Source organism: Lonchura striata, chromosome 1A, assembly GCF_050655825.1.
Source record: "Lonchura striata isolate lonStrDom1 chromosome 1A, ASM5065582v1, whole genome shotgun sequence".
Lineage (NCBI taxonomy): Eukaryota > Metazoa > Chordata > Aves > Passeriformes > Estrildidae > Lonchura > Lonchura striata.
Genome location: NC_140741.1, coordinates 34781425 through 34842372, shown reverse-complemented (window position 1 = coordinate 34842372; position 60948 = coordinate 34781425). Strand labels below are relative to the sequence as shown.

The window sequence follows — 60948 nt, the reverse complement described above, 5'->3', positions numbered from 1 at the left end:
AGGTGGAAGGACATTTGGATTCTGCTTTCTCAGCCAGAAGCAGGTGCTTGGCTGCACAGATGTGCCCATAGCGACATACCTGTAATCCTCAGAGGTCAACACTGCTAAAACAGAAGTGTGTCTCAGTCATGATAGGCTCCCTTCAGAGGTAAAGGGAAGAGTAATTTGAAGACAACAACTCATCCATGAAGATTTTATACTTCTCCTTTAGACACAAAATTCCCATGTGAGGCACTTGCTTTTTTTTCTCTTTGAATATAATTCTGGATGGCGGTCTTGAGAACTGAGACTAGAGATGCTTGGAAATAAGCCAAACCAATTTTGCTCTGCTGCATTTCAGTGACAAGTGACTCTAGGGATGAACAGAATATTTTGCCACAAAGACATCCTTGTAATCTAAGTGTTTGTGACTTAAAAAAAATAGAAATTCTTCAAATCAAATATATTTTAAACTTTAAAGAAGATTTTATTCTAGATTAAAATATTCCTCACTAAAATTAAATAAGGTGTTGATGGAAACATAGAGATGCATAAAGGAAACATAAAATCTATCCTATCATGGGATAGATTTTATTCTTATCTATACCCACCCAGATCTGTTGGTTCATGACTGCAGGGACAGCTGCAGATACAGTTTAGCCCTCAGATTTAGAGTTAAGTCAGAGTCTGTTTCAAAGATGTGGTCAAAATCTCCCTTCAATTACCTACACACAAGTCTCCCCCTTTACAGAATAAATGATTTTGACTGCTTTGTAGGTTTTACCAAGCCCTGAGCACTATCGGGCTGTAGGTTTTAGGCTTTGAAATAGGTTACAGGATAAGAAATCATAAATATTCATTCTTTAGCAACAGCCTCTGAACAGCTTCCTCACTGCTGCTGGCTGGGGCCTCCTCATAATCGCATGCTGTCAGGCTCCCTGCCCTTTGCCCTTCTCACTCAATCAGGACAGGAAATAAGGCAAAATAATGAAGCAGACACTTTTAAATATTGATTTCCATGCATGGGCTCCACCATACAGTATTGCTTTCAGGAAAAATAGCTCTGAAAGAGGCCTTTTCAACAGAAAAAATGTCACAGGTAAACTACAGAAAAGCTGGACCAAGGGACGTGTTGAAACACACCATGGCACACCGTTGGGAAACACAGAATATACAATTGCTCTATACTAATAAATTTTCCTCAGGAAGCATTAAAAGATTATTTGCTGATAGACTGCAGCAATTAATCTCTAGCCATGCTGTATTCAAACATGGATAGAATGGTCTGAAGGATGGGGGAACGGTATTTGAATGTACAGAGAAGACTTCCATTGATCTTCTAATCTCTTGGGAATATTTAGCATACATAAGCTCAGGGAAAGTTGCTTTTGAAAGGGAATTGGAATTTATTGGTTGTAATGAAATGCTTTTAAAAGTATTTTTCTAAAGCTATCTCTTCTCCTGTTTGGTTGGGGATTAACCGTCCATCGGTTGTGCTCAAAAGGAGGGTTGCAAACTGCATATCACGTTTACAACATATGGAAACATCCCTGTGAAATGCTGCATAGTAAAAGCAAGCCTCATCACAGCAGTCCTTTCTGCTGTTTGCAGCAGTTTTAGTTGCTGTGGACTGTTTAAGGCATTTTACCTTAGAAATTATCATTATTGAGTTGCTGTGGAGCTACAGAAAGAAAAAAGTAGGAACTAATGAAAAACTCAGAAATACCTAAAGTTTCTTTGAAACTAGAGAACTCAGGGGCATTTTCTCCTGCACTTTGAAATGTTACTTTTGCTGTGTCACAGGCAGAAAGGGAAACCCAGAGGGCTTTTCAGTACAGAACAAGATGGAACTGCCTTCAAAAGTGAGGAACGCATAAAGCTACTTCTTCCTCCTCTTGAAATGCTGTGAGCTACAGCAGATTGTCTTTTCCAGCTTTTGTAAATTCAGACTGACCTTCAAATCTTTTACTTTTATTTTGAATTTTGAAAATATCTCCTAACACTGTGTTCTCCAACACAGGGCATACATTATCCTGACAAGTCACATTTAGTTCAAGTGTAAAAGCACATTCTCTGCCTCTGTCTCTTTGTGTTCATTATTTATTTCCCAGGATTTTTGTAATTTAAAACTGTATCAAAAAATATCCAAAGGGTTCCCACCTTCAAGAATACTCTTGACTGCTGTGGTTTCAGACCTAATAGCAAAACAAATTTCTTCTGAACTCACGTTTTTATCATTTGAAGTTTCACACATCCCTTTGCAGTCTCCAAACTCAACTCACACACCAGCATACCCTATTGCTACATGCTTTGTGCCAATTAAATGTATGAAGTATCCATTTCAAAGAAGTTACCAGTTTCTAAAAACCCATACTGAGTCACGATGACTACAGTTCTGAATAAATCAACACTTAAATAAATAGTAAAGCTGTAACAGAGAATCCACATGGCTGTTAAAGAAAGCACCGAGTAACGCGTTTGCTGCAGAGATTAAAACACAGTTACAACAAATTGTGAAACCACGCAATTATAAGAATAGTCTTCATGGGAGCAGTCTCCTTGGATTCAGTGTGATGATTCACATGAGGAGGAGTTTGCAGAACAAGGCAGCTGCTGGAGTTGTTGCTAGATACAAAATTCCGAAGCATTCTGCATGCAAAATCCCATTGCAGAGGCACTATAAACTAACTATAGGAACTAGGAAATAGAAATACATATTCAATTAGGAGTGTGACAGTATGTTGCTCCTTTAGGTTGTCTTTTGCTTGGTATGCTAACACAATATATGAGCTTTCTGAAGTTGTTAGCAGGGATTGGTATACAATCCTCACTCCTCAGATACAGTTGTGTGAACCCCAAATGACAAATTTAGTTTGCTATATTAACAGGTATATGGCCTCACAGAATTGCCTAGTTGCTTAACTTGGCAATTGTACAAAGAAAATAGAAAATACTGGTAGATTGAGTAGTATCTCAGTCTGCAGCACTTTGCTGTTAAGTCTTTGCTCTGAAGAAAAGACATGTTCCCTGTATTTTTCATCCTTTTTTTTTTTAATTACAGTGTATGCATGCTAATGAGGCCCTGCTCTTTGTGATTTCCAGTCTGCCATCAAAAGAAAATGGCAGCCATAAGACTATTCTCTGAAAAAGTTTCAAAAGTGAACGCTTTCATTTTGTCTCAGTTTCCAATAGGCTTAGCATGACTTCTCTTCCTCACCTGTGGGCTGAACTCACAGAATTTTAACTTCTAACATATAAGACAGTTTGACTGGGTACTTTCCCAAGTTCCTGTAGCGTGCTGTATGCTACTACAGGCATTGGCACTTTCTCTAAAGCACACCCATATAATTTGCCCTGCACTGATTGTGTCAGGACTGCATATTCTCTAATTATCCTATATCTCTTTCTCTTTATAGCCTTGGGGAATTGCATGGTATCAGAGTAATACATTGCAGAATTTCTCATTTCACTACACCTAGGATTGCCTTTCTTCTCTAAAACTACTACTACTACTACTATTACTACTAATATAAAGCAGTGATATTATTTATAAATGATAGATTATTTATGACTAATTATTTCATTGAGTGAAGGATTAACATCCTAACAATCCTTCAGAATAATTTTTGACAAGGAAACAAAACAGTAACATGTCTCCAAAACTGTATTTCTGTTTCTAGAAAAATGAAATATGAAACTAGTAGCTCTCAGTGCTAAGGTGAATTAACAAAAAAGGTCACACACCAGAATCAGCAATCAATGAACTGCTCTAAATTTTGAGAAATGCTTGTTTTATATACTTTTAAGTTTGTGTCAGGTCACTGTAGTAAGTGCAGTAAAAATAAGTTAATGATACTCTGCCTTTGCACAAAGTTTATTTCAGAAGATTTGGGTTTTAATAATCTCAATCTAGACTGACTAAAGGTGAGCATTGAAGTTCAAAGTCAAAGTCTATAGGAATATTTGGGTCTAAAATATGTGTAATTCATACTTTTCAGATTTTAGATTTACATTGATCATTGTAGGACTTAGAAAATAAATTTTCTTTCACCCTTAAATAATTGTTGTTCTACTATTATGAATATGATGGGGAAAATAATAATAAAAAAACCCCAACAAACAGAAAGAGACCATGTAGATCCAGTTTCTGCATTACTATAATCCTTAAAGATGAAGCAGTGCTGTAAAGAAACTCCAGCATTGCTAAATTACACACATGGTGATAGAATAAATGGGTCCCTATTTAGCAAAAATTATCAGAAAAAGTCATAGTTAAATGGTTTTCACATGGAATGTTATCTTGGGAGTGCTTTTCCTCTGCCCTTTTGTACCAGTTTGGTGCATCTGGTCTCCTTTACTGAATTCATTCTTTTGTGTGAATTAGTAGTAAATCAATACTGATTTAACAAAAAGGACCTGAATTTTTCTTTAGTGAAACTTCTGGTGCACATCAAATGAGTGTAGTTAGTGTCAAAACCTCTGATTCAGGGAAGAGTTAGAGACAAAAAAGAAAGCATTTCCTGATACTTTTAAAATAAATCCCTTTGTTACTTTTTTATACTGGTGATCATGGTGATCCCCATATTGAAGGGAAATCAAGGTTGGTCAGCATTAAAAATGGACATAGATGGCAAACAGAGGTACAAGCCAGTTTTTTATTTGGATGAAGATACTGTGTTATATTTAATGTGAATTAATTATATGAGGTATCTCAGTTATTTTATTTCCTGATGCCTTTTTGTCTCCACGTTTTTATCTTGTAAACAAGTCCTCATTGATTACTATAAATATTTTCTAAAGCAGGTCCATTGCAAGCTCACAAACTGCAGATTAGAATATGATAATTAGCACTATATTTAAATAAACACTTATGTCAGGATGTACATTTTGTTTATCATATTTACCACCAGCTAATGAGGGAAATGCATCCTCTGTTCTTGGTAGAGGTCACTGATTTGCAGGCAGTATTGGATTATTACAAACTTTGAAACCACAGACACAAATGAACTCAATCTTTCTAAATGGTGACTACAGTGGTTATCATTCACTCCAGTTACCCTAAGATATAATTTGGGGTTTATATGTTGTTTCAGTTCCACTTCTCCATTTGAACACAACACATAAAGTAACAGTGAAGGTTTTCAAAGGTTTTCAAAATGTGCATAGGGAATGTTGTGCCAGGTTTAATTTGGATATTAGAAAGAAGTTCTTCACCCAAGGAGTAGATGGTCACTGGAACAGCTCTCCAGGGAAGTGGTCACAGCACCAGCCTGACAGAATTCAAGAAGTGTTTGGACAGTGCTCTCAGACACAGGGTGTGACTCTTGGAGCTGTCCAGTGCAGCGCCAGGAGATGGACTGGACGATCAATGTGGAGCCCTTCCAACTCAGCATATTCTAAGATTCTGTGATTCTGTGATCACTTTCTTTCCAAACACAGTTTTTGTTTTCCTGAGTTTCAGCACTGAAAATTTATTATGAGGACCAGACATTATTACTCAGTTCCAATCTACCAAACTTTCACCTCAAACTCTAGGAAACATTAGTTTTTCTCTCTAAATGGTTCAGATAATTTTGAAAAGTTAAAAAATCTAACCATATATTTATGCTGTGCTTGGGTAGGAAGTGCTAGACTTGTCCTGAAGGAAATTTCATGTTCTGTGGGCTCTAGCTAGTCTGGCTTCTGGTGGATTTTTCCTGTGAAAAGTGCATACTACTGTGATAGGATGTTCAGAAGGAGAGAAAGACTTCTTGCCCTATTTGTGTTGAATTTGTTCCTGAGACTTTCGACCACAAATAGTAACATATAAGATCACAAAGTCTTGGAATAAAACTCTGCTTAAAGATGACAATCCTCAAGGGTAGGAGAGGGGAAATGAACTACATTTGGCAAATGTCCATCCCTTAGTAAATGTGTTGCAGAGAAGCATTTATGGCCAGCATGTGGCAATGAGAGCAGAGCAAAGAAAGATATAGAGTGATAGGGGTATTTATCACTGGCTTTTGGGAAAAAAGGATTCTGTGAAATCTCTACAGTCCTTGACATTTTTATTATGGTTTCAAAGAGATTGTTAAACTAAACAGATTATAGGTTTTTGAAGATATTTTTCTTCCCTTGTATGCTATCAACTCTTGTTCTATTGCTTTGTTTTAGACAAGCTTATGCTCTGTCAGGCTGTTGAAGGAGCCCCCTCAGTCCTCCCTTCTCCAAGCCCAGATATTCTTAATGATGTTTAATATCTTTACATCAGGAGTTTGTTCATGTTCAAGAACATAATAGCAGCAGACTTCATTTTCTTTAATTTTCACTATGTCTCAGATACCTTTCAAGACATCGCAGTATTTCAGAATTATAGCTCTTGGTTTTTTATGTTATAAAAGAAACAAAGAATTAAAAGTGGACTCCGAATAATTTTATTACTTAAGTAAATGCAAACTGTAAAGCTTTCATTTATATTCCGCTTCCCTGACAGCTTTTCTATCTTCTAAAATACAAGAGACAATGACATCAATAGAGTACTCATAAATATCTAAACGCTTACTACTTGCAGTGGTTTGCAAAAACTTTCAGCTAGAAAATTCTCTTTGATGTCATTTGGTACTCTTTCCATATCACTGTTCAATTACAAGCTTCATTCTGAATTGAGGCCTACCTACCTACTACTCTGATTTTTTCTCATTAATAGAAAGCCCAAGTTCAGAGTAGAAAAAGCATTTATTATCTTTGGGCACCCAAGGCTGGAATGAGGATCAGGTAACCTTGGAGTAAGAACAGTTATGGTGATGATCAGATGATGATAATGAACAAGGAGCTATAACTGAGGACTATAATAAGACAAAGGAGTTAGCTAGCCTAAAGGAAGAGACCAAAAGCAGGAACATGGCTAATGAGGTGTGGGGATATGACATGGCACGGCACCCTCCATATTCCTGAAAAAAAAATGCTCTATGGAGAAAAGAAAATAAAATCTTCCCAAAAAAAAGCTGTAAAAAAATTGAGTCTGTATTCCATTCCATCTTCTCACTTAGTTCAAAATAGACCATATAGACACTTGCTGTATTTAGTTCTTGATATATTGTTCCATTCCTGTATTATTCACTAGATATAATTCTCACAATGAATGTCTCTTTGTGTCAGAACTTCTGAGATCCTATGTGACCTTTTCCTTCAGCTACTTCTCCTCCCAAGCCATAGCAAGCCAGTATGTCTGGAAGACAGCATTTTTGGAAGGATAGTCATTTAAGCAAGAGGAGAGCAGGACCTGGTGAGTGTGGTCTTGTGGTTCCTGCTCCTAAATGAGAATAAGAAAATGCTGTATTGACTATTATTTACTGTGCGAAACTTGTAGATTGCTAGGTCCCAGACAAACAAAAGGCAATACAGCTTTTTTCATGCCGGGTACGTGTGGAGCGACTTTCCAATTGATGTGGACAAAGCAATTAGACAAATCCACGGAGGGACAATGCACATTGGGAACAACTACAAAAGGAACATTTTGGCTCAGAAATTTCCTAAGTCATAAATCACTGAAAGGGGAAAAATGCTCTGAAGAGGAGTTACTTTAATTGTATTGTGTTACTGTATTCCTCTCCAGACATCAACTATTGCCACTGGGGAGATGAGGTAGGCTGTTGAGCTATATGGTACAACTCTTTTCATGTACTGGTGTGCATAAGAGTACTGTCTTGCCTTTGGGTGAAGTCACAGCTTCTGTTGAATTGGGAACTCTGTGGGAAATGTCAGTAATCCTGACATTTTGAGAGAAACATCACTTCCTTTGTCACATGTCTCAGTGGGAGTTAGAAACTAGATTTCCTACAAATATTTTCTTTCTGATTTTTGCCCTACAGCAATAACCCTTGAAATATTTCCATTCTTTCCCTGTGAAAAAATATTTTGTATTCTTCATTTTCATTGCTTCTGTGTTGCTTCACATCAACTCCACAGCAAGTAGATATTTTTATTGTGCTAAGACAGTTGGTGGCCCAGCCAGTTTTTTACACTGTCTCTCACTGCTCTTTGTCACAGAAGAATTTGAAAGGATCCCATCAGTAGGCAGTGACAGAAGTACATACTCTGGAAAACATCTACCTAGGTTCTCCTCTTTGTTACAAATAAGGCCATCCTTGAAAGAAGAGGATTTAAGCCCCCTTCAAAATACTCAGATGTATATTATAACTTTGGTATTGTAAGCTGTGCATCTTTGTTAACTGTATATTTAGACCAGCTTTCAGATTTTACTAAGAGCTTAACTTTCTGTTGTTTTCACTTCTCTCCTTGTCTCTTTTAATCTTTTCTGGAATGTTTACTTCCTTTGAACAGCAATATCTATCTCTTTCTTTTTCCTTCTTATTTGCTTTATCCTGCCCAAGAAAGTGCTTGCATAAACAAAATACAGACAGCTGATATTAGAAGTGGTGCTTAAAGGAAATTCTTCAAAATGAGGGAGTATAGCATCAATTTAACCCCAAAATGTCCCCAAGTAAAGAACCATAGGTACAGTTAGAAGCAGGCAATATTATTCAAGTAAAAGTCACTTTCCAGCATCTGTGAAATTATTAAAATAAAACTTAATTTATTTAATGCTTATATTAAAATTTCTATATTATTTAGCTATTTTATCTGTTGAACAAAAATACATTTATATTTGTTATAAAACGGTTTTAAGAATAAATATCTTTCCTTTTATATTGTATTTTTCTCTTTAATGGTTAAACAGAGACCAGTGTTTTGAGCAGGGTCTCTGTCAGACACATTTTTTAATATTGGCATCATTCCATAAAATGTATAACTCACATGAGAATTCATAACTATTATCCATGCAAACACTCATTGCAGGAGACAGATACTATATCATACTGCTTCTATTTTTCTTTTCTGAAAAAAAAAATACTAGAAGGAAAGGAACTAGAAAAGCTTATTCATTGGTCAGTGCCACTACATTTCACAGTATAAATGCTAGAGGGGTATACTGGAAAGGTGATAAATTTATTCGTAGTGATGAAGATTTTTCGAAAGCATCATATGGGAGGAAAGTGAGGACAGAGATTGATTTCTTCAGAAAAATTATCAAAGTTAAACCTTATTAACTTAAACCCTCACTAGGAATCCACTCAAAAAACAGAAAGAGACAGAACTATATGGACATGGGATTGTCTCTCTAAGATGATAAAAAGAAAGGAAGACAAGACAATGTTCAGAATGAACCCAAAAATTCCCAATCTATTGATAAAAAAAGCATGTGTTCAGGAGGACAGAAAATTGCCTTATCTCCAGGAGAGAATTCATTCATTCACATCTCAATACCATCAGCCTTCCTGAACATAGAGGCCATTAAAATATGCATATGAATAATATAATCTTCCAGTTTGGTGCTTATGTTTTAAAATCAAAATCTGCCTTAGAGTGTGTGTTGACTGTGACATATAAATTGTTTTACTCTATGCATCACAATCATCGACTCTTCTAAATATAGCAAATATAGATTTTATTATGTAATGGAATAACATTCCCTAGCCAGGTGCTTAAGCCTTAAAACTGAAATCTGCATTTTCATGTTTGAAGGCTGACAGCTGCACAGGCTCCAGGAACTCAGGCTCATACCCTTGATACTGAAGCTTTGCACTAAATGCTGGTACTGACAAGCTTTGGTGTTTATGCACTATCTTTCATGCTGTCACTTCAGTGGCTGCCATGGCAGAGCAGCAGTCTCAGGCTGCTGCAAAGCTTCTTTAAAGCCACTACAGATTTCTGGCATTCAGCTGAGGGGGTGGTAGGAAAGTGCTGTATATGTGGGTATATATATAGCTGTCTCTGCATCTATATATGTGGAGTATGTAGGGGAGACTTTTGAAAGGACCACACTGAACAGCTGATGTGAACTGCTTGTGAGCTCCTTTCATAGAACTGATGCAGCTCAAATTTGGCAAGGAAAAGAGCTTTATGTATCAACACATAATTCTGTTTGCCATTTGCAGCTGAAATAAGCATGGTTCCAAGGGTAGGGAGTACCAGCCTGTATTTGCTGTTCTGGTGGTTCAGAATTTGAAAATGCAAGGGGAAATAATTTCCTGCTTGCTTGAAAGGTTTAGGAGGCCCTGTAAGGAGATGGGGTTGAAATGCAATACTCCCTGGAACATTCTTGTTTGAATCTGTTTTTTAGTATTGTGGCTGGCAGTCTGCTGAGAGGGAAACAAAGAGACTTGCATTAGGTTTCTCCTATGTTCATTAATTTACCTTAGTCATAAAGACTCATTCCCAGACCTGTGCTCTCCTTTATCACCATCCAAAAGTACTAAAAGGTCTGTCAGTTTTCTTGTTATTTTCACCTTCTCTTTTCTTCCAACTTCATCCTACTCAACCCAGCACTGTAAAATTGGAGGACCTGAAAAATGAAACTAATTCCTCCCTGCTCTTTCCTCCATAAAGCAATAGGGCATGTCAGCAGCCCTAATGGAAAGCTCATGCCAGATTCTCTTGCCTGGATTTGCAGCAGATATTCCTTTCTTCCAGCCAATAGGAACCAATCCAAGGAGGACAGTTAGGCAGAAACCATAGTAACTAAGGGGGTTTTAGGCTCCTTTATGTCCACTCGAATACAACTCCATTTAAAAGACATTGGCCTTGAAGCTGTGAACCCTGTCTCTGCCAGCCTGAAGGGCCGTGTTCAGAATGCCTCCCAGGGAGCCCCCAGAATGCACAGAGGGAACTTTTGAACTGTGAACATCAACCTTCACCACCAGTTTGTCTCTTGTTCTTCAGCATGAACAGAAAAAGTGGAAACATCTTAAAATCATGGAAAGTGATATTCAGGCTACTAAGATAAAATTTCTTTACTTATTTCTATCACATTTTTCTCACAAGGCTATGTTTTGACCCATTCTCAGGTTTTGGCAGATTTGAAGACATATAAGTAATGGACCATGACATTTTTGCAGGTGTAATTAAAAACATATTACATCAGTAAAAATAAATTTGTGCAATGACATTTGATACTAATGCCTGTCAACCAGCAGAATAGGAAATTATTCTGTTTCCCTAACATCTTATCTCTTTCCTTGTAGCCTGGAATAAAGAAGTCCAAACGTACAGATCTCATCTTCATCACTTCTACAACTGGATAACAAGGGCTTGTTTAGCAAATACACCCTGCTCCTTTGTGTATGTGTGAACTCTCCAATAACACATATGTCTATAACTGTGCTCCTGTTTGTAGTTGGAAGGTAAGTGCCATGTGCAAACCCCTTAAAGCTTTATCAGTTAATCACAAGTTACTCCTTGCCTTGTGGTTTTCTTCTGAGCATTGTGAGTTTGAATAGTAACATGCCATTGTTTGTCCTGCTAATTTGAATGGCTAATGATTATATAAAGAACATTTCTCAGACTATCAGTTTTATTTAATACTCTTTGCTGTGTTAACAATGAATTTTAGAGGGCTCAGAAAGTTTTGTATTTGTTACTTATACCTACAGCAATGTCTGTAATTTTGAGTATAAAGAGAGTGAAAGGAAATTTCCAAAAGATAAAGCAGTTTTGCTTCTATTTCCCATTAATCTTTCTTTTTACTTATGCTTTTATGCAAAAAAAAAAAATGCTTTTGGGTTTGTTTTTTTCTTCTGAAGTTTCATATTCATTATTATATCTTCCAACTTCCTTATAGATATGTCATTCATTCTACCACTCTCCCGAACAGCACATTTTACCAGGTACTAGGTGAGCATTTCTAATTGGAAAACCTTTGCAAATCATTATTTATACACATCTGCTGGACCTTGTTCCATTGTACAAACAACCTTGGAGACTGACAACATGTTAATGAAAAATTACAGAGCAAATCTGAAGAATTAATTTCAAACAGTGCTTTTGACTCCTCTTTATGGTATTTGTTCTCCAGCAAATACCATAAAGAGGAGTCAAAAAGACACTGGGGATTGCCCCAGTCCAGATGCAGCACCTTGAACTTGGCCTTGTGGAACGTCATGGGCTCCATTCTTGAAATTTCCATATTTTCTTATTATTAAATTTTTATGTTTTAAAAATTTTATATCTCTATTAATTTGTGGTGCAGGTAGGTCCTGCTGCCCAATGAAACGACAGGTACCTAACATGACTGATACTGGTACTAGAATCATGTTGGGAGCCACTCTGGAACTACTTCCATTTCAGTGGAGAACACACAAAGCTCATCACTGGAACAAGTTTATTTTATCTTTCCTTTCTGCACAAATTTTCCCCCAGATGATGAAAAGTAACATAGAAAGGTAATAAGATTTTGATCAATATCTCAGTGCAATACCTCAGAAGTCTCATCCTAGTGAGGAAACATCTCAAAATGAAACATCCTAATAAAACCCTTTTTAATCCTGCAAAAATAACAAGTACAAAATCCTGACAAAAGCACTTCTTTTTTTTTGGTGGAAACTGAAACTGAGAGCAGGTATTTCTGAACATCAGTTAATAACTTTTCAGATATGTCATTACATTTTCCCTAGAAATTGCACAGTACCTTTGGATCCATTCCAGTCCTTTATTTGACCTACAGGGTAGGCAGTACTAGGCAGGTTTTACAGCACAGTAGTGGAAGAAATATCTGCTGATACTGGTTTTTTTTGAATGTCACAAGGAGTCAGATAGGAAGAGTCTTGGAAATTAAGTCTTCAGATTTGCTCTGCAATTTTTTGTGCATGTATTGTCGCTTTCCGCAATTGCTTATACAATGGGATAAAGTCCAGCAGATGCATATAAATAATGGTGTGCAAAGATTTTCCAATTAGAAGTGGTCATCTTGTAACACTGAATGTGCTTACTGACCTGAGATCAGAGTAGAGCAAAAGAATTCAGCAAAAGCAGAGGTGGATGCAGCCATAATCCAAAGCAGATATCTAAAATCCCAGAGCTCTACTGCTTTGAGAAGAAGGAGGAAGTTTGAGCTTTGGAGTGAGGCTTTGATCATCCTAGTAAATTGCATCCAACTCAGAATATTCTCTGATTCTGTGAGAAGGACTTGGGAATGCTGGTGGATAAAAAACTATATGAACTGGCAATGTATGCTCACTGCCCAGAAAACGAAACATATCCTGGGCTGTATCAAGAGAAACATGACCAGCAAGTTGAGGGATGTGGTTCTCCCCCTCTACACTGCTCTGTGAGAGCCCACCTAGAGGGCTGTGTGCAGCTTTGCAGTCCCCAGCACAGGATGGGCAGGGACCTGTTTGAGGGGGTCCAGAGGAGGGTCACAAACGTGATCAGAGGGCTGGAGCACCTCTCTGATGAAAACAGGCTGACAGTTGGGGTCATTCAATTTCAAGAATAAAAGGCTCTGGGGACACCTTATTGTGGCCTTTCAATATTTAAATGGAGGTTTAAAAAAGGACAAATATTTTAGTGGGTCTTATTGCAGCAGGAAAAGCACCAATAGTTTTAAAATAGAGTAGATTCAACCAAGATATTTTAAAGAAATTTTTCACAAAGATGGTGGTGAAACACTGGCACAGGTTGGCCACAGAGAGGGTAGACACCCTATCCCTGAAATATTCTAGGCCAGGCTGGATTGGGCTCTGTGCAACATAAAGTAGTTGAAGATAGATCTGCCCATGACAGGGAGATTGTTCGAGATTATCTTTGAAGGTCCTTTCCAACTCAAACCTTTCTAGGATTCTTTGATTTAAAAAGTATTTCTGGGGCTTAAAACAGGACAAACGTAAGGAGAAAAACTGTTGTTTTCATCACTGTCCTATACTGTTTTTCACTATCAAATTGCACTATCTATTACTTATTTTTTTTTGTAAAAGGATACAGCTATCTCAGTAGTTCCAACGAAAAGTTTATTTTAAAAAATTCCTTACAAATTTACAGAAGTTTAAGCACTAAGCACATCAGCAGATTACTCCTGCAAGTTTAATACCAGCTGCTGTATACTTTCTGTTTGATATTCTGAAAACAACATGATTTATCATTTTTACTGGTTTATTACTTTAGAAGATCTACATTTTCATTAATCAGTGTTCAAGCAAGACACTAATCATAAAAAACATCTGAGACTAATATAAGAAAAATGGAAATAAGCACCTCTTAGATAAAGACCTGAAAAGGTCTTGGGATGCAAATAGAACAAACATAAGAAAAATCTGCATAATCTCCTGCAAGCATTATAGGGGCAGAGAATTCCAATTTTCTCACATATTCTGATATGATTATTAAAACTGTTCAAGACACTACAGTTTGGCTGGGTATTTACAGAACAAGGATCTGTAGTCTATACATAATAATTTTTTATTTTAAATCAATGCTTGTCAAAGAATCAAATTAAAACATCATTATCTTTATTAGGAAGTAGAAGGAGTTTTAATTAAAGGGAAAATTTGCTATGTATATTAGGAAAAAACCTGTTGATAGATGCCATGCCTACTAAACTACAAAAAATGAACTAGGGAGATATTCTGGACACATGCAGTAAAAATCTTCTCAAGCAATCACCAGACAGTGTTAGCCAATGTAAGAGAAGACAGCCCCTTAAACCTGTCCTCATTTCTCACTATACTTGTGAACAGTTTGAAGCTCAGATTCCTTTATTTATGTTTATACTCTCAGTATTTTAATTAGTATTGCAACCACAGGGACAGATACTTCCTGAAGCTATTTAGATACAAGAGGTCTGATGTAGGGGTATCTGTCACTCTCCATGGGCTATAGCTCATCTCCAACTCCTGGTCTCACTGGTATAGTGGCCTCCTCAACTCTTTCTTGCTCTCTGAGTCTGATACTGAAAAATTCTGCATGCTAAAATTGAGTGTTAGCATATTAAGCAAGATATATGTAATGAGTTTCTGATTTATGTTGCTTGGATGCTAGAATGCTACTGCACATGTCTAATTATATTTTTATCAGCTTTAGCTAAGTTACTAGGTTAATACCCCCAGGTGATCAGTGCACACAACCAACTATGTTGTGTGTAAATAAAGGAGCACAAAGCAATATGTTTGTTGTCAAAAAAATGCTTCAAATATTAAATGGCCTCTGATGACACAAGGGCAAAAGGGTGTCTGCCTGGATAGACTTTCAGAGTCTAGTTTCTGAATTTTGACAATTTCTTCTGAGAAACTTTATTCTCTGCACTAGCCTATTTTTTCATTCCTAGTCCTGGTGTTCTTCCAGGACACCCTTCTTTCCTGGATATCAAAATGTCCCCAGTTTCCTTAATTTCACAGCATTGAGTGCAGCTTTGATCATGCCCCTACTTTGTTCTTCAGTGACTCATTTTCTCACTTCTATGCTTAGCCTATCCTTAACAATCCAGACCTTATACTGGAAAGATATTTGGCTACTCCAGCTCTTCAGCATGTCATGTCCCACCTTTGGTTCTACCCCAGCTCCAGGACCATGGCTGGATACCACTGGTGTGCTCCATTTAAAATATTTTCCCATACCAAATATAGTTCATGCCATATTAGTGGCCTTACACTGAAAGGTTTTGGGAGTTACCATGTTGAATCTAGCACTTGCCAGAGCTGCTCTGCTTCAGAGATTCCCAAATTCTGTCTTCAGCTGAAATCATTACCAGATTCTAACAACTTGTATTAAAGCTTAATGTATCAGTGAGAATGAAACTTCAGTGCACAAAAAGGCATTTTGATTTGCCTAGACATGACATGACAAAAAACTAATGCAAGAGAAACCAAATACAGTTAAGTACCTATTGTTGAAATTCAATAAAAAAATACCTTTCAATCACATTTTGAGCAACACCAATAAACTTGCCTTTATGGTTAAAAAGAAAATAGCTTCCTAATATTAAGTTTTGAAAGTAATTATTAGAATCTATTTTGAATAACTTAATTATATTTTAAAATTATGAGCCCTTCCAGCCCTTCCAGCAATATGTTTTTGTTCAGGAAAGCTTGAATTGCAGCCTGGGATTTGAGAAGTGGTGGATAGAGGAGCACCATTTAGAGTAATAGAAAATTAAAATAATCTCTCCTTGACTAAAAAAACTATTACTGTAGCTTCAGACATTGAGCCATGTAAACTAAGATAGTAGGGGTACAAATAGCAATCTCCTCAGGATTCTCTGAAAATGCATGTTAGGTACGGGATTCTACAATTAGCTTTATCCAGACATCCATCTGGATCTTTATCCAGGCTCACAGAGCTTCAAGTTGATAAAATTGCTTGTACACTAATAATTCAGCCCTAATCTGCAATCTCAGCATGTAGTGTAAGTGAAGAATAGCTGGGTTTGTTATGTGGCTGGAAGAAAGCCAAAGAAAACTGCATTTCCTCAGGAGCCAATGGCTGGCACTCAGCACTGAGTGTCTGGTGAACAAATTATATCCCAGCAAGGTGGAGCACAAAGCTCCACTGCTGGAGACACCCTCTTCTAAAAAAAATACTGAACTCTGGAACCCAGAGTGCAAATCTCCTAACAGTCCTGGCAGCAGCAAAGTGTCCAGCTACATTTTCCAGCTGCCCAACGCTCACTTTTTCACCTCTCACTTTTTCCAAAAGGTTGGTGCTCATGTGACTTGCTGATTTGTTTGAGGATAAAACTTACTGCTGTTTTAGTTATCTGCTATATTATTAAGTGATTATTTATGAGAGGTTTTAATGTAAAAGCAGGTGAATTGCTCCTAACAAAAACCAGTCCTTCCAAAGAAACAGTGAGAAGTGTGTGGGTATTTCCAAAGCAGAGGTAGTGCTGCAGGGAGAAGCAGTTGAGTTGAGCTGAACCACTCAGGGGATGCCAGTTGGGATTGGTTGGAAAAAGAACCCATAACTGGAATGATGAGTAGAAGGGAAAGCATGAAGGTGGTTGTACAGGAATAGGTTGAAAGGGTGGCAGAAGAGGATGCTGGTAGGAACAGGCTGGCAAGGAGCCTGTAGTTACACAAACTCACAGAATCACAGAATTGTTAGGATTGGAGATGATTCTGGAAATCCTCTAGTCCAATCCCCTAGCCAAGGCACGGTCACCTAGAACAAGTAACACAGTCATTTTACAGGTCGATTTTAGATGTATGTGACTCCACTACCTCCTTGGGCAACCTGTTCCAGTGCTCTGCTGTCCTCAATGTGAAGAACTCCTTCCTTAAGTTGAAATGAAACTTCTTGTGATTTAGTTATGGCCTTTGCTTCTCATGTCCCTGGGCACTGGTGAAGAGTCCAGCACCATTCTTTTGGCACCTGCTTTTGAGGTATTTGTATGCACTGATGAGATCCCTTCTCAGCCTTCTCCCCTAGACTAAACAGCCCTACTCCCACAAGTCTTTCCTCACAAGAGAGATTCTCCAGTCCCCAAATCTCTGTGGCCTCTGCAGGACCCACTCTGGCAGTTCCTTGTCTTTCCTGTACCGAGGAGCCCAGAGCTGGACACAGCCCTGCAGGTGTGGCCTCACTGGGGCTGAGTAGAGGAGCAGGATCAGCTCCTTCAACCTGCTGGCCACACTCTTCCCAATGCACACCAGGATATCATTGCTCCTCTTGGCTGCGGGAGCATACTGCTGGCACATTGTCGATTTGTGATCCACCAAGACTGCCAGGTCTCTGCCAGCAGAGCTGCTCTCTATCATGTCAGCCCCCAACCTGTGCTGGAACTTGGGGTCATTCCTTTCTTTACCTGAACCTTTCTTTGTGGTACACAACCTTGCACTTGCCTACAGTTGGCCTTGTTAACTCTCATTAAGTTTCTCTCCACCTAATTCTCCAGTTTGTGGACTATGTCATACTTTTGAGCTTTTTTTCCTTCCTGTTTTTTTTATTTGTTTTGTTTATGCTTGTTATGTTGTGGATTTGGTGGAAATTTTTGATTTTGTTTCTGGTTGAGTTTGTTTGGGTTTTTTTTTTTTTGTTGTTTTTGTTTTTTGCTTTGTTGGTTTGTTTTTCCTATTTTTTAAAAGAAAACTAGGAGCACACAAATGTACTTAAAAGCACAAAAAATTGCTAGTCACTATAAAGGTCCCTAAAAATCAAGTGCTCAGAATTTAGGAAATGTGGGCGTATTTGTGCAATGATCCCAAGGTGCATATGCAATAACATTAAAGAAGATTGATAGTTTTCCAGGATATAATTAACAAACTAACTTCATGAGCTTCTTGTTTTTTAAAGACTGAAATGGGCTGAATGGGATTAAGTTAAGATGCCGTCAGGAATGTTTCCTGCCCTTTACATTGACAGGCTCATAGGATTCTGGGATCAAACACCTGAAGCATGTGCAGCTGGCCAGCTGTGCAACTTGTCTCAGTCATACATGCCCAGGTCTCCTCATGTCTGTCATTTCCCCATTAGTTCATGCCAGATCAGAGGTCCCATGTCTCTTTTTCAGGGTACCCTGAGCCCCCAGTCACAAACACTTTTAGTTTAAATGGGAGGGTGTAGAAGTATCTTTGCTATGTAAATAAAATTTGAACAGTGCAGAGGCTTCCAGGGATTGCCTTGGGATCTCTTTTCAGATCATTGTATTTTCAAATGTCTTTAAGGCTTTAACATTAAATGTTTTTCTTGCCTTATAGATTTTCTCATTTGATGGAATTTTGAAAAATTGAGTATTTTAGAAATGTGATTTTGTTTTAGAAAATGCATTTTGTTATTTAAAATCTGACCTTTAACTAGCTCTAGCTATGGCAGTCTTAAATTACCTCAAACTTCACTATATATTTCAGTTTTATCCAGTGGACGGGATAGATGGAAGCTACTTAATAAAATAGTAGTTGATACTTGTTTTATGTTTAGTCATTTATTTTATTATCCCTTGGGAATTTATTGCGTACTGCCAGGAAGAGAAAATTAGTATGGTCAGGGGTTTTTAATCACTAAATCTAAATGTTTCACAGAAACTAAAGAATGAGTTTTAATTATGTAAACATTTAATAGCTGATTACATTGTGGCCAGTTTCCATCTTTCATGTATTTTGCTTTCTAATCCTTTTTTTAAATAACTAGTGAATGTGCTTCAGAATCCAAGAGTTGCATTCATCATACTCTGTGAAATTTTGTTACAGAAGACTATTCAGCATAAAATAATAAATAGGTGATCAGGCAACCTAAAAATGATGGTAAGCTTTTTCCTACATAAATATAAATCAAATGGTGCTAAAAATTAGAATATTTTCAAGCAAAAACAAACACAAGTGCTAACTGGGCCTAGAACATGCATAGATTGTAAAAAACAGTCCCTCTATAGACATTATAAAAAGTTCTGGATTTTTCCTTTTCTCCTTTTTGTCCCCTTTCCTGTACTGTAGAAAATAAACAGGCTTTTAAGTCCAGGCAGGCCAGCCCATAACTCAAAAGTTGATATTGCTGTGCTGAGATTGATCTACGTCTCTGTGTAGAGGCACAGTTAGGTACTGTATCTTAAAAGGTGAGTGATTGCCCTTGAGGGAATTTTTTACACAGAAATGCAGCAAAAACCAGACACATAAAAAGACTTTTACAAAGAAAGTGACTGGAAACAATGATCACTCATTAAAAGACTATTTTATTATTTTTTAATGTTGAGTGTTTTTTTCCCCAGACTCACAAATGGCTGGAAAAAAATGGTTGTTTAAATTTCCATGGGACAAAAATCACTCATGAATATAAGATACAATAAGTATACATTCAAATAAGACAAAATTAGGAATGGAATTCCTTTAGGATTGAATTCCAAATTTAGGCAAGAAAAGGGAAAGAGTGATAGTATGAAATAATTGTACAATTGAGGATACTCAAGGTAGAATCAAGCCTGCTCCTCATTGGGGCTTTAATCAGCCTTTAAAAAACTCAGGTTTCTCTTTTGACCATGATCCAAACTGTTTCTCCAGTGGGATAGTTTTTAGCCATGTTCTGACAAAAGATGGGCAGACTGTGCCTATAGGTACCCAAGTTGTGGACCTACACCCCAGTGTCATATTCAGATATGAGAAACCTGCTACTGTCTTGACTCCTTATTTCAGGTCTGCTGAAGTTCAGAATCCCTCTGTCCAGTCATCAGTCTGTGTCTTCCAATTCCTCTTTGGGGTGAGGTTACAAAAAATGGTTGCCCATAAGCATCCAGCTGTTTTCTTTGTACAACTACTAGTTAGACCCTTTACCTGTTGTCCAATGTGATTTTTTTTCATTTATTTCTATATTATGGCAACCTTTAAACAAAAAAAATTAAATGCCTCAGTACAGTATTCTTGTTTGTAAGCAATTTTTAGCATATTACAATGAATTATTTTCTTATTACAACCCTGCATATATGTACATTTATTTACTGCAGCATAAAAATTACTTTACTGACAGCATCTTCCCTGAATGTTTGAAGTTAAAAACAGATCTCTATGCATAATTAGTTCACTTTTTTGTGGACATTTTGCATTTATCCTAACATGGATTCTTTGGTTAATGTTTTCCATTAAACTGTGTTAAATCATTCTGAGATTCTTCATTTTGCCTGTTAGATTTGCTTAGTTAGACTCAGCTAGCCTCAATAATTTTGCATTCTTTTATCTCTTCCACTTCTTTATTCACTAGCTCTTCCAGGTCAGCAGTAAACATTCAACATCATTATTCCTCCAAGACTTACAGGGTATCTGCATTTTGACCTACTTCTCCTGACCTACCATTGATTTTTTTGTGTCACTTAGCATCCTCAGCATCTCTCCTGCCACCTCCCAAGCAGCACGTTCATTAAGCTATGTAGGCTACTGACATGCAATGTGCTTTGCAGGGTATAACCCCAGAGACCATGACATCCAGATGTGCAAGCAGCAGAGCTCCAAGGCCCATGCTGCTGCATTTAAGGGAGGATAAAGTGAAGGCAAGAACATTTCAAAAAGGAGTTACAATGCCCTCTGCAAAAACAAACACATACCAGACACCAACCTGGTTCCTGAGTCAGGTGTGATTCTCCTTAAGTTAAGCAGCTTCCAAGACTGCCAGGAGCTCATTAAAGTCAGAGAACTGTGACAGCAAGAAGTGATAGAGGTGAGCACAGCAAGGGGTAACCTGGAGAAATGAGCTCAGAGGAGACTGAAGAATAGACTATTAATAGGCCTCTGAGAGAGTGAGATGTCACCTTTGAAAGAAACTCTTGTAATAAAAAAGGGGAAACAGGGTTGTTATAAACATGTGTATAACATTTGACTTGAAAGAATTTCTCTAAGCACTGCATTTGAATCTCTGTTTCAGATATTTGGTGTTTCTTTGGGATTTTTTTATTTTTGTCACTAGACGGTCTGTTTTAAAACTTTGAATTTTTTCTTACAAATTCTGCACTTTCAGAAATGGAGGGTATTTAAATTGCTGACAATTAGCTTAATTGAAGTGAAAACTGAGAAGATCCTGTGAGAAAAGAATTTCCCTGGTGAACACTGTGAAACAGATAGTTTTAAAAGACAAGATTAGAAGTAAGTATTCAAAACATCCAGGAAATGTAGCCTAGCAGGACGAAGTTTTGCACAGGTTACAGCTCACATTTTAAAGTGTGGAAGATCTTTGAAACCTGTTCAAATTAGATTTATCAAACCTACAGGAAAAGTCTTTGTTTGAAGGAAATAGTGAGTCTATCCTGGGATGGCTGAAAAACTAATACCTGTGACGGGAAGAATGGTGCTCAAAAATACCACGTCTTAATTTTGCAGACCTAAATATGATGGTTATTTTTATTTTTGCATCCAGATTCTACCTTAAAGACAGGTAACATTACGAGAAGCAGACTAAATGGCTGAATGGGCAAAAAAATTTTCAAAAGGATTTCAGCTTAGATGATCAATAAGGAAATGAAACCAGCAAATATTTGAAGGGAAAAGGAGTCAAAATGGGCTCAGGAGGCACATGAAAGTGCTTGTCACATATGTAGTTATTGAACTGCAAAAAGTGTGGTCTTCCTCATTGCTGATGAACAACCAGCCTTTGCAGAGTGGTTAAGAACCCCAGAAACCTGAGTGTCAAGGAGCAGTCTGTACACAGAAGCTGCACTGTGGACTCCGTACAGAAGCAATGCCCATGTGTTGCTAATGTGATGACAATCGTACTGGGATGATAAAATACACTGAAATCAAAAATCTACCCACAACTATAGGCAGTAGAAACTTACCAGCCATGAGGAGGTAACTAATTATTTTCTTTTTCTTAATACATTCATTCTTTTCTCCATTATTTGGGGCATACAAGAAGACATTTGCTGAATTGAGATTTAGCTTTTCAATAGTTCTGTTTTAGGAATTTTTATTTAAGAGAGTGGAGCATGCATTTTTTCATTGTGTTTTCCCAGGTTGTTTCAGTTTCAGACTGACAGGAGAAGTACTCTTTCTTGCTCCAGCATTAAAACAATTGTTGGCTTGATTTTTCCTCTAAAAGCAGTTGAAGATGCTGTTCAAGCCGGGTTCATGAAGAACTTGGATAGCAAGATGTAAGCAGTTATTCTGCAGCTACCTTTGGCAGAAAATGAGATTACTCTTGAGGGCCAACACTTAAAAAGTGAGCTGGGTTACCACTTAAAAATGCAGCAATTTCTCCTCACCTTCATCAGTTCATCTACTAAGAGGTAAAACTTTACTGAAATATAAGAGACAGAACTCTGGCTGATGTGGTGTAGCAGATGGATTTGGCACATGCAGATACTATTACTGTAGTTCTAAAGTTCAGAATAAAATCTCTTTGGAGAAGGAGGTCTAGAAATAAATGAGAGCTATTTCAGGCGGGGCAGAAAATGCAAGTTAGTGTACGAAAAGCTGAGGCAAAGTAAAATAAATTCATTACTTTCATCAGAGCTGGAAGTATGATGGCTGTACAGAAATCCTGTACATCCCGATTGTGAGATATGAAGTCTTTTTGGTTTGGAACTGAAGTTACCCAATATTATCAAGCACACACTTAACAAGGAAGTGGTACCTGGCAGAGGATGACAATGGCAAGAAACACAACTTTTCCTGCTTATAGTGTATGTTAATTACCTTGCTGTTGGAGTAATTATGAAACAGTGTTACACAGCTGGATTAGATTTGTTGAGTTTGATGAAGTTTCTTTTTCTGCTCACATGGTGCAGCTTATGTCTGAGCAGGGTATGCGATGCAGGGCACCAGAGTGGCTGTGGTAAAGAATAAGGCTAATGTTTCACATAGTTGCTAATTTATGTTCTGGCTTTGAGCAAACTTAAGAACATGCTCACTAGAAGTAGATTTGTCAGATTTCAGTATTATCCCCAAAGCTGACAAAATAATCTACTTTTAAAAAAGGAAGGGCACCTCTCCAGAACAGAAAAAGAATGAAAAAATCTGGCCCTTGATCATATCCTACTCCCAAATATTATGCCATTCAAGCAGATTAATACAAGCACTGTAATTTGCTGCACATATTCAGGCAAGCTGCCTTGTTGTGCTGTTGGTAGTGTTAATTTCTTTTTCTTATTTTAACTTAATACCAAGGCTACTAGACAGCTGGTCAAATGACAGTGCTAACAACTATTGCTCTGAAAAGTCAATGAGAATTAATTGCAGAAGTTTTCTTTGGTTTGACCATGCAAATACTGACTATGCTGCTTGATTTCTCTAGTACAGGTATCATGTACCTACATGAATTATTATATTTTGGAGAGATCTTCTCTAAATACATAACAACAGATGACCTTTTTATAAAGTCTTTTTGTTTTCTACGGAGATAGTGTACAGAAAAAGCACTGAGAATGGCCTCTAGAAAAATTCTGTTGCACAAAGACACTTGTTTTGATCTCTGCATGAGACTATATAAATAGTTCAAATTTTTCTAAAGGCTCTTGTGTCTTTTTATTTTGTCATCTTTTGTCCTCTATTACAAACTCTGCATCCCCTCTATTTCTCTTGCTTTGTCTTACAGGCTCTGAAGACATGATAGTTTTCAGGAGAGAAGGCAATTTGTGGACTATATGTAATCTCCATCTGTATCTATTGCAGTAACCTTCATGTGTGCCACAGCATGCACTTAAATTAATGTCACCTGTAATATATTTCTAAATGTTTGACTGGGAGAATTTTTGTGTTTTGGGCACAGTGTGATCAATCTGGGACACATCCAAAAGAACTGGTATTTCTTGGTGTGTGGAATTATCTATTTCTGAAATAAGAGGGATTAGGTAAACTTGCACAGGTTTGTTTCTTCCATGAAAAATGTGAGTGGACAATAGACAGCAACTGTGCTGTATTTCCTGGCAGTGTTCTGTGTACCAGCTTCTGCTTAAGCAAAATTTTGTAAATGGTTTCTTTTTTAGCTCAACTGCAGGCATGATAGGGTATCAGCAAACATATGAAATGTAATAAATTACAAAAAATATATAATAAAATCATTGTATATGGAATATTACTTCAATTCAACAATTGCCAACCCTTGTCAATAGCAGAAGAATAAAACAAGATATCATGAAGGCTGCTTCACATATTAGCAAACTAGATTTTATACCTTATAATATCTTAACATGCCTTTGAGGTTTAAAGACACTGAAGTAAGTAGGAAATAAAAATTTATTTTAAATTTGGTCCTTTTATTTTCCTTTATTTTTTTATTTTATTTTGTTTTGGGTTTGTTTTTTTTTTTGTTGTTGTTGTTGTTTCAAGATCTGAGGAGAAAAAAAAACATCAAAGAGAATGAAGTGATTCTTTTGGCCACCTAAATTTTTAAATAATTCTACTTATTAAAGGTTATACCAGCATCTTGAAGCATTGTCGATTGATATGTAACTGTCAGATGCTTCAACAACTGGAACTGGAAATAAGTTCACCCACTCCAATATTTTAGTTTTAGTATTTCACAACTCATACTGTGACTGTAACACCTATGCTTAGCATACATAATGGACTTGATATTATTTAATGTGTAAGGGTGCTGCATCAAAGAATAATATGTCACTTAACTGCCCACACATGTCAAATTATTTTATTAATTCAAAATAATTTATGAATTTATTTATTATTTATTATTTCTAATCACAGCACAGTGTGGAAGTATTATGTAGGTTTTATGGTAATTTTTTCCCCACTGAGCATCTGATGACTGTGCATACCCACATAATTTTAGACTCAGTGGCAGTGTACAGATTACATAGTGTGACAGAAAACATTCAGGTGACACTTTCCCATTGATTTTGATACTAGGTTTATGTGATTGGGTTAACTTCTGTTACAATAAAAAATAAAATAAGGTAATAGTCTATTGCCACTGAAAAAAACCTTGTTGAGATATTTCACAGACACAGCGTGCTGAGGCTTGGCATTTTGGTAGAGGAGAATGGATTTGACAGCAATGGACCAGGTCAAAGTTTTGTTCCAGAGAGGCTGCAGGGGAGGCCAGAAGCTGCCTTTATGTCAGCCAGTTTCAGCTGGTTCCAAGACAGACCCTCCACTGGCAAAGGCTGAGCCCATCAGTGATCCTGGTAGTGCCTGTGATAATGTACTTAAAAAGGATAAAAAAGGCTATTCAACAGCTGCTGGGAGAAAGGAGTGAGAATATGTGAGAGGGACAACTCTGCAGACAGCAAGGTCAGTGAAGAAGGAAGGGGAGGAGGTGCTCCAGGCGCCAGAGCTGAGGTCCCCTGCAGCCCGTGGCGAGGCAGCCGTGGCCCTGCAGCCCAGGGAAGCCTGTGGGATGCAGAGATGCTCCTGCAGCCCCTGGAGAGCCCCACACCAGGGCAGTGAGTGAGCCCTGAAGGCAGCTGCAGTGCAGGAGAGCCTGCACTAGGAGCTGTGTCCCCATAGAGGGAGGAGCCCACGGTGGAGCAGGTTTGCTGGCACCGCGTGGAGGACCCACGCTGGAGCTGGCTGGGAAAGAATGGATCCTGTGGGAAGGAACCCGCGCTGGAACAGAGGAAGAGAATGAGGAGGAATGTGCTCCAGAAAGATTGCTATGAACTAACCACAGCCTCCTTTCCTGCTCAGGAAATGAAGAACGTAGAAGAGTTGGGAGTGAAGGTGTTTTTAGATTTGTTATTTTTCACTGCCTTACTCTTATTTACTGGCGATAAATTAAATTTATTTCCCTTAGTTAAGTCTGCTTTGCCCATGATGGCAACAGCTGGGATCTCTCCCTGTCCTTACCTTGACCCATGAGTTTTTTGTTGTGTTTTACTCTCTTTGTCCCGTTGAAAAAGGGAAGTAATAGAGTGGCTTGGTGGCCACCTGGGGCCAGCCAAAGTCATTCCACTGCAATAGTTATGTTTTATAATGCAGCACAATGTCTTCAGTGTACTTAATGGTGGGTGTAACTCTATCCTCTTTGCAAAACTGGGTACTATGAAGACTAGAAATCCCTTGTTTGGTACAGAATGTACTGCATTGTCTCTCTCTCTCTCTCTCTCTGACAAAGAGTTTGCTGGGTATATTTTTTCTATTGTAAAATAAGTGGAATTTAGAACATATTACCAGTTAGACTTTAGTGAAACTATCTGCTTCATTGCCTCCTCGATGACTGTATTTTCCCTGTGGTTGTTTCCAGAGACCTGATTCTGACTAAGAGACTTCTGTATTACACTGTGTTATGTAGGGTGACATTTCCTACTGAGAGGAGGTGACATTTAAAGATCCCAGTCCGGCAGAAATTTACAATTGTGCTTGTTTTTTAGACCACTTAAGTGAGACTAACTTTGAAAAGTTAAAAAGGTGGAGAAGGCCCTGAGGAACAGAGTCTACTTCAGTAATTATTGAATAAAAGTTCAAAACTTGCAGAAGGCAGTAACCTAGAGCAACAGATTGCTGGTAGTGCTAAAATAATTGTGCTGCGTCTGACTAATTTCAAAGTTTTACAAACCTGCAGAACCAGGGCAGTACTTGAGACTCACTGCACGAAATTATCATGCTGCAAAAGTCGAAAATTTCCCAAATTGTCCAATAATTCTGAGACCTTGGGAATAATAAGGGTTTCCATGGGAAGATGCCACCAAGACCTTTTCCACAATATCACTTTATAACACCTTTTCCATAATTAGCTGCCACAGGAAACTTTTTTCAAGATTTTACTAAATGCTAAGTTGTACCTTCTTTGTAAAAATTTTAATAAGTCACACCAGACATGAGAATGAGAGAAAAACTTTATCTACTAATATATTTTGACAAATTGAAATATGTAATTTTTCATTTTATATATATAGATGCCAACATCTCATGTCTGTTACCTTAGGATCTATAAAGTTCAGAAAACAGAAATATTTCCAGATTTGTAAAGGTTTGACACATCTGTGGTTAGCCCTCATGGTTCATGGGATACCAGATGTAAAGTCTGTCCTCCATCCAAATAATTACCTCTGTCACAATGTCTGCTAGTAAACTGTAATGAAAGGAGCTACTGGCAGAATTTGTGTAGTAGCTTCAAAACCTGGAGAGTGGCTGGAAAAGTGCCATCAAGTGCTTTTGTACTTTCTGTCCTGGATTAAGAGACTGATTGAGTCTTATATTCTTCCTGAAGTGAGCATCTTCTGAAATGAAGACTGGTGCTGCTATCAGCTCAGTATGTTACACTGGACATGCTCAAGCTAATCTGTCTTCCTGAAACTCTCAGATTAGGGGACATAAGTGTTTTTGTAGAAAGGATTATTGGAAAGAGAAATCTAAGGTAGTGACAGCCAAACTTGGTCTCTGTCATGCTTCCTGGAGTTAACTACTGGCCCTTTAGTATCCAGTATTTGTGTTAATTGAGATTTCTTGAGGAAAATAAAATGAATTAGCTATCTTTTTCATTCTAGGATGTGTATTACAATATAAAGAAAAGTAATTTCATTTACTAGATTCTGACTTCATCTGTGCATGCGGAAAATCCCAAATTACCTAATAGTTCTTGCTATAGCAAAAGGTGACCATACAAGTGAGAAATTATTATGTGTCATTGGCATGTAATGGATCACATGAATCATATCTGGTTGCCTACATGGCACTGAAAATTACTTGGTGATTTATTTTACTCACATTTTCTCTTTTTTACTGTTATGATATATATTGACAAGAAAGATTTCCCTTGTGTAGCAGATAGTACAATACTAGCTGAAATCATGGGTAAAAGCCTGTAAGATTTGTTTTGGATTAAGTTCTTATCAAGAGCAGTATAAAACAGATTTTCTTAGGTTGGGCAAGCATTCATTTTGACCCAGTGATTATTCACTGTTTATGACTCCTCTCTGAGCAAAGGACTAAAATGAGTTTGAAAAAAACATGTTAAGCCTCAAATCAGAGTAGGTCCAAACATCAAAATTCTGAAATATATTACAGGAGTTATCACCAATACATTACTTTCTTACTAGGATGGTCAGAGATAAATTAGGTATGAATCTGTATGTACTAAATATTTGATGTAGATTTTTTATTCAGCAAAGTTTAAAGACAGATATCTAAAAAGCACTAGTGAAGACACTGTTTTCAGTAAGCATCCAGTGAATAAGTAAACGTCCAGTGAATGCTTTTGAAGGCACATAATATAGAATGAACTACAGCAGAACCATGAGTCAGCTGTAGTGATGTATGTGAATAAAAGTTTTGTTGACAACCAGAACAAACGGCCACATCAGCCTTGGCCTTTTATATCAGCTCAACAGCATTAAGTTCCAAAGCCTTACAAATTGGGCAAGGGTAAATATATTGGCTGCCATAACCACCATTTTGGACAGTGTTGGTTGTTCCCTGATAGATACTGGTAAAGCAGCAGGAGACCACCTCATCAACATTAATTTTAATAGCTCTGCACAGCTTAGCACACTTTATGCACTGTTGTAGCGACTGGGGACTTTGCGTTGAGCCCAATCCTGCTCTTGTGAAAACCTGTGTGAGAAATGGGTATTTTGAATGCAAAATTCTAATATTTTTATTTTTCCTAATGTATTTTGTAATGATGCTTGTATTTTGTAAATTTTCCTATATTTTTCTTTCTAATTCCAGTTGTGGCACCTTTGTTTGATGGATGGTTAATTTTACGTTTCTTTCCTCCTGTTAAAGGAGAGGTAATCTTTAAAGTCAGGTGGATGCCTGTGGGCTTATTATTTGAAAGAAACCTCTTGGAGGTATTAATAAGAACAAATAGAAGCTGTATTATTTGAATTCTTGAAAAATTCTCTAAGTACTGTAGATTCTACAGCATTATCCCTATACTTTGGTGGTTAACACAGCTCCACCAGTTCTCCAGATGAAATTACTAATCCCTAATGATCAAAAATCATTCTTCTCCCTTGCTTTTCTGGCCACGGTGATTTTATCTTTCTAGCTGACCATAGTCCATTTTCAACAGAAAATGAGGTAATCCTAAATGGATTTCAATCTCTCCAGGCAATGGGCTCATCTTCTCCTAGGTGAGTGCTCCAGCCAGTCAGCTCTAATGACAAAGGTGAGCAGTACCAGGGGAACTTACAGGTTTGTCTTGTGAAAATCAAGGTACCAAATCATCAGATGCCTTGGCATTCTGCACCACACACACCGCCCTTAGAGATGGTGGGCAGCCAGGGTCCTGAGCTCTCAGTGTAGCAGCTTCTTAACCCTGTGCCTTGTGTTGCCTCCTGACTAACTGTTCAGAGGTGTATGATTTTCTGCACTGGCTGAAAGGGACAAGTCTCATAAGAATGAGAGCTTCTCTTTAAATTTGAGACGTCGTTTCTCTCACATATTCATCAGTCACGCCCTTCTATTAATGGATGTAGTTTTTATTTCCTCCTTTAGATTTTGTAGTGTATAAAGTATTAAAAAGGAAGTAATGGGAAAAGGGAACCTTTAAATTTCATTTTAATGAAACCAACTGTTTTTCCCATCTCTTCCCACTGCCAATGGCATCTGTGGCCTCTTACAACCTTGTTTACTTCTGATTTTGACAAGTGCTCTCCGCTTTGCCAATCAGCTTCTTTTTAGCTGTCTGCTTTTTCAGTTTAATGGAAAGTCAGCCTGCTATGTGGAGATCATTAAATTTGTTCTTATGTTTTTTCTTCCCCCACTCTCCCCATTTCTTTGACATGAGAGAACTTTGCAGAAGTCTTTTGCAAAAACATCAAAACTTCAACCTATTTATTTACTTGTTTATAAAAATTCAAATAAAAAGAATGTTATATGCGGTAGCTTAAAATGATCTTAATGATAAAGAAATGTATGCAGACTTCTCCCCCTCCCAATGTGCTTTCAAGACTCTGTAGTCTGTGAACTTGATGGTTGCCAAGGTGAATGTTTGTCACCTTCTATGTAATTTTTTCCCCTCTTTGATTTTATATGTTTTTTTGCAGCTGTTAAATATCTGCATCTTCTCTGTCACAGACATCTTGGGAATCAAGACAACCCTTTGATGACTTTCTGCCTGCTCTTTAAAATTCAGAGCTACGTGATTTTTTTACATTAATGGTAATTTCTTAAGTGACTATGAATATTAAGTCCTGTAACAAGCCACCTTTAAGAATAGCTACATTAATCCAAAATTATGTCTTTGTTTACTTCTTAAGTTGTATTTCTTTTCTTCTTCCTTAACTGAAGTTGATTTCTAATACTTTGAACTCTACAGTAAAATGGCATCTATAGGGAAAGGCAAACTTAATTGTCTTGACATAGATTACTGGTGCTCAGCTTTGAGGGCTCTGGCAACTCAGCTCATGTTTACTCCAACATAAGTTGGGAGCAGGAGCTGTCATTTAAGATGTCCAACATCCCAAGCAGCTGAATAGCTCTACTGAGTGTTCATGTTGTTTGAGACACATTTAAAACCTGATCTTACATGCACCAGGGAGTCAACAGGAAACTTTAATGTAATTTGAGTGCCCAGAAATGTAGAAGTAAACATATCTAGAAGGATATGCAGGATTAGAGTGTTGCAAGTGCACAAGGGAGATTTTGAGTATCTATTAAATTCTAATTTGCTTGCTATTCATGTTTGCTCTTTTCCTATGATTTAGTTAAAACATTACTACACCATACACAAGTGCAAGCTGAAAGTTCTCTAAGAAAGTACAATTCAGCTGAAATCTGAATTCTCTAAATTCAAAATATTTCATTTTATTATTTTTACATATGCCTTTTTATATAATGGAAAATGTAATCAGTAGGCAGGGTTGCTTGAAATGTGATTGTTTGTCATATTAAACCTAATTTATTCATTTTGAGACAGGTGTCTGCCTCATGAATTTTTTATCTGTTTCTTGAAATATATTTTCCTGATTGATTTGATTAAGACCCAGATTTGAAACTCACTTTTTCACATCTAAGAATTCGTATCTCTGCAGCTCCTGTCTGCTTCAGGACAAGGGAATGATTTTGCCTTTCCTTTCTCCACTTTTACTTTCATTTCTTACCTTGTTGAAGACAGAAGAAATTGAATTTAGGTTTGCATGAAATCTCATTTTCCATTGGTAATTTGACAAGCAACACATGATCTGCATTTCTCACTTACCTGAACTCTTCATGCACACTGGTGGCTTTGGAAACTACACAAGGAATGCAACATAAAATGGAGTTAAGTCTTAGATTTTTTTTTTCCAGAGAGCATTAGCATTCAGGTTTAGCCTGACTATGCTAACTTTTGCTCTTGAATCATCAACACATATAAAAGTCTTCAAGCCTTCCCATTGAAATTTTTTGTAGGCTCAGGCAATATTTGTTTATCACAAACCTTTATAATATGAACACAAATGGAGGTAGCATTTTAGTGCTGCCTTTTTCTTTTTTTTTTAACAAATCTATGCAGTGAAGAGGGAATTTATTAACAGCTTAAGGTGATTTTTTGTTTGTTTGATTAGGAGTTTATCCCATGCTTTGCTCTTCTGACTGTAAGAAACAGTCAGGTACTGGGACAGTGCAGATTGAGCTTCTCAAGACAGCATAAACAGAAATGAAGCTTAAACTTGTTTTTTTAATTCTCATACTTGTACACCTCCAGCATACCTACAGTATGGTATATATATATATACCATGTATACCATGTACTTACACCGTGTGCCAATATACCATGGCACTTTCAAGCCAGCTTATACTTGTGCCCCTTTTTATCTATAGAACAAGGGTACATAGCAGGGATTTGAGATGGTCTTACAGTATTTTAGACCTCACATTTCTTAACTCAAAGTTTCAAGGGAAAGAGAGGATTCAGTGGAGAGTAGTAGAAATTTTACATGCTACAAATCACTTCTTGGTGTCTGGTTACCTGGATCTTTTTCTTCTGATATCTTTTAGACTACAGAAGGTTAAAAAGCAAAGAGTTGTTTCTGTCTTCATCACCTAAAGGTCTGTTACACCTCCTTTCTTATTGCTTTCTGAAGCAGAAGGGAAAATAAGGTTTTTTGTTTTTTCTCTATGTTTTTTTTTTCTCTCTTGAAATATTTTTCCTGTTCTTCCAAATTTGATTTCTGGGGATAAATGATAAATGAAGAAATCACTGCTAAGTTCTTCAGAAATAAATTAAGATGCATGTAAAGAACTTTCAAACATAAGCTTCCTCTTTATATAAACAGTGCTACATCTCATAAAGCCTGTCTCTTCAAGTTAGAGAAGGCTGAACACAGATGCTTAGGAGCTATTGTAAAATGTGAAGGTACAGTTTGTTCTGGGAAAAGTGACTGTGCTGATCTGGGATAAAGAGCAATCCAGGCTGCTGACCAGGTGAGTGACTTAGTGTCAGGACAGATGGTGCTGAATTCTTTGTGCCTGACATTAAACTAGTAGGAAATAATTTCAAGCTATGCAGTGTGAGCAAAGGGAGAAGCTGGAATGGAAACATCACAGAATTGATTGACTACAGCCAATCTTTTGCTGTCATCCCTTTACAAAGAATGTGCACTTATTATTGCAGGAACTGTGACTCCCATGGTGGGAGGCTGGAACAATTCAGTGCCAACCTTTCTCACTGCTGAACAAAAATCTCAAAACAACTCTGTGGTTACCAGACATGGCTTTAGAAACAGCACAAGATAAACAGGCAAGTCTGTGTATGTTGCAATCAGTGCTTCCAGGCATAAATTAAAATTTCTGTGTGAGTTACCAATAGGCTTTTTTTTCATTTTTAATTGGGAATATGTTTGGCATTTCTCCAAGTCTGCAGATGATAAGATTTGTCCTTCTCCCTTTCATTATTTAATTAGTAACATGCTCATGCCAGTCTGTTTCTCAGACTCCTACACAGTATTGAAGTATTTGAGGTACAGCTCTGAAAAGAAATTTTGTGCATGTTTTTTAAATCTTCCTTTGCAAGTAAAAGTTTTAGTCCAATGGGGTTCTAACTTTCCAATGTAAAAGGTGAATTCATTAAGCTTAATTGGGGGTTATATTTGTGTAATCCTCTGAAAATTCTTATGATTCCGATGTCCAAGAGACACTAAAAAAAGAAGAAAGGATATTCCTAAAAGTGTAATTTGTACTTCCATTGTTAGTCAGGCCTCCAGTTTCTTTCCTGAGCTGCATATTTAGTGTAACTCATTAGAGCTACTGTAGACATTGTTTGCTATGGAATTGTCATGGTGGAACAGTTCTTTCCCAAGCAAAAGTGAATTGTTAGGAGCAGGAATGAACTGAACAAGGAGGGAGAAGGTCTAGGAGAACCGAGTATTCTTCCTCATTTACACAGCCTGATGTGGAGCATGTTTTGTCTAGTGAAAAGAGGGAAGAGAGGCTGCATCAGCTTAAAGTGGCTGGTGCTCTCTTCTTCCCTAGCAGCAGCATAATTACATCCTTCTCTTGGAGGGGGACAGATACTGACACCTCCTGATATCTCGATTACCCTGACACTCCTCTAGCCACATTAGTGAGGATAAAGGATAATTCCACACAAAATACAAGCTCTCGGGATATATGCACTCCAACATATAGGCTGTTTCAGATTCTGATCACAGGCTTCAGGAATGTACCACACCTTGAATCCTGGCTTAGTCTGAGCAGCTCTGTGGTTTGAAGAGAAAAGCCTAAAATGCTTGTATTTAATACCTGCAGTTATTTCCGGCAGCAATTCTGAAGGTGATAAGGTAGACAATTCAGGAGCATTTAAAATCCTAAATCATGCCCTAAAAAATAATCAAAATATGTTTTAATTATAGTGTGGGGTCAGGTACTTCTTCATTATTTTATGGGTTTGTGTCTTCAAAATTAATTCTTGTAATACATTCCAGCATTTACCCTTGAGACCATATATTAAAAATTCCTTTTTATTTTTAATTGAGCATATGATTTCAGTTAATAGTCCACCTCTTGAAATAATGTATGAAGCATTTTCAAATGTCATATGACTTAAAATGAACATGATAATTGGGATAAAAAATCAAGACAAACTAGCAAAGGCTAGTCAGCTGCTGGAATTCTAGCTCTATGCTTCAGTGAGAATTATGTGAAAGGAAGAGCACCCTAATTACTTTAAAAATGGGATTTGGTTAATTTATGAAAATTGGTTTGTTGTGTAAAGTGTCGGTTTGGTTATTTCTTGTTCCAGGCATTATTGGATTTACATGGAATAGTACAGGATCATTGTTTATTTTCTGTAGAAAATTTGAAAAGGATTACAACTCAGCTTTGAAATATCCACATAATTTGAAATGAGTAAATGCTGCCAAGTTTTTTCCCTGGTCTTCTGGTGTACCTGCTTATGGGAGTAGGCAGCTAGGAAGGAAGGATTCTCTGTCTTGGAGCCAGGGAAGATTATTTTGTCTTTGAGAAGAGTTTGAAGACCTGCAAGTTTTATGATTTACACATCACTGATAACTGGCACGTATGAAAATGTGCTTTAAATACCTGAATCCTTAGCTGAGTGGTCTGGAATGCTAGAAAGTAATTGACCTACTCATATGAATAAAGTGCTTCTTGGAGAGATAGTTGTTGAATTGAACCCTTAGGGAGGCAGAAGTCACAGACTGAAAGCTAATGATGCTCTGAGCATTATTTATTTTCTTGAGGTTGCAAGATAAATACTCCATATGTTTCCCAGGAAACCTGCTACCAGCAGTGACTGATTCCTGCCTTCAAATGCCCCAGCTGCCTAGTCACTGTCACCATGCTGAAATGCAAACATACTGAGCACAAAAAGCTCCCAACATGTGAAAAGTACTGTAATTCCATAGAGGAGGATTAGTCATGTAGGTTCTGTATTTCAGTTACCTTACCAAAAAAGAATAAATCCAACAGATAAATGTACACTAGAAGACCAATATATGTACTTTCCTCTGTTTGGCTCAAATCAGAAATGAAACTGCTATTGGAGGACAACAAATCTGCCTCTCAAGCTACTGAGATTTGATACTTAGAAGTTGTCTCTGATGTTTAAATATCGTCAGTATCTGCATGCCTAAATGTAATTATATTGCATGCAGAACTCCTGTTCTGTTCTTGAGACAAAAAGAGGCAAGTCGCCTTATATTGTCTGTAGGCTTCAACCTGACATTCAAAGTACCCTTAGATTTCTTCAGCATGTGATCTGGGTCAGTCAGCACTGGCCAGCTCAAGTGCCCAGTGAGTCCAGAAACCAGAAGGAGTGTTTCTAGCAGGGGGATTGAAGACTAAGTATCAGGGTGCTTAAAACTTTGGCTTAAAATTAAGGTGTAAACTGAAGTATTGTTTGATACCCCCATATTCGTGTTGAAGGAGGAAATGTTGGATAGGAAGCCCTGATGCTGTGCAAGTACTGAGTGTTACTGAGGCTCTTACAGCTAACAATAGAAACAAAACATTATGAGGGCTGCTATGGGGAAAATTAACTCTACCTCAGCCAGACCCAATACAATGTAATACATGTGATAATATTCTAGCAATATCTGTGGCTGTGTTCTCATTTTCTATCTTATGCATCACTGAATATTATACCAACATTTAGTAATGAAGGGACAAAAAATTCAGGAGCCTAAGAACTATTAGCTAATCTTTTCCATGTCTGCATCTCACATAGAGCACATACTCCAAATATTTTCACCAAAGCGAAAAGCCCCTGAGTTTCTTGATACTGAAGAAAAAAAAAAATTCTCAATTTTTTCAATTTTTAACTGATCTAGAATAAATCAGTGGAAGCTGAATGAAATTTCTCTAGATATCCATTTCTGACAACAGCGATACTGTATTTTTATGACAGTGGTTAAAAGAATTATATGAACCACTTCCCATAAAAATGTTTATGTTCACACTCTGTCATAGCAGAACTGGAGTTTTCATAACAGGGAAAATGTCAAGAATTTGCTTTGAATTTCAAAATTTAAAGTGGCCTCCCATCAGAATAAATTAGGCTTTCATTGTGTAAAATACCTAAGTGTATGTAAGGAGGGAACTTAAATTTGGACAACTCTTCTGGAATGTGTGTTTCCTTAAACAGAAAACATTTTCTCTAGCCTTTAAATATTTATTGAAATGTTGAACCTATGAGTTGTTCAGTCTTCACTGAAAATATTTTATTACTATCTAATATTATATTAGACAATACTTATTTTATTACTATGTAAACTTTCAGAGGTCTTGTGAAGGTTTAATTAACAAGGTTCTATTCATGTTTTTTAAAATGCATAGATTCCCACATAAAAGGTAATGCATTAATATATTTAATTATTTTTAGGAGCTCCTTTGCTCCCTTGGGAGTAGAGATGAATTACAGTTTAACTATGTTAGATTTTAAAGAGAGTGTAGCCATGCATTTACTTTTTACCTGTTCATCTCTGTGTACAGAAAACAGTAATTAGATATAGAACTGCAATAGCCACTGGTGCTATCTCATTTTTTTTCTCTTGTCATTTAATTTTTCACACATATATATCTGGTGCCCTTGTAAATGCATTAATTGCAGGACACCATATAGATTAAAAAAGTTTTTTGAGCCTAGGTGTACATTTGTACAAGGGGAATCTTTTCCAGGCTCAGCTGCATGGACATGACCTTGCAGTGCTTTTATACATGGAATCAAGGTTGATGTCTACCTAATTCCAGAAATGTATCAAAGAAGGGGCTTTTGCTACAATGCTGGCATGGATTTATATTGGTTTATGCAGGAAAAAAATGGGTAGAACTTCCAATGGGACCTTACTTGTTCTTTAATTACTGTGTCTGTTGCTCCTTAGAAAATTATTTATAGTATGCTTGGGACTGTAAACTGAAAAAATGCTTTGCCTCTATTTGGTACATTCATTAAAGTTTTGCAAATGAGCATCAGGTTCACTATTGAACAGAAATTGAAGTTGTCAGAGCAATGCACTTGGGAATTGGTTATGGAAAGTAAGACAATTTTATCTTTAATGAATATTATGTGATCATTGGCTTTGTGGTTCACACGGGACAGAGAAATCACCTTTAGTAGATTACACAGCTAAACCAATTTACATAATAACATCATATGCATTAAAAATACATTGCCCTTGTGGAGGCAGGGTTCAACTGTTGGAGAGATAAAAATAACTACTACAAACTGCCATTTCCCAGCTACACAGATCAATAGGGATCACAGAATTCTCTTGGACATCAGCTTTAGTAGTTTTCAGCACTAAGCCAATTTCCTGAAGCACATTAGGTACTTTGAAAGAGTTTAGATTTGGAATCATGCATGGCCCTCTCAGGATGTGAGTTAAAATACATTTAATTCTATTAAAATCTTTCCTACTAGTTCAGATCACAAGGGGTCATGTAATCATATAAAAATGGTCATCATGGAAGAAACTGGATTGGTAAACCAATATTCATAAATATGTAGGTACACTTGGGCTATAAATATTAATATTTCTTCTCAGTAGTCAGTTATGAGTTGTTTTGAGTGTTTAAGCAAGTTATCAGAAAGTACACTACCACAACCTTTTATTAGACAATTTAAAGATGTGTTTTGGTTGATGACCATCCTTCTTAAAAGGGATGATCATTTGTGGACCATTGATAGGTCTATTCCAAGAGGAATAAGTCCTGGAGTTGATCAGGAACCAGATTAGTGAAATCATTTGGAATTCTTTGTTTTTCTCTACAATATGTAGGAATTATATGATTTAGTTTCTCCAAAGACCCTGAGGGATGGAAGCAATCACAAGTGTTTTTTAAGCTGACTGCTGACACTGAAGAAAGGGTTGTTAAAATATTCTGTTTTATTCCTCTTTCTACTGGACAAAGTCTTAAGAGGACTTTACCCATAAGCATCTCTCTTCACTGACCCCATCTCATGAGCAGACTTCAATTGCTCATGGCAAGACTTACATAGATCCCTACAATAAAAAATTGTGAGTTAGGCTAAAATAAGAAATAGGAATTGGCAGGATTGGGGCTCTGTTACATATTACCCAAAAATTTGAGCACAAAGGAATTTAGAATATTTAAGAAGAATTACTGACAGATGCAGACTAACAAAGGATCTGCTTGGGGTGTATTTTATCCATATGCTGTTACTGACTCAGTACTGAGATTGTTGCTTGTTGAAGTCAGGCTGAGAATAAAGCCACCATGGTCCAGGCTTTTTCACAGGGACTGCAAAGAGACTGTTACACCTGGGGGAGAAAAGGAAAATGTTCCATAATTTCCAGCTCTTCTTAAATAAAGCTTGTACATCCAACAATAGATTTCAATATGTTTCTTCCTAGAAAGGTGCCCCTTGGTGTATCTTTAGCAGTCCTGGATGCTTGGGGACCTATATTATCACAGTCCTGACATGTTTTGACCCAGTCATACTCAGTGTTACAATTTTCTCATTTTCCCCTGGGGAAGTGTTCCCTCTATGGGTCCCCATCACTCCAGTATTTTTGTACACATTTCTCTTAAACCAGTACAGAAGGCTATGGATGTGAGTAACTGAGGTGGATATATACATTCCAATGTGCCTAAGGAATGGGGAACACTCCTACAGGGATGCTGTACAACAGGATGGCCAAACTGCCCATTCAGAGCAACATTAATCAGAAATAAATTGCATCAGAGACACAGTAATGTAATGGGCACTGGCAGGCAAGTACTTTGTACCCCTTTGTTGGGGTACAAAGGAAAATAACATTCTTTAATGTCACTTAGTATATCAAGACAACATTGCTTATTAATGAAGTTCAAGTCAATTTACTAACCTCTTTAACATGGATCACTGACAGTTAGAAAACAATGCCTAAGATATAACTGTAGAAGAAAAATCCCACCCTGCAATTAATTTTTTCAAATGTGATTTTAATTTTAAAAATAATTTAGTAAAAATTCAAATTCTTTAAAGAGGCAGACAGTTTTTCAAAATTAGGAGCCTTTATACAGTTTTTTAAAAATCATGCCATGTACAAAGCCCTTGTGACTGTTCCCTGTTCATTTGTTTAAAAATTCATAAACTAGACTTTCTTTCTCTTTGCTCATCAGTGATCACACTCCATACCTAGAATATTTTATACCTTGCAGCAGAAATGGAAAATAGCACACTAAAACTTGTATTTGTAATGAAAAAAAAAAAAACAACAAAATCCCGAGTGGAAGGGGAATTGGCTAGTTTAATTGCATATCAACATCAGAAATAATTTTTTGTGTATGGTCCCACCCAATTATACAACATTATGAATATGGGTATGTTTGTGTCAGTATTTGCATTTAGTTATCTTTTCTGTCAAATAGTGCCAGAATTGCAAACCCCTTTATATGTGAAATCTAAGGGAAATATTACTTCAAGTTTTTTATGGAATATTTGTTCATCTGTTTGTTGATGTGGGTTTGGGGATTTGTCGTCATCAAATTCATCAGCAGTTGTTGGATTTTTTTACCGTGATGATTGAACAACTTAGCTGTCATTCCTACACTATCAGTACAAGTGAAATCAAACCTTGAATGCTTTTAGCACTTTTGTACAAGAAAAGGAAAGAATTTTGAATTAAATGATCAATTGGTTGTAAATTCATAATATGATTTTCTACTGCTCATGCCCAGTCTATCTTGCAAAATGCTGTTGTGAAAGAAATGTTCTCTGAAGTCAAGCAAATGCATTATTTCCTTCAGATTTATCCCAGCTATGAAGTTTGAAACAATTTGGAGATATTCCTTTGAAATAATATTCTATCAAACTGTTTATACATGTCCTAGATTTTCTAGCAGTGTTTATGGTACATAAATAAATTACTGGAGTTTGTATGCTAACAGGCTAAAAAGCTAAATGTTCATTAATCAAGGAAATCTGACACAACTCTTTGTCTTTCAAATCAAAGAAATGAAATGTGAACTCCAGAAGGTAAATTTTAGAAAATGAAATGCTGTACAGAAAGAATAGTGGTGAAAGATTTGTTCTTAGCTTAATGTTCTATTTGAAAGCAGCCTGGTCATACAAAGTGTGATGGATTACTCGACTATTCTCTACTTTATTATCTTCCTGTTTGATACCTGTGATCTGTGACCAGTACTGAGCAACAGAGGAGGTTTTTGATTAGATAAAAATCTCCCACACTGTGATATATACCTGCAACATTATAGTTTGCATAAAAGGTTGGTTTTTTTTGCAACTATAAAAGGATTTTTTTATCCTCTTCTGAAATTAGACTTCCCCAGAGTTTTTGTTTGGGTTGAGGCTCTGGAAAACTGCACAATTTTCTGTTGCTTCAGTCAGCTGCTGTTTGGTTCTTTTCTTGCAACACCAAAACATGTCACAGCTTATATTATCTTTCTGATTTTTGAAAATGTCAATAGACAATATTTGGTTAAATATTTTAAATATATTTAAATAAATAAATACTTCAAGGGTGATTTTTCATAAAGGCAGAAACAGGTATTCTCATCCTAAAAAGCCTGCTCTACATTTTTCTACCTGCTATATTAGTCCAAGATGTGATTTACTTTATTTTCCTTGAGCTCCCCAACTGATGAGAGGTCTGTGCCAAGACTGACTTTTGCCTCAAAGCTCTGTTAGAGGATTGAGGAAAATAATTGGCTCAAAGACATGGGCAAGAATTGAGACATCAGCTGGCAAGCCCATTAAAACATTAGGCATTATCTCCCCTAAGTGGCAGGAGAAGGCTGAAATGTAACCTTCAATCTGTTGATCATTAATTTCAGAAAATAAGCGCACTATTCTCCCTCTAGCAGGTCCGTGGAGGACCGTCCCCACTAGACTGGGCAAACAGTTTTGGTGGAGCACGTATGACCCACCTGAGGTGTCTCTGGCCAGCCCAGCAGTGCTCACAGTGCTGACCACTCCAGCCACAAAGCCCGCTCAGCGCCGCGCGCCCAGCGCCTCCAGCCCAGGCTGCGCCAGCTCCGCGCCCCTGCAGCCCTTCCTACGCCAGCTTGCCATAGAAAGGGTGGTTTTCTGACTGGCACGTTTGTTTCAACAGCAGGCATGAAAATTAATCATTGCAAGTGGCTCGTGAAAGACTAGAAGAGGTATTTGCGGCAGCTGGAAGCTTAGCAGGATGAAGAAAAAGGAGGGTGGGAAGGAGCAGCACAGGCACAGAGATAGCAATTCCAAACAGGGAAAAAGAGTAAAATTATAAAGGAGAGAGAGGAAGCTGGGAGTAGAAGAAATCCAGGACTAGGTGAACTGAAGATCTAAGAAACTACAGAAAGGCAAGAAAAATGAGTAGGGAAATACTGCAAAGAAATGTGAAAAGTAAAGTCAGACTTTACTAAGAAAAAAAAAAAAGGAAGAATCAGGAAATGGAAGAATCAAACTTAGTGAGCCATTTGCCCACTTTTGGCCACAAAGACCCAAGACACTAGCACTAGCCTTCTTCCTGCTCACTCCACTACTTCTGTGCTCATTTGAAGTCCTCTTTTCTCCCTCCTCTTTCCCTCCTCCAGAGCCTCCCATGTCTTAGCCCCTATGTCTCCATGCACTTCTCCATAATGTTTAAGCCTGCACTGCTTCATTCTGTATTTTACACTGTGCTGTTCCTCTAGCACCTTGCTCTGATGGGAAGACAGTGCTGGTGGACACTGTAATGATTGCATTGCATGGCAGGAGCCATGCACTTAGAGGGAGGTGTTCACCAAAAGGGCTAGGAGAAATTTGCTGTGGCCATGGGAGCTGGTGAAGTGCCAGTGTAGTGGGGCTGATCAGGGAGGTGTGTGCAGCTCAGGGATAGGAGAAACCTACATGAAGAAATGGTTGGATGCTCTCACTCATTGTGCCATTGTAGTCAAATGCAGACTGAAGATGTTGTTAATTTAGGGGTGATTTATAAAGGAAAAAAGGGGATGTTTAAGCATTTATCTCCTGTGCTTTGGATACCTAGTTCCCTTTGTGTACCTAAAAATTTCTTCCTTTATTAGAGAGGGAAATACAGAACAAAACAGCATTTCTTAACCAGTTTCCCTGTTTTTGTTTTCTAACAATGTTTGAATGCCCATACTTCCTCTATTAGTCAGGTGATAGACTAGCTGTCAATGCCAGGCTTGGAGTGAGCCATGCTGGATCTAATGTACCAGGGAGCAATTCCTTTGACTTAGGGAATAGGAAGAACTTTAAAAGGCTGGAATACTCTATCTAATGCAGGAAGATATGACCTCTCAGTCACCCAGAGGATTTCTCTGACTAGAACAAGTGACTAGAATGGCCTCTTGTATTCTCCTGAAACAGACAGTTAAAGCAGCTGTCTGTAACTCTGTAAATACCACAGCATGTGTTCCTGTTTCAAGCCCAGTTTGTATTTCTAAAATCTATTGAGTTCTAAATTTGAAATTTGCTTTCAAGCCCGGGAGGTTTACTCTATCCTAAAACCTCATTATCCTCCTCCCCTTCACACCGCCTCCTCCTTAACTCTTCTGTTCCTCCATTGTTTCAGCTTGCACCGGAAAAGGAAGCAAATAAAGCAAATAAAACAAAAAGGGTGTTTGCCACTATCAAGAGGCAAGAGCCATTGCCATTAACTAATCAAGGAGACTCTTCCCATCGTGAGCAGCTGGGGCGAGCTGGGGGCGATGAATGGGTGTTGCAGTGCCCTGAGACACAGTATTTCAACACCATTTTCCAGGGCAGTGAAGCTTTAATAAACTCCAAACATTGTTAGCAAGCTTGGGAAATTCAAGATCCTGAATGTTAAATATGAAGGAGGAAAAGAAGGCAACTGATGTTAGTGTGTTTAAAAATGTCACATGAAACCTCCAAATTCTTGGCAGCTGTGGTATTTATCATTGTGTCAAATTGCAAAAATTAAACCTGTTGTGCATGCTTTCTTTCACTGTCACTTAAAAAAGAAAAAAACGTTGTTTCACTGGTAAGATTTTACACTAAACTCTATTCAAAGGTTTACACAGTATTCTAAGAAAAATATACATTAAAATATTTTTCTGGTACAGCCTATTTTCACAGAAAATATTTGTTATTATATTCTGATATAGTTCAACCACATTTTGATTGAAATGGGGCAAAAGGTTGACAGGTTTTGTCTGCTATGATTATAATGATGCTGCTGTGTTGTGAATGCTATTTTGGGCAGGTTTCCAAAGCTGAAATTAAAATTCTGTCCACCTTTGTTTATGCTTTAAAAAAAGGGGACACATTTATTTTAAAAAAAGCACCATATAACTATACTATATATACAAATTTCCAGCAAGAAGTGATTTGCAGAAAAACAGTGCTCAAAAATTCGTTGCTATATGCATATGTGAAATTCAGTTGATCATTCTTACAATTCACCTTGTTTCTCACTGAAATTGTTTCCATTCTATGGAACACAATAGCCTCTTAATGTAGAAGGTTATAAAAAGCACCAGTGTCCTGACCTCCACCCTGATGCAACCAATATTTTAGAAAAGTGAACTTTGCAGGTTAGGATTTGCTGGCATTTGGAGTTATTGGTACATTTTCAGTGCTTGTGAGCAAATGTCATGGATACGTGAGGAAAGTCAGAATAAGAGAGACTAACTCTCCTCAAAAATTTTCTTTTTGATAAATTCATCTGATTAAATATATTTTATTAATTATATTTTCTTCTACTACATTTCTTATCTGGAGTTTATATGGAAAATCACTAAATGATCTATGAAAACTCCAAGACACACAATTAAGCAATTTCTTCCTTCAGCCCATAATGTTCTTCTGGGTTTAAATATTGTACATATGGACCTTACTTCTTGCATTGGTTTCTGGATTAAACAAGTCTGTGCAAACCCTGTACATCAGTTCTCTAAAGTTTAATCATCTGAGGCATCCAAGACTACTCTCAAATTGTCATTCCCAAATACTCTCCATGCATCTCAGCAGTTCCTTGATTGCTTGTACTTCTCTAGCCTTGTGCTACAATCACTGGAAAACTTTCTTCCTTTGAACATGGGTTGACAGCATATTTCTAAGACTTTTGTGATGCAGGAATTAGACATATAGGTGTAGAAATCAGCTGCATTAGGCTGATAAATCACACAATTTTTTTTCTTTTTTAAAAATTCAGTTATAATTTCATTATTCCATTTTGAAGAGATTAGGACTGGGACAATTACCTACAAAATTAATGATAATCTATGTCTGGTAAGATCTACTCACCATTTGTTTTGACATGAAATTTCATGACAAAGAAAGTATTATGGTACTCCATTATTCCATGCAACACGTGCTACAAGGACTTACTGCTTTGCTTGCTGCCCTTTCTCTGTGTGACTCACAATTCCTTCAAATAATGGTTCAGAGCCTGCCCACACCACTTTTCCAGAGAAAATCTAAGGGCATGAGAAAACACAAAATGTAGTAAATTCTAGACTTGATAGCTGAGACTTATAAATCTTCATATTCTTAATTTTTATTAGTCAAAACAAAAAGAGCAAGACCCATGGTCCAGCCAGGCCTGTAGCCTCTCCAGATCAGTGCTGGTACAAGACACTGCTTAGGGCAGCACGTGTGACTGGCCACAGCCTGTGGTAGGCTTCAGCTTTACCTGCACCTTCCCAAAAAAGTTTCCCTACCAAGACAAATACGAGTCTTTTGCTGGGATTTTTTTATTTTCTTTTAATCAAAGTAGCATGTTCTTACATGCACATTTGACTCATGCTTTTCTGTTAATTAGAAAAGTTCTTAGGAATTTCAATAAAATTTTAGCTGTGAATTCTTCTACTATAATGGAATCAAAACAAGAGCCTAGCTAAAATTCTGTGACTGGTTGACTTATGCAGTTAGGAGTGCTGGAAAGGCTCTAAAAGGTATTCTGCCCAGAGAACTGGCATTGGCTTTAATAGGACTTCCATGTAAGTTGGATTAAATGATCAGCACCCTAACAACTATTTCCAAAGAGGCCACAGTAAAATTGAAAAGCAAACCACAGACAGACCTTCTGAAATGCCCATACTTCACACTTTTCAGGGATAATAAGAGGAGAAAATATAGATGGGAAAGCAAACATGTAAGTGCCAAGTTTATTTTCAATTGAGAAAGATTTTAATTTGTTTGTTAGGGTTTTTCCCCATTTTTATTTGTTTGTTTATTTCTGCAGGCATATACTAAAGGCTCACTTTAAGCATAGTCACAATGCGAATACAGTTTTAGGGTTTATTATATGCCTGACCCTCCAGTCCTTCAAGCAGTCCATGAAGTAAATATACTTTCTTACTGTCTTGTTCCTTGATGCCATGACCCTGCAGGAGGTAGGATCTCTGATCTGCTTTCCCTGTGTGCTTCCCTGTAGGCTCCTTCTAGTCTGATAAGATTGATACACTCCCTAAGCTGGAGTAGCAACAGCACCATCATTTTTCTCTATGTTCAGGCATCCTCTTAAACATTTGTTTCTGCCTCTCTCACCTGCTATCTGTTGGGCAAGGCAGGTCTGGAGCCCGTACTGGCTTTGTTAGTGCACAAAATTGCTTTCTTAGGAAGATGAACCATCTTATTTTCAAAAAGCGGTCATGTCTATCCCAGTGAAATCAGTTAGAGAAATAAGTTGTTCACTACTGATCACAGCAAATGTGAATTTGATGTTAAGCACACATCAAAACTTCTCCCTTTGAGATGCATTTGGTTCTATATCTCACAAATCTTGAATTTCTGTATTAAAAAATCAGTCACCAGATACAATTGTCATTGCATGTTTTAGTGAACCTTGTGCTGCCTCTAATGGCACATCTGTTTTAAGATTTGTCCATTATGTGTAATGCACTGGAGAGATCTTAAGCCTAAAGTAGATTTAAAAGCCTGTCGTAAATAAACTGGCTAGTTAAAAGAAGAGCTCAAAACCACCATGGTAGTTACATAAATAAAACATAGTGAAGCAGTTAAGCACTCAAAACATTTTAAGATTCAAAATAGAGGAAACATGCTGTTTGGGAAAGTTAATGTGGAAAAAAGGAAAAAAAAAAGATATATCATTTTCAGTATACTGCTGTCCTGTTAAGGAATAACAATGAGACCATGACCACAAACACCTTAATTACTCCCTAAGTACGTATTATGGTGATGACCTGCATCCACACTCCCAAAATGCAATTGTACATTGCTGTCCTTTGGTAAGACACAATTTTATTTCTTGTAGATGGGTTGCCGTAGCCACACAAAATTTGTGAAGTTTTCTAAGGATGGGCAGTCTTACCCATGCATGCTACAAAGGGAAACAAAACCTCGTCTCTGCTCTCAGCCCCTCCTGGCTCATCCATTTCCCCACTGCTTAAGAAAACTGCACTGTTTTGTTCTCTATTGCATTCATTGTTGTGAGGGAAGACATACAGCTATGACTCATGGAATCCCTTTCCAAACAGACTAATATATTAAAAATAGCATGCACAATAACACCATTATTCTTCAAACATATATTAATAATAACAAAACTCACAGTTGTTCTGCCCTCTGCCTCCCCCTCTCCAGTTCCCTTGGGTCTCCAGGCTACTGCAAGGATCAACAGGTCTGCAGTTTCACCAGTGGCCTTTCTCCTAATGTGACTTATCTGGGCAGAGTGGGTAGATTCCCTCAAAGCATCCTGAAATAGGAGAGCAATGCCATGTTTGCTAGCACTGGCAATTATGTAATAATTTAATGAAATAATTTTAGTGATTAAGGGTGGGCACTTCTGTCATGTAGCCTTCTGCAGTGGGGTAAAAATTTATGCAACAAGTTGTCTCAGCTGAAACTACAAAATCCTTGAGCTTCATTTTGTGCTTCTTTGACTAGGAAGTGAAAAGGCTTCCCTTGTTAAGAGTGTTTTTTGCCATATTTCTTTAGTTCCCTAGGACAATACAAGGCAGGAGGGAGAAACCAAGGCAGCATTTCGTGCACTCTTTCCCATCCTTTAGCATCCCTCAGGCACATGCCCCAGCCCGCTGTACATGGAGTAAGGTGGTTGCCAGGGTTACCACAACCTGTCAAAAAAACTGGAAAACAAAAGTGAAAGAGCCACACTGCCCAGCATAATTCCTATCAGGTGTGCTGCCTCACATGCTGCCTTAAGCCACGCTAGAAGAAAAGGCAACATGCCTTTGACAGGCATGCAAAAAGGAGAGCTGTGCAGTCGCTAACAGCTTAGCGTAAGAGGCTACTGATCTGCAGGTTGGAAAGACACCAAATACCTGTCCCTACAAATGAGATCACATCTATTGGATACCTGAATAGAACTGCCTCAGCTAGGGAAATATTTAAGAGGAAAAAAAGTGCAAAATAATAACCACAATAGAGTTCACAAATCAATAACTGGAAAATTTAGCATTACAATCTCCTTTATCTTTTTTCTTAATACATTTTTATTTTCTCGAACAGCATTAAAATTCCTTTCTTATATTATTTAATACCAAACCATAATTGAATTTGCTGTACTTTGGCTGCATTGCAAGGTCAATATAGAGATGTATTTTATAGGTAGGCAGTCTAAAAGAAAATAAGTCTTCATAAAAAGAAAACTCTTTATTCATCACTGTCACTGCATCATATATGAGTAGGGGAAAGACATTTTAATTCTTTCAAGGCAACAATGCCCTGATACAGACTTCAGAAATGCAGGAATAAAGTGGCAAAGTTGTCAGCTAGTAAAATTTAAAAAAATCTCCAAACAAATCCAAAATGCTGAATCAGCAATTATCTCTGTAAAGCACTGACTTAGATGAGTAAATGCAATTCTCTCCTCTCCTCTGCCTTTAAAGAGACCTCAGTGAGTACCTTGCAAGCCTACAGGACAGCCAGCTAAACCCAGGTGATGTGAATACCACCCCAAGACTTTATAAGAAGAGTGAAATCTAACTGATATGGTAATTCGATATATGCCAGTCAAACTAAACTAAATACAGATTTTCTTTTTTTTCACCTGTTTCTGGAACAGATGCAAATACTTGTAACCAAAGGAAAAATTGCCATTCACTCGCTACAGATGTCTGCTTAACTGACAGAAAAGAAGATACCAATATCTGATATTTTTTTTCAGTTAAAGATGTCTAAGATTGGTACTAAAATCTCCTTTCTTTTCTAAGGCTTCACAAAAGAACTTTCCCTCTCAGTACTAACTGATCATGACTAGTATAATATTTTTCTTTATGTTTCTCCAAGCAGCAGTTAGCAAGATAGATGAACACAGGAAACAGGAAAATTATGCTCTCAGGAAATCTGAGAGATGAACAATACCACTGCTTCATGCCTGCAGGAAAAGAAAGTCCATGAAGTTCCTTTTCTATTGCATGTGTATTTACTGGCAGCAGATACAGTGACTTTATCATTTTTTTTCATTTTGAACTTGGGAATATTTGAATCGGGAATGTGACTCAAAGATAACACTGCACAAAATACAGAGGCATGTAAAACTTCCTGCATCTGAAGTTCCTCAAAGATATTTGTTAGAGGCCTCTCTTTGGGTAAAAAGCAGAAGAGAACACATGCATTGGGGGTCAAACTGGTCACAGGCTGACAGATTTTCAAAGGGTGTTGATATGTGTCTCCCCTGCAAGTTATGTGTGAGATAGATTCCTGAGATGGTGTAGCAGAGGTATTGCTGAAAGCCTGGCCAGAATCTCTGAACAGAGCTGTCCAGCACTGTAGTGTGTGTATATCAATTCTCTGGAATAAGATCACATGTGTTTGACACAGTTCAGCAGACTGTCATCTATCTTAACCCTTAAGATTTTCAGTAGGAAACAACTGCTTAGGTACTTTAGTTTAATCTTTCACAGCAAGCAAGAGAAGCTAATGCCTTTTGTACACATCCTGAATGATCCTACAGTAAACCTGAATGATGGTCACCTCATCTGTGTGAGTATCTCATAGTTGATACCACCATGGTTCTCTTTTACTGCACAAATATGAGTTTATTTAATTTCACTTTAATTTTATTGAATTTATTTTTTGCATTTCATTCATTGTTTTCTTGCTTGTGTAAGCTTGCTATTTTCCTTTCTGTTTTCATGACCTGTTTTCTGATATCATCCTGGCCCCTTCAGTCATCCTTGAGGTGCAATGACTTAGAACACTGTAGAGATAATTTATTGATATTGTGCTCCTGATGATGCTTTAAAAAATAGCTACCAGATTTTTTATTGAAGGTACCCAGGGGACTGAGCTATCTCTTTTGTTCTGCACTTCTATCATGTCCTTATCTCAGAGTATTTAGGTGTTAATCAGTGATTCTATGGTTCTGTGATTCTTTTTCAAAGCAAATAAAACACACTGTTCTCACTATGTTACTTTTCATTTTCCTACAAAGTGGCTACAGAAGCAGAGAAGCTCAAAAGCTTCATGTAACATATTCTGTATTAAAAGAATAATTAGAAATACATCAAACAGGAAAAAAAAATTATATGGTATTGCTGGGAATATTGAACTCCAAACATCTATGCTATTAAATTGATCATAGACAAGAAACACCTTTACACATGAGCCTGCCACACACCTGCCATCCAAGTGGTTGGATAGGTTCCTGATATAATTTTTGTTTAGCTGCTCACTCTTTCTCAAACATGTCTTAGGGAGTTGTAGCAGGTCAGGAACCCTTTCCCAAAGATTTGGTGGATGAAGCCATTCAGTTTTAGAGAGTAGAGCTCGACAGATGTGACTCAGATACAGCTATTTATCAGCAGAGACATAGTCAATGTGTGTGCAGGAGAAAAAGGTCAGTGGGTTGGAATCTTCCTTACAGTGGATTGAATGTGGCAATGCCTCTTCCAGGTCATAGGTATGGTGTTGTTGGGTACTCTTGAATAACTGTATTTAGAAGAAGAGAAATGTACTGTATAAACCACTTCTGACAAAACTTGCCAGGCAGCTTGCCAAGAAGGAGGAAAAGAGAAGTTCATAAGGTTCAAGACACTATTATGCTGTTTCTGCTTTGGAAGCATAATGATGGGAAATGATCAAATGTAAGCCATGTAAATATCAGCAGCTGATGCTGTTAGAAAGGATACTTTCACCAGTTATTTCCCCTTCTTTCTAAAAGCAGGGCTTTCTAAAAGCTGGACTTTAAGTCTGGCATTTTAAGAAAGTCACAAAACTTACCTCTAAGTGGTAGTTTTAAATTTGTAGGGGGTTGTTCATAGATAGCAGGAAAAATCTTCCATCAAAAGACAGACATCTTTAACAATTCATTTAACATTGAAAAAACCAGATGGATTCTCCCAGCCCAAGGGCTGCTCCCAATCAAAGCATGGGTGCTGTTTTGTCTCAAAAGATTTCCATATGATTATATTACTCAGCATATTACTCATGTATTTGTTCAATTGAACACTTTAATTTTTGGTTAATCCAAGCCAAGCCTGAATTTGTGGGCTGCTGCAAAAGCTAGGGGTTTGGCAGAGAATTTGATGAAGCATTCTGCAGAGAGCCTGGATAGAACTTTGGATAATAGAAGGACCTGTCTTCACCCTCTTGATACCATAATTCACACACAACCAAGGAAATATGTACAATACTGCAGATTGAAAGAAGATCACATTTAAAGATCACATTTATTATAGAGAAATAGAGAGGATGATGAAGGTCACTGAAAAGACACTTAAATTTCTTCCTTAAATAAGTATACATGCATGTGAAAAGTCTTGCTGAAAAAATAGAGAATGTCTGGAAAAGAAACATGAACTGTGACTGTTGAAATTCACTAAGTGTGAATTTTCTAAATCACCCTCTTATGCTATATTGGTTTGTGCAGGAAAGTGTCTCCTATTGTATTTCATTTTGCTTTTTCAGTTGTTACTGTAGGCACTTGCTTTCATATTTTTAGATACTTTGTGGAAAGTAAATTAACAAATTATAAAATCAGAAAAAGCTATTGACTGCAGTAGGATTCTAAAGTTCTCAAGATAAAATAAATAGTAAAAGTGCCTTTTAGTTTTGAGAAATCCAGTGACAAAACTTATTCCATTTTTCACACACGTTTCAAACATTAACAAAATCTTAAAATTATCCTGGAATTAGACAAATGCAAGACCAAAAGAAATATGAGCAATTGTAACACAAAGTCTGTGTTCTTAATTACCAGCCTCACTATTTTATCTAATCTTTTTTTTTTGTGGGGATTTTGAAGATCTATATAAATGGTCTCCTGGATTTAAGGTTTGTGATAATATGCATGTGATATATGTTTACATTTTGTTTATGTAGGCTTGAAAAGCTGATTCTGAAACAAATAATGAATTAACCTATAACTTACCTGTTTATTATCTCACAGAACCAGACAATATTCATATAGTTTCATTTATTAAGCATACAAGAAAATCAAATATTGCTGGTTCTAAAAGTTAGTCTCGATGCAAAGAGGGAAGAAGAAAGTCCTTATTTTTTATGGGGGTACCAGTTTTGATTTATTTTCACAAAATAAATGACAAGAGGACAAATGATGTGAAAATTAAGTGGAAGATAATCAGAACCTTGGTGCTAGCCTAATTTCTTGGGAATTATGTGGTTTCTTAGAAATATTTCTACCTGTGATTGCTTCAGGAATGTGTCTTTCTATGTACATTAAGAAAAAATAAGTACAAAGCTAGATTTAAGCTATGTTTACTTTAGTAATGGCAGGAACATATGGTCCTGCTGAGGTCCAAGAACTATGGAAAAATTGTAATAAATGCCACACAGTGGGGAGAAAGGCCACTGACTCTTGAAAAACTGAAGTCTTTTCACTGCATGAGCATTTAAAGACAATTTTCAAGTGACAGACAACAAGGCTGAAGTGTTTTTTGAAAGTGCCTACAAATGTTTATTCATGGTGCTGTTCACTCTTCACAGCTATGCAGGGAGAGCAACTTATACATATGCAAATAGCACTGAACTCTGCATTTGTGTGTGAAATTACCTGATTGACATTTCAAATCACTCTGTCTTGTGCAGTTACTAGAGTTATTCAATTGCCTCTATTTACAAATTCAGCCTTAAGGCACAATTTTGATGAAAATAAGAGTATACCCAAGCATCCTCTGTCAAACTTTGCTTTCTTTCAAGATTCTTTGCAATACCCTATATGCTACTTGATTGAGATTGTACCTATAGAGAGGTAATTGTGTTTCAATTGTAAGGCATTTCTTTTGAAGTAGGAGTCCTTTACTATGAAAGATATTAAACATAAATGACAGTATAATTCAGCCTTGGTTGCAAGAAATTACTCATTTTTTCTTGAGTACCTGGGTTTGAACAACTGAAGAACTTTCCCTATTCCAGTAGAAGTCTCTGCTGTTTCCCAGCCTTTTTGGCACAGTTTCTTGCTCTTAGCCTTATAATAAGAAAAACCAGTTCATTTTTCAACAGAATTGAAATTATGCTTTCCATTTATGTCTTTGCCTGGTCAGTTTATGACATGCAGAGTTCAGAGTACATTTTGTCTGTGGTGGGGTTCACACCATGGTGTCCCACACCGAAGCTTAGGTGCCCAAACTCAGTGGAGAGTTTTGGCTCTGTGAGGGTGAGAGGTTTGTTTCCTCCTGTAGAAGCAGCTGGAGTTTGGGCAGGATACTCTATCCTAGATACCTACCTGCAGGGCACTGAATCAAGTCTTTCCACAGTAAAGACAATGAAATCTGTGAAAGGACTTAGATGACCAAAAGTGATGCCTACTTTCTCTGAGTGAGCAGACATTTCTCACATGACTGTATTGACAAGATCTTCAGGGACTGTAGTGGTTATTTAGGCATCTAAGTGAGAAAAAGTAGGTTTCTTCCTCTAATAGCTGAAACCTGCCCCCAATGCCTTTGCCAAAACTCTCTAAAATGAAACTGTCAAGTAAGAAATGCAAACAAAGAAATGCATCTTAATGACTGTCCACATTGGTGGTTTCCCTCTCTTAGCTGTATTCCAGCTATCTATCTTGTAGATTAACAAGATTCAGCAGTCAAAAAGCAAAGGATAAAGTGAGCTTGACACTGTATAGTATGTATTCCCATTCTCAATTTTTCATAGAAATGAAGGATGACTTTTATCTTAGTGCTGTTGTATTATATTTGGCTACAGCCCAGCTGAAGCATGATCCAAAGAGTATCCATGGCCCAGGTTCCTCATATCCAGATTTTTTCCCTTAGGGTCATTGAAAGTCAATTAGAAAGAACACTCAAACTACTCCTAGATACATTGTCATAGAAATATCTCTTATTTAGTCTAATTGTTCAATGAGTTATTGTTGTTACTATCGTCAATAATTTTATGTGAAATAAACACAGATGTCAAAGTACAATAAGAAAGTAGCCAAGCTTTATTATGGAACGAGTAATCTTAAAATATTTAATGATTTTCACCTTTCTTCAGTTTATCAGTAAAGAAGTCTGTAAAATCCTGTAGTTTCTACGTTATTTTATCATTTTCACGACCAAACACTCACACACACAGCTTTGCTTTCATTAATTAGAGGAGTCAGGAAGATTATGCTTATTTTTTTGGAGGTCTTGCTCCAACAACTTGATCCTCAAATATTAAGCCACATGCCTCAGTGAGGACTTATTGTACATGCTCAAAATTTGTGGCAGCAGTCATATATAGTGTTAGCTAGATGTGAACATTAAGCTGAAGTTCACACACAAGCTAATTTGATCAGCAGAAGTCCCACTTAGGATGTCACAGAACTGCCATGATCAAATCTATCCCTGCTTCCTACACCTCAGTGCCAGTCCAACTGACTTTAGCTGGTTTTGGATTGGAGATTATTGTTCCTTTTGGTACATTTATGGGGTTTTACTAATGTAATATTTGCTGTGTTGGGATACTTCAGACTTCCTTCCCTGTAATTTAAAAATATATTTCTAGATTCATTACTGGAATGCTACAAAATTTGTCTCTCCTTGGACCTCTGTGTTCCTACCTTTCTACATATTTTTCCCTTGGTGCAGATTATATATCATCTTCAGCGTTTTAAGCAATTCTCTGTCTTGCATGTTATGTTGTAATACAGTTAAGATTGCCATCTGAAAAGCACAAGTGGGATCATTTGAATGGACTTATTTTTGTTGTCTTCCTGTTGGAGAGATTTTTCTGCTAATGAATCCCAAGTTAGGGACAGTGCTGTTGTGCTGCCTCAAATATCACACTTGGAACTTGACACATTTCAAAGGAAAGGAAGGTTTCCAGTGATTTCAAAATATTATTTTACTTTGGAGTGTAAATAAATTGAATATTTAGCAGAATAAGGGATAGATGTGACTCTCATAATAATCCATTCTTAGTTAAAAAGGTGTTATTTGCTAAATGAGCATTCCTAGAAATTTGTAGGTATTGGCTTAATACATGTGCATATTCAGATAAGAGTTGCACAAAATATCATTGTTAAATAGAGTTGAAAAGTGAGAATTTGGTTCTGGAACTAAGAGAGATCTGTCAGTACACTACTGTAACAAGGCAAGTTTAAATTTATACCATCATAGTGATTTGTTAAAGCCTTTATTTAAAGAATATTCCTTCTTTTGATGTTCTTGATCATCTTCCTGTTCTTGTACTGATCTTTTGTCACAACTAGACATCTGAATTTCAATGCCCAACATAGGTTTGTGAGATATCACAGCATAACTAAACTGTGCTGCTTTCACCTTTTCAAAATTCAGTCATCTGAGCATCTGAGGCTGTGGTTCTCTCTGTCAGCTGCCAACTTTCCGAGAGATCAGTCAATCAAAGTCTAGAATAAATAAAAGGTCAGAGGAGTCAATAGATTGCTGTCCTTTACAGGCTGTGTGAGGTTCTAAAAACCCATTCATGTGATATGAAAGGGAGAAAATATCTGCGTAACTCAATCACACAGCATGGAACATAAAGAAATAGGAAATAGCACCAGCATAGCCATTTACATTTTGCTTTTACCTTGGCAATGTCATCCCCTGCTAAGGCTCTGGTGATCATAAAAATGGGTTGGTATCGAGTTATGAAAGTTCTTTTCTTGTTTCCTATTGTTTCTATCAAGTTTGACTAAATCCTTTAAAATCCTTTAAAAATACAGCTTCAGGCTTGAAGCTGTACAGATGTTACACTGACAAGGATCGGCCTAGTATCTGTACTAATCAGATTTCACAGTGATGAGAAACATTTTAAAGTGCTTATTAAGGCCATCCATATTTTCTCTCTAACTTTTTCCTTAAAAACCCAAAAATTCTTTGATTTCCTCACTCCAATTGTGATTTTGTGATATCACCAGGTACTCCAGATGTCTCAAGTCATGTCATACAGACAGCTTGTAAGACCTGATCCTCTTCCCCAGAATGCTTGACTTCCATCTGTTGAAACCTCCAAGGTATAAAAACACGTTACTATTGATGAGGAAAAATAAAAGCAAGAGCCTTAAATATGGACTATTTTGGTGACAGGGGAAACTTCACAACCTTTCTGCTGCCTTCTCCAGACCCTGCTTGGTTGTAAACCCTAAGTATTTAAAATCACCCTCAAATGGGGCAAAGTCATCACCTTTGCTTCTAGGACAGGGGATAGAAAAGTGGGAGAAGTGACTGATAGACCAGAAGGCTGTGCAGTCATTCAGTGAGAGCTGTCCAGGTTAGGGAATTGGGCAAAAGGAACCAAATGAAGTTCAGCAAAGGCAAGTGGGAGGTCCTGCCCCCAGAGAGGAACAACCCCATACACCAGCACAGGTTAGGGGTTGATCTCCTGCAGCTCTGCAGGAGGGTTGGACTAGTCAATCTCCAGAAATCCCTTCCAATCCCAACCATTCTGTGACTCTGTGATTCTGTGATACCTTTACAACTTTTGGAAGGGGAGATTTGTCTTTATGAAAAAGGGAGCATGCCCACAGTGGAGAAAGCTAGCAGACTGTGTAAAGGGCACTGAAGGCACCATTATCAGATTAAAAGGACTGAGTAAATAAAAATAAAAGGCAGTAAGTGCTATTTACTACACATAGAGGAGAAGGAATTATTTCAAGGTGTTATGCAAATTACAAATTATTGCCCTAAATAATTCTTCCATGGAGCTATGGCAGTATTACCTTCTCTGCTCTCAGTCTATTATATATTAATTCTGAGCTCATGTTCAGGGCCTCTTCAGATGGCAAAGCACCTGCTGCCTGACTACATCATAAATGAAGCACCTCATCTTAAAACAAGCTGAGCTCATTTGATGAAACTTCCTAGGCAAATGCAATGAGCCTTTCACTGTAAAATCTTCTGAAGCTTAATTTTCTACCTTTATTTAGTGGCATGAATCTGAGACTGCCATTTATAAGACTGCAGCTTTTGAAAAACTGATAGTATGGTTGCTTCTCCTAACACTTGCACAGAAAAATGCACACAAGTGCTTTAGGAGCAAAATCTATTCATGTTTTTTGAGATAGAGCCATGACATCGATGAGCTTGTCTGGAGGTTTGGGAATATTTTTCTGCTGAATTAGAAACTTTTGTCATCTACATGGTGGATTTGTGGGATATACTATTCAATTATTCAGGGGCTTATTGGATCTTGTATTGGCTTTTGCCATAAACAACTTATTTTAATGTAGGTAGACATGAGGCTTCTACTGAAATTGATGTGATTTTAAATGGATAGCCATTAACATAAATGTATACAAGACTGGAAAAAAATTGTCTACAATTTGAAAACAAAACCTTTAAATAGAGCTAGGAAGTCTTTTCATGCAGTCATTCTACTATATACTTAGCGGTCATTGTCATAACTGGGACAATGAAGCAAGTGAACAATTACTTTGTTCTACAATGACAAATTTATATTATTGTTCTATTTTGAAACTGCTGTGTTGGTCAATCTTTTAAAAAAAAATAAAGCTGGAATAGTGTCTTTGGTGTTATAATGTCTTCAGTGTTACTGCCACTGCTAAGAGAATGGTGAGGTTCCTGTTCTCATACTATTGCTGAACAACTACTTATTAGAGTGATAACCTCTATTTCTAGAATTACAGATAAAAACTGGGTTGGAAAGGACCTCTGGAGCTGATTTATTCCAATACTCTACTTAAAGGATGCCTAAATTTAGGTGAGGTTTTTCAGAGTCATAACAACTTTTGAAAACTACAGATGGGCATTACAGATTGAGGGACTGATCAAATTTTTCACTTATATCATTTGCCCCTCAGATAACCTGAGTTTGTAGAGTCGTGGAATCAATAGAAAGGTTTGGGTTGGAAGGGACCTGCAAGATCCCCAAGTACCAAATCCCCTGCCATATTAAGGAACACTGGACCAGGTTGCTCAGTGCTTCATCTGTTCTGACCTTCTAAACAATTTCACAGACAGGATAACCATAACTTACCTGGTCAACCTGTTTCAGGATCTCACCACTCTCACAGTCAAAAATTTGTTCCTAATGTCTAATCCAAACCTACCCTCTTTCAGTTGAAAGCCATTCCCCCTTGTCCTATCACTACATGCCCTTGTTCAAAGGTCCATCTCCAGCTCTCTTGCAGGGCCCCTTCAGGTGCTGGAAGGCTGCTCCAAGGTCTCCCCAGGCCCTTTGCTTCTCCAGGCTGAACAACTCCAACTCTCAGTCTGTCTTCATAGGAGAGGGGCTCCAGCCTCATGGCAAAAGATCTTCCTTCAAAAGTACTGCTCTCTGGAAGATAAGTGCTCAAGTAGCTCTTATGAATGTTAACAAAAAATCAGAGGAACAAGCCGGGGATTTCAGAGGTAGATACATGTTAAAAGATCCCAAGAAAGAAGGTCCAGATGATGGGAGGGGCAGGCAGAACAAATGAGGAAACTACCAGAGAACAAAATAATTAATAAAATTTTCCCTCTGTTGTCTGCATGTCCCTATAATTTGCACTGCTGCTGAATCACTAGATTTTTATTTTTTTTAATGGGTAGACTTCTGGAGATATATATCAAAATGCAGGTTTCTGAATAACCAAGGCAGAACTTTGTCTGTTGAACTGTGCTACATGCTTGGGCTATATAAAAGTGACTGAGATCAAGAGCACCTCTCACCCCAGTTCCCATCCCCAGTTCCTTTCCCATTGTCTCTTTCAGTGTGAGTTTACACAGCACAGGGGCTCTGAGAGTTACTGAGGTGGGCTGTGGTCCTCACTGAAGGAGAAGCAAAAAAGGCACTTGTATGTGTGATTTGAACAGAGAGAGGGTTGTGATCTGCCAGCACAGGGAGCAGTTGCCACCATTGTAGCTCATGGAAAGAGAAGGTGAAATGACTGCAGCAAAGGAAGGGGATGGTCACACATAAAACCTGCCTGTCCAGAGTATGGAGTAGGGAGCCATGACTAGGACAGCATTCCTGGAACTAGAGATGTTATAAGCTTTAATGGAAACATTTAAAAGGTCCACTTAAAGAAAATAATTTTGAAGCTGAGAGGAAAACACCTGGTACAGTATTTCAGACAGGAGTCACATGAGATTGCATATGGAACAAAATAATTATTATAAGTTAGTCAAGAAAATTCTGGGGGCTGACCCTAACTAAACTTCTGAGTGCTTCCATATTTGACCATCATTTGATCACTCTGTATAATAATCTTATTTGAATTTATAAAAGGCACAAAATTCAGTCTGCAACTCCATCCTTAACAGCTGTCTCCTGCTGAGTCTTTTTATTTCCTCCCACATGGTACTTTGGATCAAAATGGTTTGGAAAAGATGAGCAATAATATCTGGGCACGATGATAAAGAAAGGGACGCCTGTTCCCAAAGTGACAATCAGGACTGTGTGTTTTTGTTCAAACAAAAGACATATTGGCTACTGTGAGATTCAAGAAAGCTCTCAATGGTCTGCAGGGGCTTTTGAAGGGTGTATAAACATGAAAAAAAAAGCAGCGACTTTGTTTGGTGAGCTAGAAATAATTCAACAGTACAGATGAATCATGTTTCTTTGGTTGTAAGAGGAGCAGAGGGGGTCTTACTAAGGAAAAATAAAATCAAAAGTCTTCCACACTGGATTTTGCTAAGCTGGAACAATATTATTTCAAAACAGGTAGAAAACATGTTTGTATGTACTTTTGCCATGGCATTGTATGCTCCTATGTCCAGAAAACCCCACAGCAGTATTTGCTTGCACATTTGGGTAATTCAGAGCTCAGTTTGGCAGTACTCAGTAATTTTCTCCTCAAGGCAATGATTTTTATGCCAAAAGGTTGCCTTGTTAAATAAATGTTAAATAACACGTATGGAATTATCTAATTTTAATATTTTACTTAGTATAACAAACTTTGCTCTCTTATTTCCTCATTTCTGTTGTTGCAAAGGCAATGATTGTTTCCAGTCTTCCCCTTTAAAAATATTTATATAGAGAACTAGTTTATTACCATTTCTATGGGAAGTAGAAGATAATGTTTATGAGTTAATAAGAAGGTTCTTTGAGATTTGCCACTGTATGTAACACTCAGCTGACCCTTATGATGGAATAATCTCACAAAACTTTATCCTTTTAAAAGGATATTTATATGTTACTTGTGTATTCTCCCTCTGGACTCACTGGGTAAACGGGCAATTCCAGGAGAAAATTTATCTAAATTAATCTGAACCATTTTAAACTTTTATCATACAGTGGTACCTCTGAGAATAGAGGAATCTGATATTTCAGCCTTTCAAACAGACAAAAATAAGTGAGGTGAATCCCTTCTTAGGGCCTAAGAGGGCTTTTTATTTTCTTATTCTACCTACATTTGCATTTTATGCTTCAAATTTTCCATTCATAATAATTTAAAGTGTAAAAAAAATGGATCCATGATAACATGATTTTTGCAGACATAGTCATAATAGTCCAATGTATCTACACTCTCCTTTCAAGAGTTATTTAGGTCATACAATAATCTGCAAGGGAACATGAGACCAACAGCCTCAGAACTTGCCACTAAAAATATTTGCATGAATAAAGCATACGTTTTGGTGTGCATTAACTCTTCAACACTTGCCTTGAAGAAGTAATTCTTTATTTTTCTTTTACACCTATTTTTCAGTGTTATTTCTGTCCTCACAGTCAGTAGCTAAGGCAGAAGAGATGGAAGAGGTAACTACTGCTTTTCTTGCTGCTGAGATGATATTTTTGAACAGCTGGGAACACTTGTGTACCAATTTCACTGTCTGATGGCAGGGTCAGTGTTAGCTGTTGCCAGCTCATCCATCTTGCTGCCCTGCTCTTGCACAACAATGAGGGTTTCATACTATTTTCCCTTTTCCTGGGTTTGACTATTCATCATGAAGGTGGAAATAATGGCTCTAATGGCTATCGAGTCCCTCCCCTGCTTCCCCTCCTTGTTGCTCAATGTGACCCTTTCATTCTCTTGGCCACACAGACACAGAAATGTCCCAACAGCAAAGAACTCTCTGCTCCTAAGCACGCTTTACACTGATTCCCTCCCTGATTTCATCCTTGCCTTAAAGGGGGGAAACCGCAATGAAAAAGAAATCAGCATCTACATCCAGTAAGTTTCCATTGTCCAGGATGTTCTTGACCCAGGCAATTCCCCTCCCCCACCCCTATTAATCATTTCATTTGGATGATTAAATTAAGCAGAAAAGGTTATTTTGTTGGAAAGGAGCCTGAATGAATTGCATGAAAGCTGTCACTGTTCCGGTTTGGCTTAATCTCCTCTCTGGCTCCCAGCAGCTAGCTGCCATCCCCTTTCACTGAATTTCTAGCTTCAGGCACCTCTCTAGTCCTCAAGATATGTATTTTTAAATTTTTTTTTCTTTTCAAAAATGACCATGACATTCCTGAATCTGGAGCTATTCCCCTGGCTGTGAAGCCTTCACAGTTGTTTTGATATTGATGAATACTGCTTGCTTTCTATTGTTTCCCCTCTGTTCTGCTATGGCCTTAGAGGAGCCTGAGGCTGGAGGGAGCTTGGAGGTACCACACTTCACACTGGTGCTCCATGCACGTGAGAGGAATAATGGTTCTAGTCCAGGG

At 37.4% G+C, this 60948-nt stretch overlaps 1 long non-coding RNA gene across 1 annotated transcript; it reads left to right on the top strand.

Annotated features, from left to right (window-relative positions):
* The first annotated feature begins 555 nt into the window (after positions 1 to 555).
* On the top strand, positions 556 to 38796 carry LOC146763439 (uncharacterized). The gene is made up of 3 exons (XR_014952032.1): positions 556 to 11201; positions 21616 to 22483; positions 23791 to 38796. It is a non-coding gene; the product is annotated as an uncharacterized LOC146763439 (long non-coding RNA).
* Positions 38797 to 60948: the final 22152 nt, after the last annotated feature.